Below are 71,343 nucleotides of genomic sequence, written 5' to 3' on the forward strand. Positions count from 1 at the left end.
TATATGATAAATTGTGAAATTATCAATTTAAATTAGTTCAAATCAATGAATTTAAATCATAGACCTTAAAATTATTAAAACCTGGACCGAAAAGATGTACTTGCCAATTCCCACTAATTGCTATTGCTTAAAGGCAAAGCGTCATTTTGGGACGACCGACTACAGAATTGTGCTTTGTGATTCTTCCACTACTTCTTCAGTCAGAAAAGGGACCAACACGTTCTCCCACGGCTTCGTTTCTATTTTATCTGTTTAATCCATGCCACTTTTAAATTTTATATTATTTATTACTAGATATATAAAGTTTACATAATATATATAATATCTAGATATATATTATCATTAATAATAAAAAAATGATTTAATTATTTATTCTGTGTCGGGAATGCAACCACAGTCTCAAATTGAAAGATCAAGAGGAAGATTACGAGGTAATAAAATTAAATGATATCTCCATTGATACAAGATCTTTTGGATAATGTCCAAAATCAAAGTCATGATAGATTAGTCTCAAAGATAACAATATCATACCATCGTGAACATGCTAGCGGCAAATTTTTTGTTATTCGAAAAAATATCTATTATATATATAGTACAACTCAGCCCTTTTGGCTCACATTTTACGATTTTGGAGTTATAAAATAGTATATATCTTCATTATTTTCAATTTATCATATTTTCCATAAATCAAATCAATGTTTAAATATTTGTGTGCCGCACAGATATTTTGTGCTTATACAATGTATGAAACTAGGAGTTCATACCGCGAATGAAAATGAAAAAACTGTTAAAAAGTTACAGTAAAAAGTAAAAATTTCAAACTCATAAAATATATTAAACTACACATTTTATAAAATTTTGTCTACTCAATCGTGTGTTTTCTTCACGAATTGGGAGACATATTTATAAAATTTCTTTGGAAATAATCCAAAAATAAATACATAATTACATATGTCATCACACACTAATTTTTCATATTTACAATTCTTATTTTCAACATTCAATAATTTCAGCTCTTATTTTCAACACTCTCCCTTATGATGATGATCATGATACAATGATTGTTTTCATTACGTGTTTTTATACAGACTCGTTAAAAACCTTACTAGGAAAAACTCATTGTAATAAAAACTATAGTAAGGGAAAAAAAGTGTGGTCACGTGAACTCCCCCTCATGTTAACACGAACGATTTTTCACAAATTTCGTAGATTGCACGTCCCAATATTATATATATGTTTTCTGAATATTGTCGTATGAAATGTCTTTGTGAAGAGATCTGATGAGTTTTCAATTGATTGAATTAGACAAATATCAATATCTTTATTATTCTTAAGCTCTTGGGTGAATGCGAAGAACTTAGGGGGAATATGTTTAGTTCTGTCGCTTGTTATGTATCCTTATTTCATCTGAGTAACACATACAACATTATCTTCATATAGTGTCACCGGCTTCTTGTCGAATGATAATCCGCGTGAGATTTGGATATGTTCGGTCATTGATTTTAGCCACACACATTCACGGCTTGCTTTATGTAGTGCAATAATCTCGGCATGATTTCGATGAAGTTATTACGAGTGTTTGTTTCTGTAGATGCCAAGAAATTGTAGTGCCTCCACGAGTAAATATATATCCGGTTTGGGACGTGTCTTGTGTGGATCATATACGTACCAAGCATAACCATAATCAATTATACTTTGATTGGTATCTTTTGAATACAAAAATCTCAAGTCTGTGGTTCCTTGTAGTTAAACTTCTCGAGTAAAGCTCGAGATTAAGGTTGTTCAACCGTAAACTCACGACCTTGTTCTCGAGCTCGAGCCTGACTAGTTTTTTTGGCTAGTTTGTTGTGCCATGAGTTTTTTGTCTCACGTTGCTCTTTTAATAAAATGTAAGCTATTTAAATCATATAAAATGATAATCATATCCCTTAAATTTTCATATATTAGTTGGTTTTTGGGCTATAAATACTCAACGAGCTCTAAAACGAGTTTCCTTAACGAGCTAATCTTAAGCCAGACTCGTTAAACATGATAAACGAGTTATCAACGAACTGAACTCGAACTATTCGCAAGCTCAATAATTTTCAAACGAGTCGAGCTCGAATCTGATATTATTCGACTCCAATCGACTCGTTTACATGTATAGGCTGTACGCATGCTTAAATAGATCATTAATACTAGAATCGCCCCGTTATTTTCGGTTGAAATTGATTTTTGGAAACTATAATCCGAGCTGGCTGAGATCACTAAGGATCCGAACCGGACCGCTTCCAGGAAATAACTTTAACCTATCTATTTTTTATTTTTTTTTGGAAAAATAGCAATAGACAATAATTGGAATAGTTCCAAAACCACCGAGTTTTGGTCGGTCCCATGCATAGAAATCGGACTTGAACCAGAACTCGTGTCCCGGCCAAGGGACGGATGCAAAAAAAAAACGTATTTTGGAGGGTTCGGGAGAGATTATATTTTTTTATATGATAATAAAATATTAAATATTTTTTGACAAAGTATTAAACATTAAATATAAAAAACTATAATCTGACTGAAAAATATAATATATAGTTAGAATAAATATAAGCGTCAAAGAAAAGAGGTGAACTAAATTCCACTGGCTTACATGAGAAGCGAGTGAGCATTGTCAGGTTTTGGACCCCACTCGCCTTCTTACCTGGCTACAGGCTCTTTACAGCTTTTTTTTTTCCCAAAAGAGTTTCCCACTATTCCACGAGAGTGTTGTCCACCTCCGACCGACGCGCCTGTGATACGAAATCTCTAGGGTTTCTGCGAGTGCCACCCAGTGTACTGTAGATTGTACACTATATAAAACCCACTCTTCGACTCCCCATTCCCCCACATCCGCCACTCTCTCGCTCTCTGCTGGGCCCCTGATAATTACGCCACCATTTTAGTGGTGCTATAAAGTAATCAGTGATTCTTCTGGGGGAAGCAAGATCCCGTAATTCTCTCCCTATTCCGCTTCCCGCCATATATAATTTCCGTCTCTGGTTTTCCCTTTCTTGAAGAAGTAACAGGTTCTTTGCTATGGCGAAACAGTTGGATGATGGGGAGTTCTGGCTGCCGTCGGGGTTCCTGACTGGCGATGAACTGCTCGCTGATTTCAGAGCTGACCGCTTCAGAACGCAACCGGGTGATGATTTTTCACATGGGTTCCGGTGTTCTTCCGGATTTAGCTCGGATCTGAGTTCGCCTGTTGAGTCATTCATGGGTTCATCGGAAACCGAGAGCGACGAAGATGATTTCATTGCCTTTCTTACTCGGAAGATAGCTTATTCTACTCTAAAAGACTCCAATATCTTGTCTGAGTACCTGGAACAGGTAAAGATTGATTCTTTCTACTTTACCTTTCATTATTGAAGAAATCTGGAGTTATTTGGTTTCATTTCTTTTCAGGGATTGAAGTTATCTGGTTCACCGCAGTCAACTCTTTGCGGGTATAAACCAGGTTCCTGTCGAGGAAGTCCCAAGAGCATTTCTCAATTCCCTTCGCCGACGGAAGTTAAAATACCTGCCGTTTGCGATTTGCTGTACGCTGCTGCCGGGGAGGTTGCGAGGATGCGGGCGAGTCAAGAGGCGAAAGCGTTTTATTCAACCAAACACAGCACTTTTTCTGTTCCCCAGACGAACCCTAGCATCAGTGTCTGGAATTTGCTCGAATCATAAAACACATGTCCAAATCTCCCCGCAGCATATGCATGCAGCCAATGTTAGTATAACTCTGTTTTAACTCTACATCCTTGTTTCCCATTTTAGATCTCTAATTTTTTTATAACTGAGATGGCGTTGTTCAGTTTCAGAAGATGAATGGGATTTTGGGACAAGAGAAACTAGGAAACCAGTTTCAGAATGGAAGGAATTTAGGGGAAAGAAGAAACGGGCTATCCGCCGCTGCTTGGCCTACTTTACAACAGTCTCACCAGCAACCGCCGCTTGTACCACGTTCAGGGATGAGGTCTGTTTATCTTGGGGAAAACGAAGCCAAGAAGGGAAGAACCGGAACTGGAGTCTTTTTGCCCCGAAGATATGAAACCACCACTCCCCTTGAAACTCGCAAGAAACCAGGTTACTTGCTGCTTGCACAAAAGTATCCATATGTGTGATTAGTTGGTTTCTAATATCTGTTCGTTTGTGCTGATTAAAGTCTTTCGACTGTTTGTGAATTTACAGTAGAGAGAGTGTTCCATGCTCTGAATTTGAATCTTGAATCTATGGAAATTCCGGCGCAAGCCCAGTTCAGAGGCATTTCAAATATCAAGCCTCAATATGGTAAAATTTGAGCAGTAATTGGCCATTTCATTTAACCTGAGTGGAATGTGAATATCTGAATGAGTTCTTATTTCTCGTAGATGCCACTTTGAAGCCTGTTTCTAACATCAGAATTGCTCAACAGAAAGATTTTGGCGCACGGTCAGTGATGAATCAAGAACTCTGGCTTCCTCAGGAATGGACTTACTAACAAACTCGAATATGGTCGTGCTGAATGGTGGGAAAATGTCGAGGAATTCTTTTGGTTCATTTAGGATTAAGTTTTTTGCTGGCAAGTGATTAGGGGATGGTATGTTAGAATTAACCAGCAATTAAGTATGTTATAATAATAGTAATAATTAAGATTATATTCAGAAAGAATAAATATTCCTTGAAAATCTTCACTTTGAAAGGGAGGGAGGCCCTACTCGCTCTTTTTGGCTGGAGGTTCAAGAAAGTGGTTGATCACAGTTCCTCTTCCCAGTTGGAAATTTTCGAAGGCTTATATATTATTTTATTATATAATAATCTTATATAGGGAAAATAGGGTTATATATATATATATATATATATTATATAGTATTTTAAGCTTGTTTAGATGGTAGGTATCATAGTAGCATTCCCGCCCAGTAGGTGGGCTTAACCAGCGAGTTGGGTTCTGTTTTTGGTTGATGCTCCAACCTGTTCGTTTTTAATTTGTATGCAGTTGTGTGAACTACATTTGGTTTGTAATGAATATCTATCTTATTATCAATAAAGTGAAGGTTCAGTGCTGGTTTCCAGTTTAATGCTCTCTTCAAGTACACATTTATTGGTATTTAATCGACTAGTTTACGGATGATTGTGTTTAAATAGTGGATTACATGGGGAACGGCAAAAGCACTTGCTCTGCACATTCCGTGGTGCTGTCTTTTGACCATGGTGTCTCCTTTATTTTCCTTTATTTGTTCGTTTCGGCAAATCTTTTGGGGGCCTGCTTCGTTCGGTCGCCTTCCGTTATGCTCCAGTTGGGTAAATCTAATATAATATGTATCTGGTCTGAGAAAGGTAATGGATTTCAGTTTTCTGAAAAATGAAGTCGTTTATATCCATTGTCAAATTCTTATAGTAAGTGTTCAATGGATGAATTTGAAATCCATGATCAGGTTACATTTGGACGATTGAATTTGAAATTCATGATTTTGAAATCCATTATCAGGTTACATTTGGATGAATGAATTTGAATTTTGATTATAGTTGTATAGTTAACAATGAAATAATATTAAATCAATATTTTATTTATTTACATGTTAGTTAAACAAAGTAGAATACATTTCAAATGTCACGATTATTAGGAGTGAAATCCATTTTAATTAAAATGAAACATTATGTAAACATGTAACGAAGTGAATTTTAATTTTATGGTATTATTCATCTGAAACTACAAATATACATTAAATTACATTTGAAATACATGAACGTGAAATACAACTTATCCAAATGGAATATAAGGACATTGTGTATCCGTTAATGTAATTAAAGTTATATATTTTAGGAACTTTCAAACCGGCTGACTGGTAGAGTAGAGTGGCTATGTAACATATGCACTTGCTTCGAGGGAAAGGATTTCAGTCGATTGGGTTTCATGACCTGTCAATACGTGGAACAAATAATGGCTTTGCTTATTTTTATTATTCCTATCAAATTTCAAAGACTATTGCCCCCACACATCATTATTTTTTAAAAAAGCTCCTCACTATAGTGAATTTACCTGGCACCTCACGACTTTTGTGCTCCAAGATATTATCTTTAAATGACTCGAGTAAGAAATTTATTGAGTTTTCATGAAATGGTTGCTAGACTTGATATTTTTAGTTGATTTAGTGTATTTAGAGCGTTTTATTATATGTTTGAGAACAAAAATGTATTTAAAGGCGAATATTTAACATTATATGTAAGATGAATATTTAATTTTATTTTAGAGTGCAAATGAATTTATTTAACGAGATTGCCTTAGTCTGCAAGGTTTGATAAGTTGGACTTTGGAGGGTGTAGGGCATGATGAAAGCCCGTGCCATGTTGCTTTGCTTCACCTGAACGTAACATCTCGCCATTATCATTTACACGATTCAATCAAGTCTAACTTGTAAGAAAAAACATGAAAAGTTTAATGTAGTATTCATCTTAATTATGTTTTGATGCCCTAATTCCTATGTACAGGTTGTTATAGCTGTCTCGACGATCAAGATTTTGTTTAGTTTACGTGTGAAACTATTCGTCGATTGCATAAAAATCGTTTGCCTTCCTTCGTGTTTGTGTTTCAAGTAGAATTATGCGACTGTAGATTAGAAACTTCTGGTCAAATTTGGGAGAGTGGAGGCTAAACTCAATGAAGGGGGATTGATCAAGGACGAAATATTAAATTCTTTTTTTTTCCATAAATTTTTTTTTTCCCTAGAGGAGGTGGTTTTACGATTTTGAACCTGGTGAGGATGGAGGAAGAATGGGGATTGTGTGCTGTCCATGTTCCATGATTTGGACAAACCATGTTTACTTTCATCCGTAAAAATAGATATCGTGTGGTGCATTAAATCCTTTTAAATTAAACGTATAAGCCGCCTTATTTTCTCCAGACTGTCCACTACATTAGTAGACAAGAAATTTGACATGGTATGCATATATATGTTTTCTGGCCTATAAATTTCACATCAAAACCAATATAATTAAGTTTCGGCTCAATAATAGGGCCTGGCCATTTCTTTTTTCAGCGAACCGACCCCCGAAAACTACGCATCCAACTTCATGGCCCAAAACTGCAAGAATGAAAACCCCGCCATTATACTGTTATAGGACACCACAATGTGAAATGTGTGTGTGTAAAATGTTATATTTTGTGACTTTTAACATGTTTAAAGTAGATTCGATTGCTCCCTTTAGTTTCTACTGCTATTTTTTTTCTAAATAAAAAATCAAAGAGATTACCTTTTTTTTATATCATATGAAAATTAACTTTTACGTATAATTATCTTGGCAAAAACTTGTGTGAGAAGGTCTCACGGGGTCGTATTTTGTTCACGATGAACCTTATAATACATATGTTTACGTGTGTGTAAGATCCCCAAATCCATTCTAAAACATTTTGATTTTACAAATCTTTAATTACAAATATCTGTTGGTGTATATCATTAATTTATTTTTTATTTAATTATATTCGTATACTGGTTAAAATTGAATTTTGTTGCTATAAACTTTAAAGTGACTTAAGATATTCTTGGAAAAATATTCTTAACGGATTAAGATATATTTAATTACATCAATTTAGAATTTCTCTTTTCTTATAATTTTTTTTCATCGTCTTCAACAAAAATAAGTCTCTTTCTATAAGCAAAAAAATGGCTCTTGGACTCATATAACATTCTGGAGAATAGGACGATCTCATATATCTTTATCCGTAACACAGGTTAACTAGGTTTATATCTAAAACAAAATATAATATTTTTTCATGGGTCGGGTTGAAGTCATATATCACAAAATTAACTCGTGAGACTATGTCATCGAATTTTACTTTTCGTGTACTCCCGAAATGGCCGTATGACTATGGAAGAGGTTAAAAAAATATTTTCGTATTTTATTCGAAAATCCAAACGTAATCCACGACCATTTTGAATTAATAACACCAATATTGGATTTTTTTTACCGGACTTTAATTTTTGTACTATTAAAATTGTGGAAGAGCTAATTCAGTGAGTTGAATTTTTAGGTCTTAAATCTGCCTTTTAATAAAATTATTTGATGAGTTTGAATCTACTGCAAATTTCAAAACTGAGAACAAAAAACTTTTAAGATCTTTTTATTCCACCACTTTGGAAAGATTCTTGGAAGATGGAAACATCTTAATCCACAGAAGATTTGGTAATGCATTTAATAGAGCATTAAATGAAAGTTTGATAATTTCGAACACAGTTATTATATTCGAAAACGATGCAGCTAAACTTTTAGAAGTCAATGAGTCAGATAAATTAATTATTTTGAAATAATTTGTCTGACAATTAAATGAAGACTATAAAAATCGCAGCATTTAATACATTGAAAACCACGTACAAAGGTGAATGAGATGTCATGGTAGAGTTATTATCTCTGCCGCAAAGGATAGCACGAACTCAACTGTTACGAAATCAAATTGTCCGAACAAAACGATCGAGTATCTAGTCAAATCTTTTAACTTTCTTAAACTCGCATGAGTAAAGATTGTTGGATTAAATGTATTGGGCTGTGAGGTTTATGGATTTTTTATGTAAGTGAATTGAAATTTGAAAAGATGGGTTTGTCCCACATTGAAAAAATATAGTGGTATATATAAGTTTATATTGTGTTACGATTTATGTAAGTGTAACAATGGTTTGTCAAGAGGCTCTCTCTCGCTCACGTCGGCGCAGAGAGGTTGCAAATCATGAGCTCGATTTGAATTTGAAAAGATTTTAACTTGTGTGCAATCGTACGAGCGCGACCTAGGTGGGTCGAATGTTCGGAATTTGAAATCAAGACAAAAATCACCTAGCTAGTCTATGCCAACTTTTGTTATTTTTCGGTTGAGACCTTTCACATACTCTCGAGACTTTTCGCATGGCCTGACTTTTGGTGCTTCGTCTGCCCAACCTTTGGTGCTTTATCTGCCATCTAAGGCCAGAAAAATGCACAACGAAATCCACTTTCTCCTACAATCTCAGCATTCTGCTACTACTTGTTTACTGTGTTTCTGCACCTACTTCGTCAACTGATAAAGTTAGTTACTGTTTTGTTCGCTAGCATAATGATTTGTGCGACATTACTGCTAGTCTACACATCGTATCTTGAGAAACAGACGTCCGGTGGAACCTCGAAGCACATACCGGAAGAGGCGAACTTGTTTTAAAGAAACTATACATGTTAGAGCCTCATTTGATTTTGCTTTATTTTGCACTATAATCATATTATAAACAACACACTTGTTTCGATTACTGCTTTATTTTTACGAGTTCATTTCTACGCCAATGTAATTTAGCACTTTTATAACAAAGATCGATGAGTTTGCTTCTTTCGTTACATATTTTATCGAGAATGTAGAGTTATTACAAGTGTAGGGTTTCAGAAATTAATCTTGAAGGATCTATTTGCCTCTCTAGACAGAATTTTTTATTGAACTTGTTCCGAGTAAATTTGATTCCAACATAGCTTGTTATTTCAAAGTAAAATAGTGAAGTGGAGTCATACTAATTGCTTGTAGACGAATACATGAGAAATGTTAAAAAATAAATAAACAAAAGGACAATTATCAGATACCATGGAGGCATGGACCACGAATCTCAATCTCATTTTCAGTCCAAATTACGCGTGATATATACAATGACACTTAAAATTGTATATATATAATCAATAAAAGTGACATAATTAAGCATTCGAAGCCACTTGCTTCGTGCAGTTGAAGTGGTCCAAAGAGTTTCTCCCCACCCATCCAAGTGTTCGAACATGTCTTAAGCGTTGTTTATTTTGATTAATGTAACGGAATATTGCGTACCAAAGTTAGTTAGTGCCATATTAATAACAACACGAGGATTTTATAGCATGTATCTCCTCTTGCTTCAAATATGAACCAAAATATACATTAACATGGTGGTATTGCAAATATTCTCGAAACATAAATGATATTGACGCATGCTTCGACAATGAACGTATATTATCGTAAATTACGTAAAAAGTTAGATTATTTTAGCCGTTAAAATTGAGTCATGAGGGTAACAAGTGGTGATATATCCATAGTCATCCAGTTCCATCTAAATATTCCCCTGCCACCTGGTGTGCCAGACAATATCGTTACAATTGATTAGGATATCAACATGGGATGTCAGAGTGATTGGAGGGGCGTCTCTTATTTTTCCCGAAAGTTTAGGTTTCGTCTCTCCAAATTAATTAAATTCCCCAACACATTCGAATTTGCCACTTCTCCCAAAGTATTGGATCCAGCGTACATGGGTAAATTCGATTGATTCACAGGCACTGCCTGAATCCATTCAAATTCCGACACGTGGCATTTTTATTCCTTTTTTTTAAACAAAAAATAACCAAGAAAGATATATAAATTACAAAAGTCATAACTATGGTTAGGGTTTGACCCAATAATTCAAAAAATCCCTTCCCGCATACATCTTTCTATTTTGGAATTGTAGACTACCCTTTTCTCCTGTTTCTTCTTCCGCCGTTCACACTTCTTCAACGTTGGTCAATTGATTAAAAATTGGGACATCAGCTTCCTTTAAAGGTGAGTTTTTTTACAAGGAGTGTGCGAGATTTAGAATTCTTCACTCGTTCTCTGTTGTATTACTTTACTGGTTATATATCAAACTTCATCATCTTCAAATATCAAAGAATTGAATTGGATCACAGCCGCAGAATATTTATTACCGCAACCCTATAAGGATCCGGTAGCAGAGATAAAGGGCAAATACATTCAAGACATCAGTATTCATTTTTCTATATAGTCAAAGGCCTGTGTAAATTTAAATAACAAGTCTTCGCAAGGTCGAAATCCTATCAAACTTCATCATCTTCAAATATCAAAGAATTGAATTGGATCACAGCCGCCGAATATTTATTACCGCAACCCTATAAGGATCCGGTAGCAGAGATAAAGCGCAAATACATTCAAGACATCAGTATTCATTTTCTATATAGTCAAAGACCGGCAAAAACTGAAACGACTAAAAGAAAATATGTGCTTCACAATCAGAATTACAAATGTTTTCCTTGTACCTGCAGCAAGGTGGAAGCGTTGCGAGGAAGAAGCGTTGCTAACGGCGGAGCACGATGGAAGCGTTGCTAATGGCGGAGCACGGTGGAAGCCATGGAAAACAACTAGCGGCGCAGGCGACGAAGAGGCGACACACGGTGAAGCGTTGCTAGGGGCGCATGGTGGAAGAGGCGGCGTCCGATGGAAGAAGCGAAGAAGAACAAAAGGAGATCAGCTTCATATCTACCAAGGAAAAACGTCGATAAAAGTTAAGGGAACAACGTCAATTAACCATGGTATGGTTTGGGCTTCAGAGTTAATTGTATCGATTTTATCTTTCTTGGTTATTTTTTGTTTAAAAAAAAAAGAATAAAAATGCCACGTGTCGGAATTTGAATGGATTCAGGCAGTGCCTGTTGAGATATAATCGACCGAACCGCGTACATGTTAGAAATGATTCAAGCAAAATTCAGGTCGGACAAGGTGTCAAAATCTGAATACTTCTGTCATGTCAAGTTAGAAGAAATACACTACATCTTCAAATTTAATTTTTGAAAAAAACATAATTATTTCTTTTATAAAATAACTAAAAATTTGACTTTGAATGAAATTATATGCACGTAAAATGAAAATTGTAAATAAATAATTTCGAGGGAGTCGTGGCAACCCCGACCCTTCTAGAAGGAAAGTAGCCAGGTACATCATTAATGGTGAATTGCCAGATGGGTTGCCTTGGGAAAGCAGAATGTCATGTTTCTTTTTACTTTTTCTTTTCTTTTTACAAAAAAATTACATTATTCCAATTAAAATTGATATATATATATATATACTATATATATATATATATATATATATAATTTTTTTTCCTTTCCTTTCTTATATAAAGCAGAATGTCATGTTTCTTTTTTCCTTTCCTTTCTTTTCTTTTCTTTTTAAATATTTTAGAAATAGACGATGTGATATCAGTTACATAAATTAATAAATTAACTAATTTATCGTTATCAGTTTTTACTATAATTTTTAATTAAAAAAGAAAGGGTTTAGATATATAAATAAATGTAATATTAGTGGTTGGATTAAACTTTTATCTGGAGTAGAAAGGTATACAAATTGGTTCTGAGTTCTGACGACTGAGGCCAATAATGAAAGTCTAAGTTAAGAATATGAGAAATTACGTATCAAAATCAAACTTTTCAAATTTATTTCTCAGTTAAACGTATAACGTAAAACCATCGATTTCATAACAAAATTGTGATTTTGTTTGGACAAATATTTATAAAATATATAAAAATTGATTTAAGAATAAACACGCGTTTGAACAACTATTTTATGATAATATTTTTACGGTTAAAATGTTTTAAAAGTTCTAAAACATCAATAAACACATTTAAACTAATATTCAAATATATACGCAGCGAACAATTTTTTAAAAAAGATTTGTTCAAGCACATATTTTAATTTTTTTTTATTTGTAAAAAACGAAAAAACGTTTTTAAAATAGTTGTCCAAATAGAATACACATATTGAAACAAACGATTCTCTAAACATCAGTATATTATAGATTAAATATAAATAAAATGAAGCTAAAGTTTTCTAGAATGAGTCATTATGAAAATTGAATTCGAAATGATGGATAATTTTATTATCTAAATTCCAAAATCATCCACAGCATTGCATTTGAATTGAAATATCAGTACAATCAATCAAAGGATAAATTAAACTTAACATTTGAGAATCTAAAATTCATTAAAAAGTAAATTTATCCAAATAAACTCAGAGTATGTTTCTTGTGATACGGTCTCACTAATCTTTATCTGTGAGACGGGTCAATCCTACCTATATTCACAATAAAAAGTAATATTCTTAGCATAAAAAGTAATACTTTTTCATGGATGACCCAAATAAGAGATCTATCTCACATAATATGATCCGTAAAACAGTTTCAGACAAGTTTTTGTCATAAACTCAATTCTTTTTTAAAATTCTCGACCTTTAATTCTCTAATCCAAATATTTGTCAATTGGTACCATACGATTCCAAATGTCGGTTATGGGTATCATTAATTAGGAAATATTGGGATTAAAGAAGATTAGTTAAACTAGTGGGCACGTGGACGTAGATGGTGGCACATTATAAAAAGTTAGTGTTGTTTGTCTCGTGATTGACTAACCCTTTTAATCTTACCTAATGACAACGTGACAGGGCATATTCACAAACTTGCATGAGGCATACCATTCCATTTCCATTCCATTCATTCCAATTGTCATACCACAAAATAGTCTTGGCATGAAAACTTAACGAACTCGATTTGATTTTTTTTTTATAGAGAAAACGACAAAAAAATTAGGTACATGACATCAAAAAGTATTACTTAGTATTATAAATATGAATATAATTGATTCATCTTACCAATAAATATTTATTTGACTGTTTGACAAAAGAGATGTGATGGTAAATACGACATTTGAGTTATTATGGGTAAAAACCACTTCTCTTGATATAATAATGTATAGTTAATTTATTCGACTTTAACATCTCATTAAAGTGCCATACGTAATAGGCCGGATTTATTGGATCCCCCTGGCATGCTTGCTTACAATCCTCGGCCAAATGGCGTCCCGATCCATGCTTGTTCAAATATTATAATATTTGTTTTGGAATTATTTTAATTTAGAAAGTATTATATTGAACAAGAACTTGTGTGAGACGGTTTCATGGATCGTATTTTGTGAGAAAGATCTTATTTGGATCATCCATGAAAAAATATTACTTTTTATGGTAAGAGCATTGCTTTTTATTGTCAATATTAGTAGGGTTGACCCGTCTCACAGATAAAGATTCGTGAGCGTCTAACAAGAGACCTATTCATTATATTATAACTATATTTTACATGTCGAAGTATTTTAAAATTTGGAAACGTAAATTTGGTGATACCGAAGCAATCGATCGACTGAGAAATGTGTCTTTTATATAATTTTGACAGAAATGTGTCTTTTAAAATTATTTTATATTTAAAACATTTATGTACTACATATATATTGCATGTGACAAGATTATCAGTTTAAATCCCTATTAAATTTTCTTTCCAATTTTTATTTTAGTTTATATATAAATCTTTACCTTTCCACCTCTCTCCCTGGTTATTTTGACTGTCCGTGTTCAACTCGTGTTTATTTTTTTATTCAGACAATGTGAGACGAATCAAAACAAAATTAGTACAAATTTAGTGAGTGTGAGAGAGAAGCAAAAGCACAATAAAATATATATCAGAGCGAAAAACTAGAGGAAAAAAAACGAACAACTCTGTATCCCAGTTTGAAGAGAGAGAGAAAAAGGTTCTTCTGTTGTGATTTTGATTTCAAACATTCGAAATTTCTTTTCGCATATATCGGCCGTTATATTCAAAGATCCTCGATTTGGCAGCTGGGTTTTGTGTGTTTCTTATATCGGAGCGGAATTTTCGGTTTTCTCGGTGGATTCTTGATCGAATATTGAAAGAAATTGAATTTTTGTGAGGGATGAAGCTGATTTCCAGAAGAGTCTTTCTCTGACGTAGTATGGCATTGTTGAAGTCTGATACTCACAGAGAAGATGTCGTTTTATTACATAGGTCGCGAGGCTTCAAAGGTCGGGCCTTTTTTCCTTGCACTTTTAGTTAATATATGCTCTTTCTGTTTCAGTTGAATGATTTCTGATTTTCATTTTTCTCCTTTTTTACTTTAATTTTCATGCTAGTTTTAGCGACTCGTCTTATTGATTTGTGTTTTTGTCTTTCTGATGTGAAGTTATGGAAGAGAATCTGTGCCGAAACCACAACAGAAATCAAGCTTCTTGCAGAAAATTGGAAGTACATTTTAGGGGGCCTCATCTGCCAGGTTTGTGCTTCTTTAAATTTCGACGGATCAGTCTCTGCTTGATTCTGGTGTTGGGTATTAGCTAGTGCGATAGAGTCAGAGCCATATTCCGAGAAAGACACCGATTTTAATGGACAACATGTATTGTAAAAACCTGAGAGCTTGATGTTTAATCCTTTCTGATTTTTTAGCTATTCTCGACTTAATCAACAACTATTGTGTAGATGATATAAATTTTTATTATGATATCTGTGGCTACAACTTTTGGGTGGTCAATGGTCAGTGCATACAAGCTTACTTCTGTAGTTTTTTAGATAGAAGTCAACAAAAGCATGAAATAGCCTTGTTTTGAAGATGGAATCGATGAAACAAACGTGTTTGAAAAATGGATGCCAAAGAAGAACCCATGTTTCAAATTACTTTTTACCTCTAGTGGCTACCTTTTAATTAAACTTTTTTGGGTTATTTAGAGGCAAACTCCAATAAACTGATTAGTAGGAGAAATGAATATCAGATACGTGCTTTGAAATGGCGAATTTGTAAATTTACTGGGAGACTAGGTATAAGACAAACCTGCCACTTGCAGTAAGTTTTTTCTCTGAACTAGTACGAGTTTCTTGTTATTCTTCCAATATTTTGGCCAATGGTTCAAGTTTTTTGGGAAGTTTGTTTTTATAAACGTGATATTTACAAGATATTTGTCATTCTTTGGGCATTAAATTGGTCTTTTCGGGAAGATGGTTGCTTCTCTCTAGCATCTTTAATTGTCATTAGGTTTTCCTTGGATGGAAATATGCTATGTGCTCTCCTGTTTGTAATTTATGATCTTTGTCTTTGTTGACTTTTACCAGTACATCCATGGGCTGGCAGCTCGAGGAGTCCATTACTTTCATCGACCAGGACCAATACTTCAGGATGTTGGCTTCTATCTTCTTCCAGTAAGCTTAAAATATTCTTCTAATGCTGTGCTTAACACAATTGTTGCCATTTTGTCAGTTCTGGAGATTTTCACTCGTGGTTTCATTTACCTGTACTGTAGGAGCTCGGGCAAGACAGAGCTTACATTAGTGAATTTGTATTTACATTTGTTTTTTTCTCTTTTGTGTTGGTGAGTTTTCCTTCTATGCTTCAGTATTTTCAATGTCTCTGGGAAGACTAATGCACTAAATATCCATGATGCTTCCTGCAGTGGACTTTCCATCCTTTCATTACAAAAAGCAAGAAGATCTACACTGTCTTAATATGGTGCAGGGTATTGGCATACTTAATTGTAAGTGAAAGTTTTGACAGATTTTTAATAAAGTCTTTGTGCACTAAGTTTGTAATTACATTGTTTTATAACAACCTATGAATGAACCTTGTCAATTGTCAAATCTCAGAAAATGTGTCTTTGGCTGTGGGACACTACGGTCTAGTTTATAGCACTCCGAAGAATCAATGATAATGATTTTGTAGCTAATTTTCTTTGTCGCAGGCTTCTCAAATTCTTCGAATCATAACTTTCTACTCTACACAACTTCCCGGTCCAAACTATCATTGTCGGGAGGTAAAAATGGCCCGAATTATTTTTTTCACATTGGATATCTAGCTTTCACTTTCTGCTGAAGATGTTTGCCATTGTTTCATGTTTCCTTCACAATGTATAAATGGATATATTATAATTTATTGAAAATTGTTATGAATGATTTAGGGATCAAAATTTGCCACGCTGCCTCGTCCTGATAATATTTTGGAAGTTCTATTAATGGGTAACAATTGCCGTGATTTATTTCTGCTGTTCTGAATAGATTTTTTAAAATCCTTTTCTTCATTGGAATAGTTATGGTTGTGCAGTTCCTAGCGGAGTGCTTTTTGGTTGTGGTGATTTGATATTTTCATCTCACATGATATTCTCCCTAGTCTTTGTTCGGACATATCATAAGTACGGTACTCGAAGGTAAATATCACAGGCTATCTCATGATATACTTTTTAATAGAACAGATACATATATAAAATATTTGATAAGCGGTCATTGTTTGTAACATAAAGAAAAAAGGGTCCATAATGAGAGGGAGGGATTTTATTTATTTTTAAACCCCAGAAATGCCCCTCATTTAACCACGATCTCTAAAGTTTTTGTTTATTGGTGCGGTGTTCCAGGTTTCTGAAGCAGTGTGCTTGGTTAACCGTCGTAATCCAGAGCTTGTTGATTATTGCAGCGCGTAAACATTATACAGTCGATATCGTTGTTGCATGGTAAATATATGCTTACTTAAGTTCCTTCTTTAAATTCAAAATGATGATGTAATAGATTGTCAACGCCTGAATTTGTTCCAGGTACACTGTTAATCTAGTCGTGTTCTTTATCGACAAAAAAATGCCAGGTTGGTGTTTCTTTTTCTTCAAAGCACATATCTGTTTCATAATTTATTTATCTTATCAGAACCCCATTTTTGCTAAATCTTGAGCCTTAACTTGAAAATTGTTTCCACAGAACTTCCGGATCGTTCTGGAGCCGCAGGGCTCTTGCTCCCATTGAGCAAGGATAGCAAGACTAAGGAAGAGATTAATCACAAACTCTTGAATGGAAGTACTGGAGATTCTGTTGACTGGGTACCAAAATTATATTTTACCTTTCTTTTACCTGCTTGATGAATTTGATTTGTAATAACGAGTTGCATTTAAAATTGTTCGTTTTCTCTTCAGAGGTCAAGAACTCAAATTAATGGCAAGATTATTGAAGAAGGAAATATTGTACATGTTGAGGCAATTATCAATGGTTTATGATGAAGAAACTAAACACGTGTGCTGTTGCTGAAACTAATACATTGTTGTTGGTCATTTGACTTCATGATTCTCCGCACAATCAGTATACATCAATTGTATTCAATATCATGGAAGTCGGGTGATTACTTTCAAATTTTTGTATGTCATAAAAAAAATTCCATAGTGTATCTTGGAATTCCATATTTTCTTGTTCCTTGAATCATTATTTATCTTCATCCTTAATCTATTTTGCATTCTTGTAAATATCTGGGAATCTTTAAATGGTACCAAGAAAACAATCTTATCTCTTCTGGTAGATCATATAAGGCGATACAGATGGATTTAGAAATTCAATGTATTTGGTTGTGGTGGGAGGAAACATTTAGATTTCTATTAGATATATTTTAACATGAATTTTTCTTTTTATGTTGGATAAATGCCCATACACCCAGCTCTTTTGGTCAGTCCTGAGTAGAGGTATTACAAGTTCGAACGGCTGGAATTTCTTAAGCTCGTTTACAAGGCTCATGAGCAAACGTTCCTTTTGGTCTGCCCTAAGAACTGTCAGCCACTAAAACGTAATGAGCTTCGTTTATCTACTTCCCAGTTATCATGATCGCGATACCTGTATGTTTGGATAGTTTTTTGGTGGTGAAATGGATATATCTGTGGGGAAACACATGCTTGCCTAAATCTTGACAGAGGAGAAAATTTTCCTTGCTACTCAAGAACCTTTCAATATTGGAAACATGTCCTTATCTTATATCCAATTGAATATTGAATCACATATCTTGCAGAGGCCAACCCCCACTATATCTAGCCTTGAAAGGATACATTTCTTGATTTAGAGATGAAGAAAAATTGCCTAATTCCATGTGCTAGTAGGCTCCCATCTGTTGAATTTTTCCTCTCTGTCGAAAATTTCAAGGACCATGTCCAAACTTGGAATATACTACACTCTGTTGTGTTTGGGTCCCATGAATTTCCATTTTATCTGCAATACAATGGTTACTTGAATTTATGCTGTGTCCTTGTCTCGAACTATATTTAATTACGCGTCACGCGTACATTTCCATAAGCAAATTAAAGTTCGTAAAGTAAATGAAGCAAACGTAAATTAAGGTGTTGTAGCTTTCATGTTATAAAATTACATGTTTTGTGTGTATTAATGTTCTTTCCCACACCAATAAGTTAAGTACGAGGTTTTATGATTTGCGAAGTCTAATAATAGGTTGAGCTGAAGTTGATTTGGTCCAAATTCATATGAGGCTTAGATTGGCCCATTTTGATTGTAAAACGAGACCACGTCAATGCACGACAATCTCTCCTATACTTAATTTAGATATAATCAATCCAAAAAGTGTCAAATTCTCATGTTAATATGTTTTAGACAAAAAAACTGGTGTGGGTCGGTTTCACGGGTCGTATTTGTGAGAAAGATATCTTATTTGAGTCATCCATGAAAAAATATTACTTTTTATGTTAAGAGTATTACTTTTTATTGTAAATATCAGTAGGATTGACATGTTGCACAGATTATGATCGTTAAACGGTTTCATATGAGCCACACTCTATGTTTTATCATGTTATGTGTATAAAAATTTGGGCAATTACCATTTAGCACCTATGTGAAAACGCAAAAAACTCATAATATATTATTATAAGAATTAATGAATTTTACAAACAATGAAATTTCTTGTGGTAAGATCTTTTCTTCTGGAAATGTTAAAATAATTATTTTAAGAATATTAACCCAAGTGGTGTCAATATCGATGATCTACAAGAGAAAAGAGAAATGAGAAATGAAGGAAATTTTCTACGAATAATCCAAAATCATAGTCAAGTCGAAATCCAAATCCAATTTCTTTTCGATTACTGTAAATTATCCGTAAGTTTAAAAATAAAAAAAATGTTGGAGTAGACTCTTGACTCGTTCATGGTACTAGAATCGTCTATTTAAATTTGGAATTGAGACCGAGTCCAAATTCTAACAATTTGAACCGCGTTTTTAGCCTCTTGTAGATTCCAACAAAATAACTGATTTCCCTGTGGATGTGGTATACAAAGTGCTCTGAAAGGTGTTCGTTATACGGACGTAGGGTGATCGTCCACCACCTCGATTTTTAGAAAGTTGATATCATTAGGGTTGTCAAAATAATCAAACACTCAGACTATCTAGTCATCGCCTAAGTGATAGTCTAATTTAATATATAATTTTTTTATTTTTATTTTTATTTTTTTTAAAAAAATAATTGTTTGACATATTTTTCAATCAATTTGTATCAAATAAAGATGAATAACACATGTTGATTGCAATTTCACCAAATTATTCAATCACCCATAATTATCGAGTATTATATTCTTAGACAATATTCTTTATTAGGGCTAACACATCATGATCACCTGTTGTTTGCATTTAGAATACACTTTTCTTCTATGGTAACTTTTTATGTAAAACAATAATATTTTAAAGTAGTTTTCTCTGTTTTTCATTTAGTTGAGTGTAACGTTTTTTTTATTATAGCTTAAAATTTTTGATAACTTTTATTTTATTCTTGTTTTGTATTTCTAATATTTGTTTTTTGTTTTTTTTTATTAAATAAACTTTTTTGGTTTTGAAAAAGACAATTTTTTAAAAATAGTAAATCCTAAACGGATCTCACGATTTTTTTAATCTAGAAAACTTGTAGCTGTTATTTTTTGTGTTTTGGGTAAACTCAGTAACCTGAAAACCACGTTAACTAGATATAATACATTGGACAAACCCTGTGTTGTAATCTCAAAATTGGGATGACAAAGACAGAGAAGATTGAACCTCTAATTTCTTTGGAGATGCTAGTCATACCCTACCATCCAAGCTATCCCTTGAGAACTATATGGACCTCACGCTTGCTCATCATGGGTATAGGAGTTATTATTATTTTTTGTTTTTTTAGTCAATGAAAAGAAATATTGTTATAATTATAATTGAGTCTCGAATTTGAGACATAATCTTCTACATAAATTTTTTGTACTATATGAGATATAAGTCATCGGTGGTATGAGAGTTATTGTTACAAGCATGAGATAACAAATTTAATGCTAAATACAAATACAGATAAAAAAAAAAATACGTTCATACAAAATATACATATTAACGAAAATATCGTTAATATTTTTCTGCGAATCAAATTAAAATTTAACAACTTATTCATGTTTAAAGTTCCAACCTTCTCAAATAATTCATTTTATACTTCAAATAACATTTTACAATAGAAGAATTACCATCCAAAACAAAACTAGTGATCATATACTTATCGTATCAATTTTGATGCTAGTTGCAAAAACTGGCTTGGAATTGGTCTCCTTCGATTAATGAATAAGAACAGCGTAACCAAGTAATCTGCTAATAGAATACCCAGAAAAAGACAGGACATAAATTAAAAATGATTATATGGTTTTTTTAGCAATTAACGAGTCTTATGTATAATCATATAATTAATTATCAAATCGTGTAAAAAATTAAATAATAATTAATTTATGAAAGAAGTGTGCATAACTGAGGATTTGGTCGACGTCACAGGATATTTTGACTTTGACTTCTATAGAAATAATCGTTTATTTCTTTATTCCAACCATTCTTATTCTCTCTTGCCGGCTATCCATGTGCTAAAATTTGATCTTATTTTTTTAGAAAATCAATTATTATTGTTAATGTAGGACGGAGTGCTTACCGCTTTACCAAAAGCTATAGCTAGTGGTAATGGTGCAACTCAAATCTTTTAAACCGCACAGCAGCACAAGCACCATGGTTCGATCGCTCTACCAAGCAAGGACAATTATTGCACCCAACAATCTCCCTCCCAATAATTGCACTCCTTGCAATCAATGGGAATCGAACCCATGACCTTGACTCTGATACCAATTGTAGGACCGAGTGCTTACCGCTTTACCAAAAACTATAGCTAGTGGTAATAGTGCAACTCAAATCTTTTAAACCGCACAGCAGCACAAGCACCATGGTTCGATCGCTCTACCAAACAAAGACAATTATTGCACCCAACAGTTAATATTTTTATTTATATTGTAATTATAAGACATTTTCATTTTTAATGCTCATTGTGGTTGCGTGTACAACTATATATGGCGGTCTTTGAGCGAGTGTCCACTTAAAATAAACAAAATATCAATTTTAATGTGAGAACCAGAAGAAATAATTTTAGCATATAGTAAATTCGGTAGACAAAATTCAAAAGTAGTAACAATTTCAGTTGTTGATAAGTTCTAACGGTCGGTTATTTTTCAGCAACTTACATTTTTTAGCAGCTGACTATTTTCAACAGTCGAAAATTCAGTATCTGAAATTCAACAGATCATGTCAATATCAGCTACTGATTCTGATCCAACGTATCATGTCAGATAATGACTATTAATTGGATGCTAACAGTGAGATTTCTACCTATAAATAGCACACGTATTTTTTAATTGGTGTTATACAAATTCTGAGCAAATCGCCCAAAACTTAAAAGCAATATTCTGAGCTATGATAGGCCATTTTCAAGTCGTAATACAGTAGCATTTTCAAGCAGCAGTACAATAACAAAAAAATAAATCATGTCCAAGTGTCAACCGAAATTATTTTAGCAAATTTTTGTAATTAGGCTTTCTGTATTAACTCTTGATAATCGTGTTAAAACCAACCAGCATATATGAATGTAAGAGTTTTGAAATTTGTATTTATAAAACATTGAAAATTGTGAACTAATGGTAAAAATATGTAATCAGAACATGCATGATTCCTGTTATTCTTGATTTCTGCATCACGCTTTATGTGATTAAAATATAAAACACTGATATTAGTTAACAATGAAATTAATAATATGTCTAATACATAAAACGACACATGTTATTCCGAATATATGTTGTTTTTGTTATGAATATATGCATAGAAGTTTTCTGTTCAAAATGATCTAAAAGGATGAGAATATTTATCCAATTTATGGAGTAACAACTATTTCACTCATCCCCACAAATCTCTCTCAGATAAGAATTCAGAAGAGATCGAATAATATGAGCAGATCAAGTTCCGTGGCTGGTGAAGAAGATTCAATAACTGCTGCTTCTTAGTTTTTGATTTTGTTTATTTGCTGCCTTTGTTAAACATTAAGTTATTTTGATGTATATCTTGTTTTACATTTCCGTCGCTATAAAACAATGTTTGAAGTTATATAAGACAATAAAATGTTCATAATTATGAATACATATACTGGTTTTGAAGTTCTGAAATCTGTATTTCTGAGACTTGCTATTTTGAATATATATTTAAGAAAAAAACCGGTGTCAGCTGAGCCTCGGTTCCTGAGCATGAGATTAATCATATATTTATAAAGTTGTAACATTTTTATTATTATATTTTTGGTTGAATTACTAATAGCCTAGTAATTATGTTTTGACCATCAGTTTTGGTCATTCTTACGAAATCACTTAATTAAATGACTAATATCATTGTTATATTTTAATAATTACGAAGTTAAAAATTTATCATGGCATGCACATATGTTTAACAATGTAATTATAAACATTTAACAATGATATTAACAATTTAATTATATATTTTTTAGAAAAAAGACCAAAAATGATAATCAAAACATAATTACATGACTAAAAATGTTACGCATCAACACAATATTCCATACTAAAATTGACATTTTACTTTACAAAATCAACTTTCCAAACCTATCAGAGTGTTTCAATTTTGACTATTTTATTTTCAAAAATTACATTGTATTTTTTGAATAACTTTAAGTGTAATTGTGCTTCGTTTACGTGTGTGTATAACAAGACATTTGATCTGAATTTTAATCATACAAAATGCCAAACAGTACTAAATAAATTTCATTTGAATTGTAGCGAGATATTAAGATAGACGGCATAAAGTGATAGGCGTACAAAAACAATTCCTCACGTATCCGTTCTATCCATGTTGATTCGAGGCTGGTAACTTTTTGAGCACCCGTATCTAACTAAGGGGAAGTTGGGAGAATGATGCACGAAGATGAGATCGGGATCAATGTTGAAGTAGTTGAAAAATCTAGAAAGGCAGCAGAAAGCACAAACCAGGTAAAAAAAAATTTGTTTTTATTTATTTGTTAAGTTTTTCAAACACAAACATATTGATATACAACTGTTCAGACAGACACAGTAATCCCATTATTTGCATTGCATATATATATATATATATATATATATATATATATATATATATATATATATATATATATAACGCATGGTATTCAAGCATAAAAAAGTTCCAAGCTGATTTGAGCACAGAAATTATTTAATATCTCAACAGAGGTGACCATTGAATGGGTGCACGCTGCTCAAAGTTTCCCTTCTGCTGCTGGTATTCTCGCCGCAAGCTCTCTGTTCTTCAATCCTCCGATCAGAGTTAGTATCACAGTCTTGACCAGTTTTTTGTTCGTGGGTTTGTGTAAAAATTGTCTTTTTGGCTTTATATTATGGGTTTCAGAGAACATGGAGAAAAATTCGGTGCCACGCTTCAGAGAGTTCAGCTGGGAGGAGCTGAAAGCTGCAACAAACGGGTTTTCTCTAGAAAACATTGTTTCGGAGCCTGGAGAGAAGGCTCCTAATGTAGTTTACAAAGGCTTGCTCGAAAATAAACGCTGGATTGCTGTTAAGCGCTTTAACAAGTCTGCTTGGCCTGATTCTAGCCAATTCCTTGTCAGTTCACTGTTTTGTGTCTGAATTAAGTTAATTTTAATGCATGTAATTTGTATGCATAACAACTTTTTTCTAGTTATAAGACCAGCGTAAATGAATCCTCAATCTATTTCCAACATCCAGTCGATTCCATGTTGCTTAAACGGTCTGGAGAAAAGGCGGTGTTTGTACTCTTGCTATGTTCTAATCAAGAATCAAACTAAGATTTTCGAGTTTGAGAAATAGGATAAATAGTGTTGTTTCCTTATTTTTTTGTTGGATTATTGAAGGATGAAGCTAAAGCAGTTGGAAATCTAAGAAGTGGGAGATTGGCAAATCTGATTGGATGTTGCATCGAAGGTGAGGAGAGAATGCTGGTGGCTGAGTTCATGCTCAATGACACTCTTGCTAAGCACTTATTTCACTGTGAGTTTCCTAATCTAATTCTCGTGAGTCTCACAATCGAAGATTTGATTATAGTTTTTTCGAGCCGTAATCTCTGTATTAAAAACGTTCCTACTTCTTGTGGATTAGTATTTTAATGTATGAGAGCGCTGAACTGTCATAGGGAAGAACCAGCCGATGAAATGGGTAATGAGATTGAGGGTGGCCTTTTACTTGGCACAAGCTATAGAGTACTGCAATAGCAGAGGAAGAGCGTTGTATCACGATCTAAATGCTTATAGAGTCTTGTTTGATCAGGTGAACTGTGTTTTGCTAATATCACCTCTTCGGTTTCAAGGATTTAAGTGTTGGATTGTCTTATGTTTGGCTGCGTGGTGGTGAAGGAAGGGAATCCCAGGCTATCTAGCTTTGGCCTAATGAAGAACAGTAAAGATGGCAAAAGTTACAGTACAAACTTAGCTTTCACTCCGCCCGAATACTTGAGAATCGGTAAGCATGCAGACTTCAACTGACTTACTTCAGCTGTCCGTATGGCACAATGGCAGAAACATATAACTTGTGGGTTTAGTTTCGAGTAAAACTGGCTGGCTCTTACTCCTACAATGAGTTATATTTTTGGTAATAAAATCTATGTAGGAAAAGTGACTCCAGAGAGTGCAGTTTTCAGCTTTGGAACCATATTGATTGATCTTCTAAGTGGGAAGCACATACCTCCAACCCATGTACTCTTTTTTTGCTGATTTAGGATAAATAGAATGCAGTATGTCCTAGGTTCAACGAGTCCTGACGTTATTTTTGACTATTGTCCTCTTAAAGGCTCTGGATCTCATCCGGACAAAAAACTTTCTGATGCTCATGGATTCATGTTTGGAGGGTCACATTTCTATTCACGAAAGGACTGAGTTGGTACGGTTGGCCACCCGTTGTTTGCAGTATGAAGCACGAGAAAGGCCGAGTGCTAAGTCTCTCGTCACTTCTCTCTCGTCTCTTCAGAAAGAAACTGAGGTATGATAAAAACATGTTTACCACATTCTCCAGCAGTTGCAGATTTTCCCAAATTCGGACAGTTTTCATCACTCCGTTATATCTAGTGAAGTTTTCAAGATTTTGGTGAATTACCTAATTGTGGTAGCTTAATGATGATACCAGTAAGTTTCACCAAGAGCACCAGTTGCAACGTTTACCATCCATTGTCATTTTGCTAAACAGTACAAGTGGCATATCTATCACCACATGATCTTATAATTGCAGTAAAATTTTAAGATTCGAGTGAAGTCATTGCTATTAGCTCCGACTCTAATAAATTTATGACCATATAATTCTGGGATGGTGGATTGACATTGATGTTGTCTATTATACCGCTGTATAATTTTTATTTTTTTAAACTGTGAAGCTTTGTATAAAGGATATTGTTTATGTTGACTTCCTTTCTGGCTTACACTGTACACCTAATGCAAAAATTTCAAAAGTATTTGAGCTGACAACATAAATTTTCCTGTAAATGATTAAGTGTCACAACTATGTATCAGGTTCCTTCCTACGTCTTACTCGGTGTTCGACAAGGAAAGACCTTATCTACTCAACCATCGCTGTTGACTCCTATGGGTGAAGCATGCCTGAGAATGGATCTCACAGCCATACATGAAATATTGGATAAAGCTGGATACAAAGATGACGAGGGAGTTGCAGACGAGGTCTCCATTTTCGACCTCCCAAATCATATCACAATTTCTATTCATGAAAATCTGATCTGGGTTATTTCTTTCGCAGTTATCTTTCCAAATGTGGACAGTTCAAATGCAGGAGACGTTGGATGCCAAGCAGCAGGGAGATTCTGCTTTTAGAGCCAAGGATTTCACTACTGCAATCGATTGCTACACACAAGTAAGCGTATTATACTATTTGTCATAGGGAATAATGGATTTCATAAGAATTCGATATGATGTCATATATCCACAAGGTGACACCAAATTAAAGTAATTGGTTGGGTGGAAGAATCTCTTAAAATTATAAACCACTATGTAATCTCTTGTGCCGTGGCAATGCGGGACAACAGCTTTACCTATAGTTTGAGAAGTTGACACCAACAACAATCAATTCTGAATGATTTCCACTCAAATATCCTTAATTCAGCTTATGATAAAAACATGAATCACGATATCTATATTGACTAGTTAGTAGCTCTTCCCAATCTTATCAGACTCCACAATTTCTTGTAGGGGTAACGTGTGATCGCCTAATTTTAGGGTGGGTGAAAGTTAACAGGGGTGTTTCATAAGCTGCAACAAAGATTTTTCAGTTACACCTAAAGATAACCCTTAATTTCTACAACTGCTTCATAAAAGGCTTGAAACGATTTATTTGTATTTCTTTGAGCAGTTCATTGATGGTGGGACGATGCTATTTCCGACTGTCTATTCACGACGCTGCTTATCGTATTTGATGTCTGAGATGCCAAATGAAGCTCTAGGAGATGCCATGCAAGCTTTGGTTCTATCTCCAGACTGGCCAACTGCACTTTACCTTCAGGCAGTTTCACTTTTCAAGCTCAAAATGGACAACGATGCCCAGGAATCACTGAACGAAGCAACATATATGGAAGCCAAAAGAAACAGAAATTAAAATCTTGTACAGTTTTCTCCCTTTTCATGGATTTGGTTCACACTTTTCTTGGTTCCCTTTGTCAAACACCATATGAGTATTTGAAATTGTTAAAGATTGTGACTTAGACTTAACTCAACCCCAAAAGCTAGCTCAAGGGGAGAGGATTGTCCTATCCCATATATCACTCAAAGGTTGTGAGACAATTAACACACCTCTCTCACCCCCTCTCACGTCCAGAAATGAACCTCTGGAGCGTGGAGTTTACAAATGACTCAATTATGGACAGAACGGGTGGTCTAATTATAGGCAGTCCAACACATAACGGTGAAACCCGGGTTCTGATACCATGTTAAGATTGTAACTTGGATCTAACTCAACCCCAAAAGCTAGCTCAAGGGGGGAGGATTGTCCAATTCCATATATATCACTCAAATGTTATTTATCCAAACAGAAATTGATAGCTAATTTACATTTTCTGGGTTTCTGGACAACCCACCAACAAAAGGACAATCTTTATCCAAAGCAACGCAATGCATGGATGAGATGCTACCAATTCAAAATTCGGCATTTTGACGAATACGAATGTAAGAGAGAAATAGAGAGCGCGTACCCGATAGCAGTTGGGTTGTTTTTTTTTCCAAAACAGAGACGTTATTTTGAAGCTAACAATTAAAAAAAATTTCTTCGATTCTTGAAAATTCAATTAACACCAAAGGTAACTAACTGATCGATTCTTAAACCCTAAGCAAAAAATATCGACCCACAAATTTAATCGAGAGAAAGCGTTAATATATTTCTAAACAAACTCTAAATATTTAAAAATTACACGTAAAATATGAAAAATGTTCATTTCAGGTGGCTGGCTGATCTTCATCACTCGGGCTCGCCTCTGTCGACAACAATGGGAACGAGCAACTCGCATTCTCCAAGTTTGGTAAAATCCTCATCAAGATTTAATACTATACAAGACTTATGATGGGATATTGAAGTGGAAAAGCCAAGATATGACAAAAGCAAATACCATACAAGCAAGAAGAAGATTCAAAAACCGGTGACTGTTCAGGCAGCTTCTAGTTTCTGAGGTAGTAGCTGTCGCTGCGGCGCTATTGTCATCGCCTGTTTGTTGTTGCAAAGCCTCGAGATCATTAGGCCCGACTATGTTCCGCGCTATCGAATTACAAATCTCGCAAGTCCTGACAATGAGAGTCGCTGTAAGACATCAGATAGAAGATAAAACGATAATAGTTCAAACATTTCGAAATGCAACTGGGAAACTAAAACTATCTCCATCTTATGCTAGTTTGTTGGATTCAGACTCATTGAGTAGATGAAGAAAGGCTTCAACTTCTCTGAGGCTTTCATTGCATTTGTAGCAGAAAATTTTCAAAAATCGAATGAGTTCAAGAATTCCCATATACGGAGAGCTCATTATCATTTGATCACTAAATCGACGAAACCAATGGAATCCGAAGATGGGTAACAAAATAATCAAATAATCATGGAAAAAATTAGGCATATCAAACAGGGATCAAACCTCCAATTCAGAAAAGAAAAGAACCTGTGCAAAAAAATTTAACTACTCCAATTTTTTCTCTTTTGCTTTACTTTTTGCCCTCATTATGTCGTTGATAATCACATTCTTCTTTATTGTTTTCACAATACTAAAGCAGCGTAGTCAGTCTGTGTCAGCTAAGCGTACAAAACGTAATATACCAAATTCTCACAAGATTTACTCGGAGATTGAGCAAAACAAGGCCAAATTTCATGTGTTATCTAAAACCCTCTCTCGCAGTAAATCATAAATTGTCCTAGGCACCAAAAAAAAAAACAAAGAAGACGACAAAATTTGTCGGCGGCAAATTATAACTCACAGTAAAAACGAGTAATTTGTCGATTAACGAATGCATTTAAGAAAATTTATTTCTACAAAAACCACATTCCAATGGCGATTAAAATGTAACTTGATTTTGGGTTAGAAAAAATTCAGAATTTTTCATCCCTTCCACATTGTAGAGAATCAGCAAAATTCACAAAAGTCGAGAAAGATGAGCAACAATAAACTAACAAAAACACAGAAAAAGGATAAGATAAAACGGTTTAAGTCACCAACTTGTTTCCTTTGATCTTGAACCAAGTTTCGGCACAATGCTTATGAGCAGCAGCCAGATCATCCTTACAAGAACACCCCAACTCGATAGCCACACCAAGACCAGGGCTTCTGCTCACCAAACTCAGATGACAAATCCTGCAATCCCTCTCAATTCTACTTATATTTACCTTCTTTTCACCGCTTTCTACATCAATGTCAACTGAACAATCAGAAGAATCCGCCATTGATGAAGCTTTCCTAGATTCCAAAGCCCCCGCTTCCAAAATCTCATCATAAGAGGTCTCGCCATCACCCGTGGAGTAGGCGTCGGAGAAGCAAACGCTGCCCTCTTCATCCTCCTCCTCCTCCTCACTGGCGACGCCTCCCCCACATTCTAAGTCTACGTGGGACATTTTTACGGTAACCGTGTCGAAGGACTAGAAGTTAAGAACCTTTAAATGCATAAAATATTACACAGTAACCCTCAAGATTGGATTTTTAAAGAACCCATTAATGGAATTCAGCATGCTAACGCCTCTGTCTCTACGCAGAACTGCTCATTAAGACATTCAAAGGCAAATCTTTAAAGACCCCATGTGTTGAATTCATATTATTACAACATTTTGGGACTAAAAAAAAGTGAGGATCGAGAGAGAGGATATTGGATTAGGTGACCCTTCCAAGTTTCCATTACTGTACTTTTAACTGCAGTTGATTATTACTTATACCCCCACATAAATTTCAACAAAGCGCAAGAAATTAAAATGTTTAGCATATACGTAACGTGATTCGGAAATGGCCAGATATGAGGTGGATTAGGAACCAAAGAAACAAAGATTTGACGAGGTAAAGACACAGATATATGTACAAATGGGAAGGGTGATTTGAGAAAGTTTAAGAGCATTAACGAATAGAATAACTTTCTAAAATTATACTGAGATTAATATTTTTTGTCTTGTTAGAGTTGCTCTGTTATTCTATTTTCTAATTGCTATTTATTAGATTTTTAATAATTAACAGAATTAATCATACACGAAAATAAATATTTTTATTTGTTTTATATTGTTACAATACCTGATCGGTATACATTTAACGAACCAAATGGATAATAATTAGATTGAACACCCATATGTGAAAAAACTTGGGGAAGAGAGTTTTAAGAAAGTTGTAAGTTATAGTACTTCGCCTGATACCTTAGAAAGTAATTTTAAAAGGTGAGCAAATATATATAAATATATATATATATATATATATATACTACGTGAGGTGACGTGATATGACATATATATATTAAAATTTGTAGAGTTACCGCGATATATTAATCAAATAAATAATATTATTTACAATAATAAATAATATTTTTGATATAAAAATAATATTTTTTAAAAAAATAACTTATATCAATCTTACAAAATTAAATTAATACATTATCTCACAGAAAAGTTTTTGTGTGACGTGAGAATGAATGTACCCTTCATCTCCGAAGGATATATGTACTCCGTTGCCTGAAACAAGGGTGGACGAATAAGTCCGATAAATCGGGTCCTGACTCGATCCATATCTAATTGGGTAATTCAGTCGGTAGAATATCAACATGTGGTTTTCTGCCCAATTGAATAACCGATTTAATTATTTTAAATTACCAGATTAATCGGGTTCGAGTTTTTTTAAAAAAAACACACACAAAACAAAAAAACCCGACCCGAAAAACCTAACATGTACCCACCACTACCCTAAAATACTTGACGTTTTGTTTTTCAGCCACACACACTTTATATTATAAAATAAATGATTTTTGAAAATCGACCGTTGTCCTAATATGTGTTATGCATTGCACTTGATGGCGTCATTCACCGTCGGAACCAGTAAAACCGGTGGCCGTGACATAATCGACCGTGGTCATACTCCATAAATGGTTGGACCACTTAAAATTTGATGACAAAATCATTAAGTTTTATTAGAAAAAAATATTAAAAAATGAAGTTAAAAAATTTGTATAAAAATATTTTTACAAGCAATGACACACACTGCAATTCCACCTTCTTTTGTACGAAATATCATTTGATTCATGTTGTACGTGACAATGATTTAATTTTATGTCTCCATGTGAACTTGAAATCTTAAACTTCAAATTATTGAATAAAATAAAATAAATAATGTTAAATAGTATTTTATCGGATAGGATTCCTTTCAAAAAAGGTTACAAAATTAATTTCTTTTTATCAATTAATAATATATTAAAAACATAATAAAGTTAACATGCGATTATACTAAAGTAGCAAACATGAAACATGGGATTAGGGAACATTTTCCGACCTCTTTTACACGTCAAAAGTTCTAACGAGGACTAAAAAAGAATAGATAATTATGCTTTTTCACACTTTAAGTTAAAGTTATATAACTACAATAATAATAATAAAAAAAACTCAAAATCTCATACCATCTTTTATTAAAATGTATTACAAATCTAGAGATATTAATAATTCTATAAAAATAAGATAATTTTATATAGTATTGTTTAATTTGATTATATGAAGTCAAATAACTTTCCAAGAAAATTACACCATTTATAGATGTAATGTGGACTTTATTCAATAAATATTCAAGGCAAAAATTTGTGTGAGACGGTCTCACAGTTATATTTTGTGAGACGGATCTCTTATTTGGTTCGTTCATGAAAAATTATAATTTTTTATGCTAAGAGTATTACAATTTATTGTGAATATAAGTAGGATTGACCCGTCTCACAGATAAATATTCGTGAAACTGTCTCACAAAATACCTACTCACTATTTAATATATGACGACAAATAGTAGAGATCTAATTTAATTGGCTAAGTCTAGTCGGGCAGTTGGCCAAACAAATCCACCACAACAATCAAGCCCCGTTCCCAAAAATGTGGGTTTGGTATATAGTATTTGACTAAAATCGCAACAACTTGGCTTCAATGATCTACTACTTCTGAAAGCCTAGTAACCTAAACTTCATCTATGTATGAATCTTTCTCCAGCCTTGGGTGCGCAATCAAATCGAGATCTACCTATATATATATATATATATATATATATATATATATATATATATATATATATATATATATAAATATATATATATATATTTTAAAAAAAGAAATCGACCAATCCGGCCTGCAGGTTGGCCTGCCTAGGCCTATGATACGCACGGGCTTGCCTGTTTACGTCTGAAACTAAATGGGTTGAGATTTCCCCAACCCAACCCACTTAATTTGGTTGGTGAGGGTATTGACGGCTATATGAATTAATATGGAGTTCTTCTCGGTCTAAGTCCATGAAATAAGAAATATTTCACAGCTAGAGATGACAATGGGTGAGTTCAGGACGAGTTCGGCCAAACGCGAGACCCAACCTGCCTACCATTGGATCTATCCCCTGAACTAAGGGCCAATTTGGATTGGACCCTTGAACCTGTCAAATTTATTTATTATATATTTTTTTCAAATATAAAATAAAAAGTTTAAATACTAACCAATCATTAACGTTTTTCTTTAAATTTATATTAATAATATATAATTAAACAAATATTATCACAAGTTAAAATCTATCAATTTTAATTAATATAGTTAATTATCAATTTATTCAATTAATAATTAATTAAAATTGTGTAACTATCTGTTTCCATATATTAGATATTTTTATTCCAATTTTAAAATATTATAAAATAAAATAACAAATATAAAAATTATTCTTATATATTACGGGTCGGGGCTTGAGACCCGGTTAGGCGGGTCTAAACCCACCCCACCGAGGCGGGCTTATTTTGGGAGCGGGTTTTGACTTGAAAATTTATGGGGCCCATTGCCATAACTGGTAACTAGTATTCACAGCATGCCGATCTGGGTTAATGGCATGCTTTCTTGCATTCTCGAAATAGTTGGGATCCCACAAGACTGAGTGGGCACTCGAATGTCTGATAAAAAATGATAACAAAAACAAATTAAAGGCAGTTCAATTTGTTTGTAATGGACTACAAGTTAAGGGAAAAGAGACGACCTTCGCAGTAGAAAGGTGACCGCATATTGCAGCTGAACCCATACTCAAAGCCATGTCTCGGTTTCATCAAATGATATCCAACGGTGTTAACCGCACAAGCAACTGCCCATTTGTTTCTGATCTTACTTGTTGGGGGTGTCGCAATTCAACTATTTTCCCTTGAATTTTTTTCATTCGAATCAAAAACAAATCTTGGTATTAAAATAAGCTATGTTCTTATTCTTTTCCACTATTATTTCATGTCTCTGTTGCTAAATTTTAGTTGTAAATTGTTATGGATTTTTACCCTTTTTCTTTCTTGTTTCATGTTTCTGTTCTAACTTTCAATATGTAAATTGTTATGGTTTTTTTTTTTTTGTTTCGTTTCCGTTTTTGTTGCTTCACAATTTTGTTTGTGTTTCACTGCGCTAGCTATTCTCATTGTTTTAAATCGTAGATTAATAATAAATACTTAAGTTAGTAAAATTATGTGAGGTATCAATCGTAAAATGTATTTATAAGTATCATGTAAGATTTGATATAAATGGTAGACACAAAATTTGCATGGTCAACGTATATATATCAAGCTTTGTTAAAAATACATCACTATACCATTTGAAACACACCACATGTTGGATTAAAGGTGAGCTTTTAGGCTTATGAGCTTTTCATATGAGTGAATGAAAATTTGGAAAGGTGAGTTTGTCACACATTGAAAAAATGAAGTGATATAGATAAGTTTATATTGTGTTATACTTTACGGAGATGTAACAATGATTGCTTAAGAGGCTCTCTCGCGCACACAGGCACGTGGGGGTGCAAATCATGGGCCCGATTTGCAGTGGAAAAAAGGATTGATTTGTGTGCTCGCGTACGAGCGCGACTGGGTACGTCGAATGTCGGACCGATCAAGACAAAAATTGCCTAGCAGTCTATGTCATCTTTTGTAATTTTTTTTTCAGTTGAGACTTTTCACATGTCCTTGAGACCTTTCGCATGACATAACTGTTGGTATTTCATCTCCCCAACTGTTGGTGCTTCATCTACCATTTTTAAGGCAACCTGTGGCCTTTCATATGGATAGTATTGACATGTATAAATAGGGGATGTTCCTAGCCTAGAAAAAGAGACCGAAAAATCCACTTTCTCCTGCTACTACGTACAGTTCTTCTGCTTATTCTGCTACAGTAGTACGTACTTCTGTTCTGCTACAGTGCTTCTTCTGCAGTACTTCTGTTCTGTTACAGTACTGCTGCTCGTTCTACTACAGTACTGCTTCTGCTTGTTCTGCTTCTGCTCTGTTCACTGATAAAGTAGATAAATGAGATTTTTATATCAATTTATATTTGGTTTTCCACACCTTTAATACAAAAAGTTGACAAAAAGATGTGACGAAGAAGATAACCACTGGCAGTTTCATCGAAGGGGCATAAGCCATTCGTTGCTTGGTGTTTGCGTGAGTTTTGCTCTTTTTCCCCTTGTTTTAATTTGTTCTCGTGGATTGGGATACTTCAGTTTATGTAAAATGATTATGAGGAGAGGCTCACCAATTTAAGTTTTTATTATTGGCCAATTCGTTTGTTTGATTATCAGAAATTTAAGTTTTTTCAAGTTTGTTGATGCGATCCGAGTGAATTGGAGAATTGGGTAAGCGGAATCGGGGCAATCCACCGAATCTGATAAGAGTTGTGTTTAAGGAAAATGAGCAAGAGTTATGGCTTCAAATATATCCTGTAAACAAGGAAATAAACTCATGAATAAGCGTCGGAGGGTGTCCGACGTGACCATTACGATACTTAAGTCTACAAGTAAAGAGTGATGAAGATAACCAGTGTAGTTCCATAGAGAAATAAATGCTACTTATGTAAATATATGTGGTTGAATAATAACTTGTCACATCGCCCTGCTTTTCCATCTGGTCACATCATCTGTATTCTTTAATTTAGGGCAGTGTCGGCCAATAGGCAATAGCTATTACCAACTGCAGCCCGCGATCTTCTTCTTAGATATCTGCACGTCATTCGGCCGGATCCATCTATCGGATAAACTGGACTCAGTCATAGTCCGTTTATATGGGCCAAGTCATTCGGCCCACTGAGATTCGCATTTTCATCTTTAAAACCAATGCATGCACAGAAAATGTATTCTGAAGATAAGAAGTCCTTGCCAACCTTACAATCCAATCATCTTCCTAAATCCCAAATAAATGAAGGAAAATTTCTTAAAATGTAATCAAATCTTTTCATATTCAACAAGAAAATATAAAATAAGGAGCAGCCATGGCCGTCACAGCGTCATCCCATCTTCTCTTCTCCAGTACCTCACAGTCAATCACTCGTCTCTCCTCTTTCCGAACGCTCTCGACATGCTCAAACAACGGCGGCAGCTTTTTTTGGCGGACGCTTCCGAGCGTCGGCGGTGGAGTGAAGTGTATGGCGGTGACGGCGGAGAAGGAGACGAAGAAGAAAAGTGGTTACGAGCTTTACACGCTGACTAACTGGTTGTTGAAGCAAGAGCAGGTGGGGGCTATCTGGCTATTGATGCTGAGCTTACCATAGTTCTTTCGAGCATTTCAATGGCTTGCATGCAAATAGCTTCACTGGTTCAGAGGGCCAGCATTTCTAATCTGACTGGTGTTCAAGGCGCCGTTAATGTTCAGGGGCAGGATCAGAAGAAGCTTGACGTTGTCTCCAATGAGGTTCACCTTTTTTTTTTGCCCTTCTAAAAGGAAAATTAATTAAGCGTACATTCATCATTTTAAAAGATTTTAGTTGAAAACGAGAGACCCTTTTACGATAAGAAAATGTTCGCTAGCATCATAAATATTAATTGAATTTTGCGTGCATTCGTATAAATTTTCCATTGGAAGCGCCATTTACAGCTTTTGTAGGAATCTGTGCGTTCTTGTTTAAGGGACGTTCTGATATGACAGCTCCAACTCTTTGTTGTTAAAAAGAAGAGTGTACGGCGTACAGTTAGGTTTTAAAGATTATGTTGATCAAAATATATGGAAAACCAGAACATATATGCAATAAACCAAACAAGCGTGCTGTTCACAGTAGAGTATGACTAATGTATAAAACCAGCAAATCAGTATCTTGAAGAAAACAATAGTATAATGCTTAATTAAATCAAACCGAGGCATGTAGCTTGTACAGTTTCCTTAAAACAGATTCGCCCCCTCCGGTATGTGCTCCGAGGATTCAGCGGACGTCTGTTTCCCAGGATACAACGGGCAAACCAGCAGAGTTGCAGCACAAAGCACTATGCTAGCGAACAAAATTGTACCTGAACTTTATCAGTGAACGGAGCAGAAGCAGAACCAGCAGAAGCAGTACTGTAGCAGAACAGAAGCAGAAGCAGTACTGTAGCAGAACGGTACTGTAGCATAACAGAACTACTGTACTCCTTCTGTAGCAAAAAGAGTATTGTAGAAGAACAGAAGTGCAGCAGAACGCAGAAGTGTAGTGAGAGAAAGTGGATTTTCGGTAGTTTCTCTAGGTTAGGCTCATCCCTTATTTATACATATCAATACCATCCATATGAAAGGCCACAGATTGCCTTAAATATGCCTTAAAGATGGTAGATGAAGCACCAACAGTTGGGGAAATAAAGCACCAACAGTTATGCCATGCGAAAAAAAAAAAATCAAAAAATGGCATAGACCGCTAGGCGATTTTTGCCTTGATCGGTCCGAGATTCGACGCGCCCAGGTCGCGCTCGCACATAAGTCAAGCCTTTTTTCCACTGCAAATCGGGCCCATGATTTGCACCCCCTGCGCCTGTGTGCGCGAGAGAGAGCCTCTTGACCAATCATTGTTACACCTCCATAAAGTGTAAAACAATATAAACTTATCTATACCACTTAATTTTTCCAATATGGGACCAAACCACATTTCCAAATTTCCATTCACTGAAAGCCCATAAGCCTAAAAGCCCACCTTTAATCCAACAGATTCTGATTTGTGTTGAAACAGGTGTTTTCTAATTGTTTGAGGTCAAGTGGGAGAACCGGGATAATTGCATCGGAGGAAGAGGACGTTCCGGTGGCTGTGGAGGAGAGTTATTCCGGCAACTACATTGTCGTGTTCGACCCTCTTGATGGATCTTCCAACATTGATGCAGCTGTGTCCACGGGATCCATCTTGGGGATCTACAGCCCTAATGATGAGTGCCTTGCAGATATCGAAGATGATGCCACGGTAAATTGCAATGAACTTCTTTCAGGCCTATATTTCGTTTGATTTAATCCATTTCCACTGGTCGAGTATAGGATTTAAAGACGGAAAGCGAATGAAAAGTGAAGGAAAAATAGATACTAACTTCGGTTTTGAACTCTAGCATAAAGGCTTTGGTTCGAATTGCAAGTTACAAGTAATCTCATGGTAAAATGGTACCAAAACATTCCACACGATGCAGATGCTAAAAGAATATGTAGGGTAGAGCATTTTGGGGTGGAAAATGTGAAACTTGTTCTTATTTTCTGAAAATGTCGTATACAAATTCGATGTCTGTTCCTTATTAGATATAAACTCCCACTCTTCTATAAGAGCCATGTGTCGTATCAAATATGGATGGGGGTCATAAGCCAGACCCATATAGTCCAACATAGATTAATGACTGATTCACTTCTTAAGAATTGTTGTCTTTTTATTCAGATGCTGCAAACTTAGATCATCAAACCAACCGATTAGATGTCACTTATGAGCATTCTCATAACGTTGCGCTGAATTTAAGCTTGTCAAAAATCACTTATTGCTTGGGAAATGTATTTTTCGCAGCTTGACAACGTGGAACAAAGATGCGTCGTGAACGTTTGCCAACCTGGAAACAACCTTCTTGCAGCCGGATACTGCATGTACTCAAGCTCGATAATATTTGTGATCACCTTAGGCAATGGAGTGTTTGCCTTCACCTTGGATCCCATGTTTGGCGAATTCGTTCTCACCCAAGAAAACATCCAAATTCCAAAAAATGGGAAGATTTACGCCTTCAACGAAGGGAACTACCTATTGTGGGACGATAAGTTGAAGAAATACATAGATGATCTGAAGGATCCTGGCCCGAGTGGTAAGCCTTATTCGGCTGGATATATCGGTAGTTTGGTTGGTGATTTCTATAGAACTCTTCTGTATGGTGGGATTTATGGTTATCCTAGAGATAAGAAGAGCAAAAATGGGAAGCTGAGGCTTTTGTATGAGTGTGCACCAATGAGCTTTATAGTGGAACAAGCTGGTGGGAAAGGTTCTGATGGACAGCAGAGAGTTCTTGATATACAGCCAACAGAGGTGAGCAATGATATGATCTAACTAATAAAGTATAATGAATTTGTATGTTTAAAATGTTTCTTCCCCTAAAAACTCACCAAAACCTGTTATGCATCGAATTTGAGCTCGAATAGGGATCAAGCTTAGTTTAAATTGAAATATGTGTGTAGAATTTCATAAATATACTAAACTTTGCGTGTCATCAAACAAATATATAAAGCTTAGAACTTGAAATACTCGTTGGGTTGATCTGACTCGGCTGTATGGCTAGCATGAAGCATGCTCCCTACATCATGATTTAAGGTTTTGGATAGGATTCTAATCTGTTGCTGTTATTCTTGTGCAGATACATCAGAGAATTCCATTGTACATTGGAAGTGTGGAAGAGGTCGACAAATTAGAGAAATATTTAGCTTAAAAAGAAAGTTATTGTGGAAGAAGTTTACCTTTTACATGATAATATACAATTGTTGTGCTTTGCTAAAGAAGAAAATTTTATTCGAATATGTGTAAAAAGAATTTGAGATCTGAGGAAACCACAGTGTTTAAAAGCTCTTTTGTGAAGTTAACATTATATATATATATATATATATATATATATATATACATTTATATATATATATATATATATATATATATATATTGTTGTGAAAAAGTAAAAATTTACGGTAAAAAGTAAAAATCTCAAACTCTCAAAATTATCAAACTACACACTTTATAATATTTTTCTCTCAACTCAATTGTTATTTCATTCACAAATGAGTGCTCTATTTATAGAGTTTCATATACAAATATTCCAAAATAAATTACCTCATTACATACATCATCACACACTAATTTTCAATATTCAACACCTAATTTTACCTAATTTTCAACATTCAACATTCAACATACATATTTTAATATTATATTTTCAACACTCCCCCTTGTGATGATGATCACAATGATTGTTTTCATTACGTGTTTTTATACTGCCTCGTTAAAAACCTTACTTGGAAAAACCCATTGGGATAAAAACCATAGTAAGGGAAAAAGAGTGCAGTCACGTAAACTCCCCCTGATGTTGACATGAACAGTTCTTCACAAATTTCGTAGATTGCGCATCCCAATATTATATATGTGCTTTCTGAATATTGACGTAGGAAGTGCCTTTGTGAAGAGATCTGATGAGTTTTCACTTGATCGAATGTGACGAACATCAATACATTTATTCTTCTCAAGCTCCTTGGTAAATGCGAAGAACTTAGGAGGAATATGTTTAGTTCTGTCGCTTTTTATGTATCCTTCTTTCATTTGAGCAACATATGCAGCATTATCTTCATATAGTATCACAGGTTTCTCGTCGAATGATAATCCGCATGAGATTTGGATATGTTGGGTCATTGATTTTAACCACACACATTCACGGCTTGCTTCATGTAGTGCAATAATCTCGGCATGATTTGATGAAGTTGTTACTAGTGTTTGTTTCTGTGAACGCCAAGAAATTGCAGTGCCTCCACGAGTAAATACATATCCAGTTTGGGAACGTGCCTTGTGTGGATCAGATAAGTATCCAGCATCAGCATAACCAATTATACTTGGATTAGCATCTTTTGAATACAAAAGTCCCAAGTCTGTCGTTCCTCGTAGATAACGGAATATATGTTTAATTCCGTTCCAGTGTCTCTTTGTTGGATATGTGCTAAATCTTGCCAACAGATTCACGGCAAAAGATATATCAGGCCTTGTACAATTTGTAAGGTACATAAGGGCACCGATGGCACTTAGATATGGTAATTCTGGACCAAGAATATCTTCATCATCTTCACATGGACGGAATGGATCCTTTTCTATGTTTAATGATCTAACAACCATTGGAGTACTTAAAGGATTTGATTTATCCATATTAAAACGTTTAAGGATCTTTTCTGTATAATTTGTCTGGTGAACAAACATTCCACATTCTTTTTGTTCAATTTGCAAACCCAGACAATACTTGGTTTTTCCAAGATCCTTCATTTCAAATTCTTCCTTCAAGTATGACACAACTTCTTGAATTTCCTTACTCGTTCCAATGATGTTTAAATCGTCAACATATACAGCAATAATTACGCATCCGGATGTTGTTTTCTTAATGAAAACACAAGGGCATATTGAATTATTTACATATCCCTTCTTCATCAAGTGATCACTTAGCCGATTATACCACATTCGGCCGGATTGCTTTAACCCATATAATGATCTTTGTAATTTCACAGAATAACATTCTCTGGGTTTTGAACTTTGTGCTTCAGGCATCTTAAATCCTTCAGGGATTTTCATATATATATTACTATCAAGTGATCCATATAAGTAAGCTGTAACAACATCCATAAGACGCATTTCTAAATTTTCAGATATCGCCAAGCTAATCAAATACCGAAACGTAATTGCATCCATCACAGGAGAATACGTTTCTTCATAATCAATTCCAGGCCTTTGAGAAAAACCTTGTGCAACAAGTCGAGCTTTATATCTTACTATTTCATTTTTCTCATTTCGCTTTCGAATAAAAACCCATTTGTATCCAACAGGTTTTACACCTTCAGGTGTAAGGACTATAGGTCCAAAAACATTACGTTTATTTAGCGAATCCAATTCAACCTGGATGGCATCTTTCCATTTTATCCAATCCTGCCGATTTTTACATTCACCAAAAGATTTTGGTTCATGATCTTCGTTATCATTTATGATGTCGATTGCCACATTATAAGAAAATATATCATCAATTTCTTCTATATCTTTTCGGTTCCATATTTTTCCAGTATTAATGTAATTGATAGAGATTTCATGATTCTCGTCAGTTTGTGATTCTGACAGAACATTTTCATCATCATGTGTTTCTTCAGGAACATTATTCTCTATTTTGTGATCATCATGTGTTTCTTCAGAAACATCATTCTTTATTTTGTGATCATCGTGTTTCTCTATGAATTTTCTTTTACGAGGATTTTTATCCCTGGAACCGACTGGCCTTCCACGCTTCAGGCGTTTAATGACATCATGAGTATCTTCCATTTGTTTCTTTGGAATTTCAATTCGAGCAGGGGCATTTGCAGCATGTATATGATTTAGTTACCCCTTTTGTGTCTGCAAATGCATCTGGTATTTGATTTGCTATTCTTTGCAAGTGCACAATCTGCTGTACATCCTTTTCACATTGTTTTGTTCTTGGATCCATATGTAACAATGATGATACATACCTCGTAATTTCCTTTTCGGTATGTTTCTGTTCTCCCCCTAACATTGGGAAGATTTCCTCATTAAAATGACAATCAACAAAACGTGCTGTGAACACGTCTCCTGTCTGAGGTTCAAGATATCGAATGATTGATGGACTATCATAACCGATATAAATTCCAACCTTTCTTTGAGGTCCCATTTTCTTTCGTTGCGGTGGTGCAATAGGCACATACACCATACATCCAAAAATTCTCAGATGAGAAATGTCTGGTTCTTTACCAAATGCAAGCTGTATTGGGGAGTATTTATGATATGCACTTGGTCTGATGCGAATTAATGCAGCGGCATGTAAAATTGCATGTCCCCATATAGAAATATGGAGTTTTGTTTTCATAATCATTGGTCTAGCAATCATTTGCAGACATTTAATCAATGATTCAGCCAATCCATTCTGTGTATGTACATGAGCAACAGGATGCTCAACAATGATTCCCATAGACATACAATAATCATTGAAAGTCTGGGAAGTAAATTCACCAGCATTATCAAGTCTAATTTTCTTGATTGTATAATCGGGAAATTGATTTCTCAATTTTATTATTTGAGCAAGTAATCTTGCAAATGCAACATTTCGAGTTGATAATAAACATACATGTGACCATCTGCTGGAGGCATCAATCAATACCATAAAGTATCTGAATGGTCCACATGGTGGATGGATTGGTCCACAAATATCACCCTGAATACGTTCAAGAAACATTGGTGATTCAGTTTGGATTTTGCCTGGTGATGGTCTTATAATAAGTTTTCCGAGAGAACAAGCTTTACATTGAAACTTATTATTCTGAAAGATCTTCTGGTCTTTCAACGGATGACCATGTGTATTTTCTATAATTCTTCGCATCATTGTTGAACCAGGATGTCCCAATCGATCATGCCAATTGGTTAATATCGAAGAATTATCAACTACCATGTTTGATTCAATGGGACTTATATGTGTATAATGCAATCCAGTAGGGAGCATTGGTAATTTTTCAATCACATATTTCTTTCCTGATTTATATGTGATAAGACACATATATTTCTCATTCCCTTCATTCATTATTTGAGTATCATACCCATGGGAATATATATCATTAAAACTCAACAAATTTCTTTTCGATTGTGGTGAATATAAAGCATCATTGATCAAAAATTTTGTACCATTAGGTAACAAAAATTGTGCTTTACCACATCCTTTAATCAAGTCTACAGGACCTGATATTGTATTCACCGTTGTTTTTGTTGGTTTTAGTTCCAAGAAATATCTTTTATCTCGGAGGATAGTGTGCGTTGTACCACTATCGGGTATGCAAACTTCAGCTTTGCTCATAGCATTTTCCATATTTGAACTTCAAAAAAATATGCAATGAAATAAATTACTGGCAATATATAATATAACACATATCATAATTATACAATAAAACATTATTTTATGAATACATGAAAAACAAATTATTGTACATTTATATTCTACCACTATATTGTTCATTTTCAGAAAAATCATTGAGAAAATCTGCAGCATCAAAATTGTTCATTTCTATCCCACCAACATGTTGATCATTTCCAGAGAAATCATTCATAAAATCACCAGCATCAAGATGAGTTGAATCACTCAAACGGTCACTGCGTTCAGTGAAGTTGGTCTCCTTTTCTTTCCCCTTTAATGATTCTTTATAAAGTTTACAAAGGTGCTCAGGGGCTCGACAAACTTTGGACCAATGTCCTGGAGTACCACATCTGTAACAAGAACTTTCATATCTTTTTGAGTGATTCTCATTAACACTTGTATTCTCATGATGCCTTTTCTGTGGATGGTTTGGGACGCTCTTTTGAGATGAGTTATAAAAATAACTATCTCTATTATTTTCAAAACCACGGCCTCGACCACGACCACGGCCAAATCCACGTCCACGTCCACGTCCACGACCTCGACCTCGACCAAAATCTTGTCTTTGAATTTGATTTTGGTTCCGAGGTTTAAATTCATTTTTATTTACAGCATTTACTTCGGGAAATGCTGTTGATCCAGTGGGTCGGGACTGATGATTTCTCACTAGAAGCTCGTTGTTCTTTTCCGCCACAAGAAGACAGGCGATGAGTTCAGAATATCTGGCAAATCCACGTACTCTATATTGTTGCTGTAGAGTAATATTTGATGCATGAAATGTGGAAAATGTTTTTTCAAGCATCTCAGATTCAGTAATCTCATGGCCACAAAATTTCAATTGCGAGATTATTCTATACATCGCCGAATTGTAATCACTGACTTTTTTAAAGTCTTGGAATCTTAATGTATTCCATTCATCCCGGGCGGTCGGAAGTATAACTTCTCTTATATGTTCAAATCTTTCTTTTAATCCCTTCCACAAAGCCATGGGATTTTTTTCAGTCAGATATTCACATTTCAATCCATCGTCGAGATGTCGACGTAAAAATATTATGGCTCTTGCCTTTTCTTGTGACGTGCATATGCCATTTTCTTTAATGGTCTCGCTTAGACCCAATGACTCAAGATGCATTTCTACATCTAGAGTCCATGGCATATAATTTTTCTCAGTAATGTCAAGAGCGATGAATTCGAGCTTTGTCAAGTTTGCCATGGTGGTACTAAAAATCACGATGCATTTTATTAGTTAATGAATATTACAATACAAAGTAATGGATAAACAACAAGTACAAGTATTCGTAAAAATAAAGAAAACACACGAGGAGGATATTCTCCGATAAATACAAGACTCGTGAGTATGATAACTAAAATAATTAAAAATAACCTTGCGAAAGCCATCTTCTTTTTTCTCCGAAAATTTGATGAAGAATAATTTTTAGAGAAGAAGAGAAAGTTGGGGTGATTGAATGAGTTTGAGAGATCATATTTATAGGGCAAAAACTAGCCGTTTTGTTACCGTTTATGACCGTTGGTGAATAAAAGAATAAATGTATGTATTTGTATAATTTTATGGTAATAATATGGTATATATAATATTAGACATGTTTAAATAATTATATATATCATATCATAATATTATAACGACTGTCATAATTTATTTTGTTTAAAAACCTTATAGGCTTTTATACTTGTCGTATCCCTTGCCGGGAGTGTGGGATGTCGTCTTAACATCCTCCCAGGATTTATAACAAGTTTATGAAAAATTTATTTTATTATTTCTAATAATAACATTATATTGTATATTAAATAAATACACAATAAATAAATAACAGTAAAATAAATATAATTACTTTTGTTACCTTTTTCTTCTGTTTGGAGCTTGGAAAAGTATGTAGGACTTTTAGAGTTTCGTGCTGATAACGTGTTGTGAAAAAGTAAAAATTTACGGTAAAAAGTAAAAAATCTCAAACTCTCAAAATTATCAAACTACACACTTTATAATATTTTTCTCTCAACTCAATTGTTATTTCATTCACAAATGAGTGCTCTATTTATAGAGTTTCATATACAAATATTCTAAAATAAATTACCTCATTACATACATCATCACACACTAATTTTCAATATTCAACACCTAATTTTACCTAATTTTCAACATTCAACATTCAACATTCAACATACATATTTTAATATTATATTTTCAACATACATATATATATATATATATATATATATATATATATATATAATGTACTTTGTTTTTCTAGAAAAGAACAAGTTGATAAATCATTACTTCTGAGTCTTATCCAACAAACTAAACAGCGTGTTAACAAATATTACAAGCCCTTGTCCAAGGTAGGCTGGATCCAAGAGACTGGGCTAAATCATAGCGTTGATCTTGAGCCTAGAATATTCTTTTAGCCTGCTAACACTAAGATCCTCGTTCTCATCTTTAATGGGTGCATGCATACAAAAAACAAATCGAGTATTTTTTCGTTATCAACTCAACACGTAACACATGTCACGATCGAACAAATCATCAACAACATTAGATGAACGAAACTATAGCGAGTCTTTTATGTGGTCTGAAGATAAGAAATCCTCGTCAACCTCATAATCCAATCATCTTCCCAAATCCCAAATTAATGAAGGGATGTAATCAAATCTTTCTATATTTATCAACACACAAAAATAAGAGCAAAGCAGAGCAGACATGGCCGCGACTGTATCCCATGATCCCATCTTCTCTTCTCCAGCACCTCACAGTCAATTACTCGTCTCTGCTCTTTCCGAAAGCTCTCGACATGCTCAAACAACGGCGGCAGATTCTTCCGGCATACGCCTCCGCCGTCTCCGAGCGTCGTCGGAGGTGTTAAGTGTATGGCGGTGACGGCGGAGAAAGAGACGAAGAAGAAGAAGAAGAGTGTTCACGAGATTTACACGCTAATTACTAACTGGTTGTTGAAGCATGAACAGTAGGGGCCATTGATGCTGAGCTCACTGTAGTTCTTTCGAGCATTTCAATGGCTTGCAAGCAAATAGCTTCACTTGCTTAGGGAGAGGATCAGAAGAAGATTGACGCTGTCGCCATTGAGGTTCAACTTTTCTTTTGCCCTTCTAAAGGGATAACTATTTAGTATACTTTTGCCATTGGAAGCGCGATTTACAACTTTTCTAGGAATCGGTGCTTTCTTCTTTGAGGGACGTCCCTAATATGACAGCTCCAACCATGGTTCGCCGTCGCGCGGCAGTGGAGAACGTCTCGAAGTCTACTGTTACAATTCCTTTGAAATTTTGCGGAACAGCGGCAGTTATCGTGGTCAGTATTTTTATTACAAAAATAATTATATAATTTGAAAAAGGTTAAGAAAACATAAAAATTACACAAATTGTTCCATAACAGTCGCAAAATCGTACATACGTTCAATGATAACTAGGGATGACAATTTTCAAACCCGTGGGAAAACCTGAAGCAGGGATGGGGATATCCGATTTTTCGAGTTTGAGTTCGGAGATTTTTTTAAATCATTGAAATAATTGAGCGGATCTCCGATTTTTTCGAGTTTGGGTTCGGAGATAATTGAGCGGATATGAGGATATTATATTCATCCTTGAACTCGTCCAGAAAATAATATTAATAATAAAAATAATAAAATTATTAGTTTTAATAATATAATAATAATAATAATATAATTTTGGTATTGATATTAATATTATCATTAATAATATAATAATATTAATATTGATATTGATATTAATATTATTAATAGATAAAAATAATATTTGGTTCGGAGAATCTTCATACCCGCCTCCGTCTTACTCTATTAATATTTTTGAAATGAAGATGGAGACGAAGATGAGGATTTGATCCCTGCGATTTTGGATTCGAGGAAAACGGGGATCGGAGTGGGTAGATGGATATAAATGAAATTCAAGGACAGAGATGGGATGACAAACCCACCTCTGTCTGTCTCATCCCATTGTTATCCTTAATGATAACCGCAAAATCACCAAAATTCCAAAAAAAAAAAAATGGTTTTATAGTTATACCACCATTTTAGCCTGAAACTTTGTCGTGATAGCTACCATTCTCGTTTCACGACTGTGACGACGAATCATGGCTCCGATGCTAAGTTCCACTGATCTTTTTTTGTACTACACTAAGGGTATGTGTTGGTGTGGATGATAAGTAAATGATAGATTAATAAACCCATGTTTGTCTCATTTTTTATGGGTTCAACTAATCAAGAAGTTCATGATTAAAAAAAACCTACTTGCTTGAAAAGATATCTCATTGTTTTGGAGAGATTGACAATCCAATTATATATCATTACCTTGAGCTTTGACATCAATCCAATTAATTATCCTATCCTACACACCAAACATAGCCTAAGACTATTATTTTGATGTATTTTATACAAGAAATTATTTTTAAATTGTGGAAAATGTCTATAAATTAGATAAATATTTAGCTTAAAATGAAATGTAATTTTGGAAAAAGTTTACTATTTGTACATGAAAAATGTACAATTCTTGTGTTTCACTATTCATCCAAGAAGTGAATTTTATTAGAATTTATGTGTAGAAAGAATTTGAGATATTGAGGAAAAACCAGTGTCTAAATGCTCTTCTTCTTCTTGTGTTTTTTTTTTAAACTTAAGAAAGTCATTTTGAAGTGCTTTCACTGTATTAAGTGTCAAAAGTTAATTGCAACTCAAAATTTTCAAATCTTACAACAATATAAAAACATTTTCAACATGGAAATCTTGATTGGACTCTATGAATGAATTAAAAACAATATACTATAGAGATATTATTCTCGTTCGCTCTTTATTTTATATTAAAATATTTGACAGAATACTGCGATTGTTAAATCTTTGCAACCAAAGAAATAACCTTCACACAAGTGTCCGTGCTTGATTGCGGATATAAGCAAGTCCCAATTCACGAGCATACACACATCGAGGAAGATGCCTGAAGCTGTCACCAGGCTCCTAACATGGAACAGCCTAGGCTCACCTTCTTCTTCCATCTCTTGCCTCTGTTCTCTCCATCTCCGCCAACTACCACACAGAAGCAGCAACCAGTCATTCTCCACCTACAGTTTCAGCCGCGGAATAACCTGCAAAGCCGTCCAGCTAGAATCAGAAGCCTCCCCTGCCACGGCTACAGCCGCGGCACCAATGAGGAGTAGCAGATATGACATCGAGAACTTAACGACATGGCTTTTGAAGCAAGAACAAGCCGGCCACATAGATACAGAACTCGCAATTGTTCTTTCCAGCATTTCTTTAGCATGCAAGAAAATCGCGTCATTACTTCAAAGATCAAATATCATCAACCTCACCGGAGCTCAGGGAACCATGAACATCCAGGGTGAAGATCAGAAGAAACTCGATGTTGTTGCTAACGAGGTTCATTGGTTTCGATTTCCATTTGTCTGAATTTCAACCCACAGATAAAATCCATGAATTAAATTGAATTAAGCTACTACGGATGTTTCAGTTGTTCTGCAGCAGTCTGAGATCCAGTGGGCGGACAGGAGTTATAGTATCGGAGGAAGAAGACGCGCCAGTTGCAGTTGAAGAGACGTATTCTGGAAATTACATTGTGGTTTTCGACCCCATTGACGGCTCTGCTAATATTGACACTAGCTTGACGACGGGCTCCGTTTTCGGGATATACGCTCCTGATACGCAACGCTTAGTCGACATAGATGATGATTGTAAGGTAAATTCTTGAGAAATCTGATTTCAGAAGCATTCTTCATTTGTAGTTTATCTAACTCCACACTGTTGATTTTTCGGTTCGATTCTTGTTTCTTCGTGGTTCAAGATTTTCCAAGAGAATCCAGTTTTTAGTGATAGATTACGTGTACAGGAAAAAAAACGTGCGTGCTTATAGAAATTTTGATGTTGGGGATCTTTAACACTTCTTTACCGTACGAGGATTTTTGCCAATTTCAACTTTATTGGGATACTATTACCCCATAATCTTCTAACACACTACATCGTTTGCATTGTGCGTGCAAAGGTCCCCGAGTTCTTGGTGGGCCTCGGAATTTATATTTGTAAGACAAGTCATGCATAAAATTGAAAATTTGATGTGTCTAACAACTTCATTGGATCCAAAAAAGCTTGCTCGAGAACAAGAGAAGTGCGCGATGAGTGTTTGTCAGCCGGGAAGCAACTTGCTAGCTGCAGGTTACTGCCTGTACTCGAGCTCAGTGGTCTTCACCCTCTCAATAGGCAGAGGCGTGCTTGCCTTCACGCTCGATCCAGCCTATGGCGAATTCGTTTTAACTCATGAAAACATCAGGATCCCGAGTACCGGAAAAATTTACTCCTTCAATGAAGGAAACTATGACCTGTTCGATGAAAAGTTGCAGAAATACCTAGATGACTTAAGAAAGCCGGGCTCCAATGGCAGGCCATATTCAGGTAGGTACATGGGTTGCCTTGTTGGTGAGATTCATAGGATGTTACTGGTTGGTGGAATCTATGGGAACCCGAAAAACAAGAAGAGCAAAAACGGCAATCTGCGGCTCTTGTACGAGTGTGCACCAATGAGCTATTTGGTTGAACAGGCGGGGGGGAAAGCAACAGATGGATGCCAGAGAATACTTGACATTAGGCCAGATCAGGTACAAATATCAACTTACATGGATTCTCCCAACTAATAAACTTGGGTTTTGCTTCTCATACGGTAACGGGGATTATTCCATCCTAAATTTGCAGGCACTACCTGCAGAGTTACATCTAAGGACCAGAATTTTTTCTGGGCCAATTTTTTTTTTTAAAATTTTTTTTTCTCATGAAGTGGAATCTCAACCATTGATATGGGATGTGGGCCAGGATCGAACCTTCCCGCTAATGGATACTTGTAGTTGTGCTTCAAATAACTAAGTGGAGCCAATATTCATTGATTTTTGTCTCATCTTATTTCATTTTTCCTTTTCAGGTTCATCAACGTACACCGATATTTATTGGCAGTCCAGACGAAGTTGAGAAACTGGAGAAGTATTTACGTTGAAGAAAATTCTGAAATTCCGCACATAGGAGTTGGTATGTTTAACATTTAGATTGAGAACACAAGTAATTCTGGGAAATTTACTCTTGCATTTACACACTGCAGCAAGATTCAATAAATTCTTGAAATCTAAATCAGTTATTACTACTAAATTGTGTTCATTTATTAATTTTCTCTGTTTCCCATGTCTTTCCAATAAGTTTATCAGCATAGGATTTCAGTATTAGTTCATGTCTCAGTTTTAAGATAGCGATTAGTGTTGCCGGGAGTTTTCATTTCCATTGAATAGTTTTTATATGTTAATATTAATCTCAGAGTTTGAATGTTTGGCTAGAAATTGAAGTTTTTTTTGTTTAATTTCGGATAAGTTTTAAGTTTGAATTTGAGTTGATTCACTCGACTTGATCTAAATTTATTAATATCTATTGATTAAGCAAGTACCGTGAATGAGTGTTCGAGCTTCTTTTGCAGTTTGTTATAGATGTGAACATAAAAATATTCATAGGAGCACAAGTGGAAAAATTGATTTACTTAAAATTGACCTCTTATATCTCTCTCTTTAATTTATTGTATTTACTCCTATTAACTTCAATAAAAATTTATTTTTGAATAATCAAATATTTTAATTAATACATAAAAGTTATACATTTTCAATATGTCTCTTACTCTCTTTCGAGCGCTATATATATATATATATATATATATATATATATATATATATATATATATATATATGAAATTAGATCACATATCAATAATTAAGAAAGATCTAAAAAAAATTTCGAATCCATTTTTATAGTAATTAGTTGTAATACATGTATACTGGAAATTATAGTAAAAATTATATTTTGTATATGATGTAGATAAAGAAAATGACCAAATTTATTTTTTAAATAGGAAAGAATAACAATTGTTTGTGTATTACAATGTAGAAGAATAATTAACGTCTAACATATAAAAATAATTATATGATTGTGCGGATAAAAAAAACAATATTCGAAACATTGAGAACAATGTTTAGGCTTTTAATTAGGAAATTGATTGAGTATTATTTGAAAGTTAGAAAGATTAAAATAAAAACAATTTTTTTTAGGTTTTCAAACTTAAAATTTGTGACAATCTCCCACAAAGCCTAAAACTTAGAAGAGTATATTTCTTATGAGATGGTCTCCCGAATCTTTATCTATGAGACATGTTAACCCTACCGATATTCACATTAAAAAATAATACTCTTAGCATAAAATTTAATATTTTGTCATGGGTGACCCAAATAAAAAATCTGTCTCACAAAATACGACTCGTGAGACCGTCTCACAGAATTTTTACCTAACTTCTCGAAATAATAGAGTCAAGTCATTATATAAGTCTACAAAATAACTCCATCCAATTCAACTTATAATCAATTAATTTAATACTAATATAAAAAAACATTTATATTAATTTAGGACAAAAATATTATCAAAACATGGTAAAAATATTTATCCATTGAATTTTTCTGTTTCTCCAACTTATTTATTGATTTAATATTGAGTTTCTTATATATACAATTATAAATTACAAAATATTTCTTTTTATCTTTTTAATTAATTAAAATAATAAAAAATAATAATGTATAAATGTGTTTATTTGAGAAGAAATAAATTTAAGGCGTATCCACCGAACCAAAACCCAATCTTTCATCACTCCACACTGCTTAACCCAGAAAGCAATCAGGTAATCAACGAATAGCCGCCATTCACAGAATTCCACAGAAAAGATGAAGCAGGGGCTTCTTCCATGGAGTCCTTGCACATTCCCAGGCCCTACTTCTCTCTTTCTGCATCCCGCCAACACTTTCAAGCCCAAATTCCCCAGAACCAATATCAGAGCTGTCGCTGTCACTATGAATTCAGTGGACGAAAGCCCGTCGACGGCTCGACAGAGAAGACAGGTGAGGAAAGAGAAGAGGGAGAGCAAGCCTGCTTATAATTGGAGAGAAGAGGTGGAGGATAGGCTTCTCAAGAAACCCAAGAAACGATACGCTTCTTGGATGGAAGAGCTGAATTTGGATAGCCTCGCATTGCTCGGGCCCCAGTGGTGGATCGTCAGAGTTTCCAGAGTTTCGGGCCAAGACACTGCTGAAAGGATGGCTCGCTCAATGACCCGGAACTTTCCTAGTTCGGATTTTAAGGTAATTCGAGCTCGAACTAACTTTCTTATCTGGCATGAAATTGGGTTTGGATTTGGTTTTGCTCTTGAAAGTTGAATGAGAACCTAACAGTACCTTAGCTCATCAGCTCAAGATGTTTCCCTTATTTTAATATTGTCATAATCTACCTGCGAATTTTGAGTTACTTGGGTTGTAGCATGTTAACAATTACCTATGATGTGCATCCTGCAATAAATATATCAGCTTTCAAGTTGATTTGAGGTGAAGGTATCTGTTGGTATTTTGTTGCATACCCGTTGACTGATTTTACTAGTTAGCTCCAAATCAGGCGAGATGAATTATAGGATCCTGGATGAGAAAGCTGACTTACCGACTTACCTGAGATTGTTTTATGTGAGTTAAATGTCTCATTGAATTCATTTTTGTCCTCTTGATTGTTCGGACTGGAAGTAATTTTGCCTTGTTCAATTGGTTATCTTCCGGGAACAGATTATTCTAACTTGTTTGTTAAAGTAGCAAGATTGCCAGATTCTTACCAAAATTTGTCGCATTCTTTGGTAAGTATCTTCCAGCGTCTCAAAATAAAGCTCATACAAGTCTGAGAATGTGCGAATGAACTCGAGCAATAAATAGTGTTGATGTATTTGGAATTGGTGGCTATTACTCAATGATGATGTGCAGGTCTACGTTCCTTCAGTCCAAATCAAAACAAAATTGAAGAATGGATCAATCTCTACTAAACCAAAATCACTCTTCCCTGGATGCGTGTTTTTGAGATGTATAATGAACAAGGAGTTGCATGACTTCATAAGAGAATGTAATGGAGTTGGAGGGTTTGTTGGATCCAAGGTCGGAAATACGTAAGAAACCTCAGTTTCTCCTATAATTTTTTGTCTTAGGGTTATTTGCTTCTTGATCAATTTTGTATGTCTATGGTATCTCTAGTTGTACTCTAGGCATAGGATGTACCAAGGCACATGTGTCCTGGAGAATAGGCTTCAGGTGCAAGTTGTAACTCACACCTCATTGAACTTCGGGACACAGAGTAACATTATTTTAAAATTTAGATGGATGACGAAAACTGTCATATAGCATATAATATGTAATTTACAAACCATTTGAGGAAGAAAGAAAATATTATTTGTAGTACAAGCAGAATAAGAATGACTTTGGCATCGGATTGTTACTATATGCATAATACCTCCAGTTGGGGACGAGTGCTTTGGTTTATCTCTAGGTGTTCTTGTTGTGCTTTGAGATCATGTCCACGTCTTGTGGGTGTCTAATAATCACGGTTTCGCATACTATATGATATCTTATATCTTCTTAACTAGAGATAAATGTTAATAACAAGGAAATTACCTATCAAAAATTTATACCACCTTAAAGTGTAACCCGAGCTAATGCATATTCAAGTTGATAAATCTTGAGAAATTTTGAACAAACTTTTCCAGTTTTCAGGCTTGTTAGTTAATCAGAACCTGAATCTCTAGGACTTATTTTTTATTTTGATTTCTATCATATTTCATATTCTAAAAAGTTCTTTATCACGCAGAAAGCGCCAGATCAATAAACCTAGGCCAGTAGAAGCAGCTGATATGGAAACAATATTTAAACAGGCAAAGGCAGAACAAGAGAAAGCTGATCAAGCTTTCGAAGAACAGCAGCAAAGTGTGGGAACTCAGGATTCCAAGAGAATCGATGTAGTGTTTCCTTCGGTCTCTACAGATGATGCTGAATCAAATACCATGATGACTGCAAGAGGCAGAGGTAAAAAAGCGGCAAAACAGCCAATCGTCGGGAAAGCAACTCCCTTGACACCTGGTTCAACTGTCCAAGTTGCATCAGGGTGTTTTGCTGGATTTTCAGGCACACTTAAAAAGATAAATGAAACTGGGCTGGTATATCCTCTTGCTGTTTTTAGGACGATGTAGAATATTTACTTCCATCCTGCTTGAGAATGATTATTTGAAAACATGAAACTAATTGTTTTGTGGATGAAAACAAAACAGAGGGAAGGACGGCATATCCCACAATAATCCCTTCACTATTTACCTGTCTGGTAGAAGTGAGGTCTTAGTTCCACAAAAGCTTGACTTTCCCTTATCCCTCATTCAAGACAGAGCTTTTAAGATCAAGCGTATGTCTTTGTATTAAACTTTATAGCTAATAGCTAACATAGCAACTCAAAGTCTTTTGAACCATATGGTAATTCTATAGCCATGTTTTGATCGACATTCTACATAAATAGTCACAAAATACACAATATAGAAAGGGCAATTATTGATCCAAAGCAGCACTTCACTCTTTCGGCCTTCCCCTCAACTTTTAAGAAATTAGTCTTCGTTTCTGAAATCCAGATATGTTTTACGAACTGTGATACCAGCATATCTTCACGGCTTCACCTTGCATAACGCTTGCACTAGGATAAAATCTCATCGCCTGCTTGAGTAAATTTTAGTTTATGAAACATGTGAAGTATTACTCCTCAGTTCATAATTAAGCAAGCATTTGTACCTAGATGACTGGATGTGAATCATTCTTAACGGAAAACAAGGAATTGTCAGGGTTGAGAGTTGACTTGGTTGAATCCTTGTGTTTTTTTTCCTGCAGGCAACCATTTGCTTTACGCTATTCGGGAAGGAAACTTTAGCAGATATCGATGTAAGCGAAATTGTCACGGAGACAACTTGACAAACAGCAAATGCAGACTTGTTGGATTTTATTGCCACAGCACTGCAACAAAATATACGTCTCGAAAGAGTGGTTTGGCCCTACAAACTAGGTGAAAGAATTTGATGAATGCAACAAGTGCATATAGATACACGTTTGCTGGGTGATATAGTTCATATGGAGTGAGTATTCGAATAAACACTGGCATTAACATCACAGATTTGACGATAGGCTAGTTCCAATTTGTTGTTTGTTGCATGCTTTCTACTAACTCCTGGAATTTTCCCTGTTGTGATGTATTATGGTGTGGTCAAGGTAAAATATGAATTCGATTAAAGTTTGTATTTTACTTATTTCGAGTTGATCTTAAAACGAATTGCTCTCGAGGTATCTCAAAAACTTTGTTTGAAGCAATAGTGAAGTGGGTAAAGGGGGAGGGGGACCAAGTTTCCACTTCTATTAAAGTATCATATGCACCCTATTAAATGCTTCTGGCGATGGAATCATCATATCATCTAATTAACAATAATTATACGTATGATTAAATACTTAAATATTGAGTAGATTAGTTTTGCTATGTTACACTTAAGGTTATCTCCAATCACAAAATCTATTTTGGTGCAAATTTTACACTAAAATAGTGCGATTTCTGTACCAAATACAATATCCATATCCAACTTCTTTACTTCGAATTTTACACCAAAAAAAATATTCTCGAAATATTCTTTTTATTTTGCATGTATTAATTATTATATTTTATTTAATATATTTTTAATTATGATTAATGTTTTATTATTAATAAATTTAAATAATATTATTTAAGTACATAATTTAATTATTATATTTTACCTAATATATGATTAATTGACATGTTTTGAAAATATTTGGGTGATTTTGGATGATTCGGATCAAATTTACCAGATTATTGATTATTTAGTTTGTTTATTTCTAAATGTATTTTCCTTAAATATTGTCTTTGTATTTGCATTTGTATTTGAATTATGTATTTCAAGTTATATTTGTATTTCAATTATTTTTTCTATTTAGTTATGAATTGTATTGTTATATTAATTTTTTGTATTTATATTAAATTATATTAATTAAAAATCATAAAAACAAATTATTTTTAAAATATTAATAAATTAAAGTAAATAAATATTTTAAAAAGCAACAATTATTATTTTATAATTTTTATGATTAAATATTTAATTATTAAAATAATAAAAGAAATATTATACTATTATTTAAATAATATTTATAAATATATATAATAAATATAAATAACAAAATTAAAAAAAAAATAGAAAACCCTTGCGCCAAATCGGCGCAGGGATGCTCTATTTTGGCAATCCATTGGAGAAATTAAAGCTTTGTAGATGACTTAAAAGGTGTGTAACATAGCAAAATTGTTGGGTAGATAATTGAACATGTAACTCTCACAAATTATGTATTAAAATTGGCAAAAACTTGTGTGAGACGGTCTCACGGGTCATATTTGTGAGACGGATCTCTTATTTGGGTTATCCAAGAAAAAGTATTATTTTTTATGCTAAGAGTATTACTTTTTATTGTGAATATGGATAGGTTGACCTGTCTCACAGATTAAGATCCGTGAGACGGGCTCACATGAGACGCACTCATTAAAATAACAGTCAAATAAAAGCTAATTTGGTAAAATTTACTTGTCGGAGGTCATCCCTATTTTCTAATCAAATAATTGCTAGAATTGCAGACAAACAAAATTCAATTGTTCAAGCAATGCTTTCACTGACTGATTGACCAGTTTATGACGCTATAACCCAATTTTACACTCCAAAATATTCTATATTATAAAGAATCACGCCAAATCTTAATATTAGTATTTTGATTTTGACCCCTACGGTGGGTCTTCCCGCACATGATCAAGAAAAACAAAGGGTTTATTTTTTTATAAAAATATCCCCGAGTCGCCCTCTTCCACACACAGGTCCACACATCACGCTGTCATCTCTATATCCAGACCCTCTGCTTTTCTGTCTGTATGTTTTGTAACCATATGGTCATATACAGACAAATCAAGTGTATGTATAAATCGGACACTGGACCGTTGTATATGTATGAGTCAACAAGACCAAATGGACACGCGGGCATTAATTATCTTTCTCCTTTTCCTCTTTCAACTCGCTACACGGTAGTAAGTTGAGAATAAATCGAATTTGTTTTCAGCAAAATAGGTTCTGGATTGATCTCAAATATTAGTGCACAATGTAAAGTTGTTGAACAGAGGAATCTTGTTTTCCATTGCATGTGGGAGACAACTTTATTCATATTGACTCAAATTATAAAGCTGACAAGTACATATTACACAGAAGAAGATAATAAATGATGCTAATATTATTATTCGACGGGGCCAAGCTACGGACGGATACTGTGAACAAAAGGAGATCATCCTAGTTATATTGTGTTGCTTTGTTCTTCTGTAAAGTGTAGAGGAGAGAGAGAGGACATAAACAAAACAAACTTATTTAATTTCACATCCTCCGAGTTCAATTTATACTTTACCCAGTTCCCCGAGATTTTCTGCAGCTAACATCTCTCTCTGCGCTCAAAACTGGAAAAAAGTTGAAGAAAAATTGATCTTATCATATTTCACGGGTTCTTCCTTCTCAAGAAACCCTTGTGATTCCAGGATATAGGACGGGAGAAGCTCGAGCTATAGGCTGTAGCTGAGGAACATAGTCAGATCCAGAATGGCTTCGTTCTCGTCGTCAAGGGACTTGATGGCTTTCTTGTTGCTGTGCTTTTTCTTGAGAGCCTTGTCTGCAGATTCGAATGGATCGTTTTATTTCAAGAATTTCGGTAAAGATTCGAACTTCACTTCACAGCTTGTTCTGTATGATGATGCTAAGGTGGATAATGGTAGTTCGTCAGTTCAGATTTCTGGTTCAGGGGTTATTGGTGCGGGGAGGATTGTACTAAAGAATCCCATTAATCTTGTAGATGTGGGTTTGAGGAAGAAGGTATCTTTTTCAATGCATTTTGTGTTTTCTATGTCTAGGGAAAATGGGGATGGATTGGCTTTTTATATGGTTCCTAGTGGATTTCTTTTGAATCCTTTTGATGAGAGAAAACTTCAGTTTCTTGCTATAGAATTTGATACGTTTAAGGATGAGAAGTATGGCGATGTGAATGGTAATCATGTCGGGGTTGATGTTGATAGCCTGGTGTCGGTTAAGGTAAGTAACGTTTCATCGATTCATTTGGAGCTGACTAGTGGAGAAAAGTTACAAGCTTGGATTGATTATGAAGCCAGTTCAGAAACATTCGAAATTAGGTTGAGTAAATTGGGTTCCGAGAGGCCTGTCGAACCATTGCTCTTTTACTCCATAGACTTGTCAAATATGTGGGAAGGGATGGATGTCTCGGTAGGATTAAGCTCTTTAAAGGGGAATTCATCTCAGACATGTAGCATTTATTCTTTACGTTTTGAGTCGAGAACTGTGCCGCATTGGATGCATTCGGAACCAGTGGATCCAAACAAATTCATTCACAAGGGGAACGAGGTGAGAGCTTCCAGAAGAAACGATTGTGCTTAAGGATACTTACTGCCCTAATTCTTGGCACTGGATTTGGAGCGCTCGGTGCTTTCTTTGTTTTGTCTGTGTGGACCATTCTTGGGAAAAGGCGGCCTGTGGTGCCGGAGGAGTACGACGTCCAACCCGAGGAATCCGAGTACAAAAAGTTAAGTGTTTCTGCAAACAAAACCATAGAGGATGGTATAAAGTAAGTGCTTAACTTGCAGATTGGTTGGTTGCTTTTTGTTTGTATATTTTCCTTGTTTTTTGTGCTTGGAATGTGTTGGTTTAGTTTTGTGTTGTAATTTAATGATCAATCATTATGTGGTAAGTTTTAACTATGTTGTGATCATTAGAATACAGCTTCAACTTGGTAAATGAATGGATCGTTTTTAACGTATTCTCAAGTACAAGCTTGTCAGATTTCTCCAGTGACATTATGAAATTGCTTATTCTTCCTTTATTATTGTCCCTTTTATGTTGATTTTCTTTGCTAAGAAAATCTCACAACAGTAATCTATAAAATCGTGCGGAAGAAGTATAAGAAAGAATAATTCATTTACGTTCTGTAAATCTGAACCAAGAAATAAAAAAATCTGTACATTGCAGCAAGAATATAGTGTTCCTCTGCTCTGCGGTGTGTTTTCCAAAGTCTAACCACTTTTCAAGCTCTTAAAACCTTGATATTTTATCAATTGTACGACACTAGGACCAATTTTCACCTGTACCTTTGTGATCCCATTTCTGCTAATTTTCTCAAGGCTGGTGGACATCCAGTTTCTTGCCACACCTGTATGTATCTCTTCGTGTACTTTACAGTTTTAGGTGTAAAAAAAATGCTAGCAAATGGAGAAAAGCCTAACGTTGAGAAGCAACTCTTAGGCCAGGTCTTCGATCAAATTGCTGATGTTTAATCTGCTCCTGAGTTTTGTTACAAACGCAACCAGGAAAAGGGTTCGCATAAAAGTTCTCTTCTAGTCTAGTTAATTCTCCTGGTTTTCTTTCGTATGGCGCTCCAACTCTGTCGGCGTGCAAGTTCTTGACCTCAGATGCAAAATCCTCCCAAGAAATTGATCCCCTATCCAATAAATCTATCAATCTAACAAAATTTAACCTGCAAAGCAAAAGACGCAAGAGCTCAGGTTCGATTCAGCACAAAAATACAAAGAGGACAGTCTAAGATCGAACGGCTTTCGTTATGTCAAAAGTTATCGCTATTAGTGACGTTAAGACTCAATATTTGAATCATACAAGATCCAAACATCCTGTTTAGATAATTGAATCATATGGCCTGTAAGTTTAACTACTCACATCAATGAGCGCATTTGTTGCTTTTACGCATCCCATTCCAATAATTTATAGAAATCAAAGATGCGCTTTTAGTTCTAGTACTAATTATAAGGCTGAGTATTTCTTGTCCCGAAACTTACAGCTATGGTACAGCTAAAATAAATTAGGCTGTACAACAATCTAAACGTTATTGTTTATGCAGTCCTTTAGGTGAATAATAGAAATTGCTGTAAACCGATGAAGAGAAATGGAACTCGCAGTTGATTAATTAATTACCTGTCGGGATTTATCGTCCTCCTAAACCCTTCGAATCTCCTGTGCCCCTGCACAGCCTTTGCCATATTCCATCATATGTGTAAACAAAAACATCACTTTCTAATGCTATAATGTAGTCTAGGGCAGCAAGGCGATTCTGATAGTTGATAAAGGGTCCCCAACTCTTCTTCTGTTGCAAGAGTAGAGTGGAAGAAAACATTTGGGTATTCTACCCGAAGTGCATCCATGCTGTTGTTACCATAAATTTCTCCAGCCACGATGTATATTCTGGTTGAAGAAGGATACCCCATTGCCTTGAGAAACAGCGCAGCTTCCCTTGGAGACATAGGGCATCCCCCTTGAAGTCTCTTTTCTTTGGAGTCGATTTCTTTCTCTTTCCAATGTTTCACATTGTACCTCATTATACGAAGCTCCTCAGCCTCAGATGCAGTCAAATTGTTGCTGCAACCTGTGAATGCTAACATATCTTTCTCATATCTGAGAAAAATAGAGATACACATAAGTTCAGTTGAATTCAAGAAAATTATTCAATTTCTGCTAGAGAAATTGGTGAAATTGTCACCTCAGGTGAAGAGCAATAAAGGGTTCACCCTCCTCTCCAAGTCTATCCACGAGTTTCTTTCCAAGAGCCTCGATCTCAGGTGTGTAGCGAAGGGCCTCGTAGTTTGCTCGACACCTTAGCCTCTGGATAGACGAGGCAAGGCCATTATTTGCAAGCCGTGAGTCCGTGTGTGTAAATTTGATCACCTTGTGTTTCTTTAGCAGAGGAAGAATGTCTTTTCTGTAGTAACTAGCCTGTATATATGTCAACCCTCCACGTTAGATTGAACTCAACGAAAGTTTATAATCAGTCTGTATTTGTTTTCTCTGTTCTTTAAGTCATATGTACCTTAGACCAAGAAATAGGTGCTTTGTTAACAGGATTCACTCTAGCAAATCGTTCTGGCAACTTTTCAACTATCTCAATATCGTCACTTAGGACATCGATGAACCGTCTCCAATCAAAAATATCCTTAAAACCACTGTGGAGATAACATAAGCTTAGAACAAATGAAATAAACAAAAAATCTTCGGCTCTAAAGAATCATACCTAGGATCTGTCCAAAAGCTTTCATGATCAAGGGAAGGTAAGACAAGTGTGGCATTCATTATCTTTGCCACTGCAACCATATCACATATCTGTGGTGAAAAATTTGCGAATTCATAGTGTAAAAATTCGATTTAAGAAGGCCTGTGGGCTAAAAGGTATGTAAGATTAAAGTTAGGACTTACTCCTGTCCTCATTTGATTCAATCCCCCATTGGCATGAACCAAAATGTAGCCGTTTGTGGCAGCTCCCGTCTCTGCAAGGATTTATAGCATAATGATCATCAGAAGAGAAAATGGTTTGCTGCATGAGTCGACTTATTTTTTAGTAGGGAAGATTCGACATACTCATACGATTTCGTGGTCGCGAAACGCATTGATAAAAGTTGTCACTGTTCGGTTTCGTCCATATTTCTGGGACCTGTCATAAATGAAAATGTAAGCATAAGTGGAGGAAAACAAGTTCTTTTTTTCATTTCTTATATATATATATATAAGAATATATATATATATATGTATCTAACGTAATCAAAATCCAACCCATATTTATAAAATCGCCTTTCCGGAGAAAAAAATACAAAATGACCGCAACACATTCCAATTTAGTGTCTTTTGGAAATTCATTTTTCAAAAAGACGTGGCACACTAACATGGTACTAGAAAAGATGGCTCAACTCCGCAAGAAAAAAAAATGTATTAGGAAAAACAAGGGGTAGAAATGCCCAGCGGTCATTAATGCACCATTTTTATAAGATATTAGTAAAAAATTTACACGTATATGTGTTATTATTATTTTAATTTGATCAAATAATATTAAATGAAATTATTTTCAATTTAAAAGAGTTCTTTGAATTAAAAGAGAAATTTTATTTATAATTTTTGTATGCAAATCCTCAATATAGTTACTCTGATATCTCACATGTGACAGTATTGATAAACAGAATATAATAATGGTCGAAGAAAAAATGAGGAGAAGTGAAAAAACGAGGAGAATTCCAACGCGGTTGCCACCCATTATTCATTAACTTCTCGTGGGTCAAAAAACAACTGATAATATTCCAAACATTCGTTGAATTTAAGGTAATCTGTGGAATTAGCTCATTCTAAATTTAATGCTAAATATTATTCACAAATAACAGCCATGTAACTCACCGGAAACTCCTTCATCTTCCGTTTCTGCCCGACAGAACTCGATGACTCCGACCCAAAGATCTCCCTCTGAGCGTTATATGAATATTCATTCCTGAAATTCGGCCGCATGAAATTTCTGGCGATGTCCGACGCCGTGCCGCCGCCGCCGACCATCAGGAAAGAAAACTTCAGGAACGCTGACACCACCGCCATCATCAAAAGCAACACAAAAACAACACGCCCCAAATGCTTCCTCTTCGTCAAAGAATTCAAAGCTCCCCCCACAGAAACAACACATTCTTCCACGCGCAAAACCCATTTCTCCGGCAGGCTCTTACGTGCCAAGAAGTACCTAACAGCCGGGTGGTGATGATGCAAACTGTTGTACGGGTACATAACACCGCCATTGTTACAATTGAACAATTCTGTATCTAAGTCGCTCTTCGAATGCTCTAAGGATATCTGCACCGCGTCGGAGGGCTTGTGCTTCTCCTGATCATTCATCGAATCAGGAACGCGGCGTCGGTGGTGGGTAACGGTGGCTCCGCCGTGAATTGGGCTGCTGGCGGTGGACGAATTAATGGTTGCTCCGCCGCTTGGCATTTCGCGGAGAGAAAACGACGGAAATGGAACGAACCTCAATAGGAATGAAGATCATGGAAGTAAGGAAAACTCGGGGTGGAAGAACAATGAATCCTCCGTTTGTTTAGTTGTTGTAATTATGTATGATGGGGAGAGATTTAAGGAGACAACTCAGAGGGATTCATGTGAATGGGGGCTTTGATTTGTCGTCGTTTAAACTTCGTAGAGTCTGCGTATCTGTGTATATATATGACTTGGTCAACTAATGTTTCAAAATCACTCCCAAGACTTTTTTTTTCATGTACTCGTCGCTTTTATATATATATATATATATATATATAAATATATATATATATATATATATATATAAAATTTTGGATTTGAGAATAGGGATGGCAATGGGCCGGGGTGGGGGCAGGTTTGCCATTACCATCCCCATCCCCGAATTCCATCCCCACCTCCATCCCCGCCTCGATTCTCGCTTTTTCGGGTTCGGAGAATCCCCAAACCCGAAACTTCGGGGATCAACTTCTCATCCCCGTCCCCATCCCCGTTTCAAAAATATTAATATGGTAAGACGATGACGAATTCGGGGATTTTCTCAAACCAAAAGTTATTATCATCTATTATTATTAGAGATAATATCAATAATAATAATAATAAGATTATTAATATTTTAAAAAATAATAATATTATTATATTATTAATGTTAATAATACTATTATTTTATTATTGATATTATTTTCGGGGCGGGTTCGGGGATTTCGGGGATGGTGATAGTAATCTCATACCCGTCCCGAAATACATCGGGGATTTTAAAAAATCCACATCCCCGAACCCAAACTCAAAAAAATCGGGGATCCCCATCCCCGTTTCAGGTTTTCCCCGCGGGGCCCCAAATCCGTGGGGAAAGTTGCCATCCCTATTTGAGAAGTTATATCTGGGAAAAAAATTGAACAAATTTTACATAAAATTCGAGCGTAACTGCATTTCTATACACGTACAACATTTACATCGTTCTTCATGCAATTATTGCTTCTAATATGTAGTTAATGAGAATGAAACACACAATACATTAGTGTTTATCGTCACACTAAAAATTATAGTTGGTAGTAGTCTTTAGAAATAAGTTTGAAACGTATGTAGGTATTAGGTATATTTGAAATTCATCACAATTACTACTCAAATTGTTTAACTCGATAGACAAAAATTTATGTTAGATAGTCTCACGGATCGTATTTTATGAGACATATATCTATTTGGGTCGTTGATGAAAAAGTATTGCATTTTATACTCTTTCTATTGTGAATATGGTAGGAGACCTACTCAACTCGATATACTGTGAATTTGATATTCACTTAGGTTGTATATTTATATTGATGGATTTGCTATTATACTCAAAATAGCAATTTATGCAGTTATGCAATTTTGATGGTATTTATGGTGAATTTCAAATATACGCATAAAATGTATATCGTTTGATTAAATCTATAACTCCAAAGCAAATAAATCGACTCAAGCTTTGAATTTTGTCAATCCACACAACTCAAGAAATTTAAAACACATAATTTCAAATGCATCAATATAACACAAAACTCATTTAAGACAGTCTCACAGATCAATTTTGTGATATATATATATATATATTTATTTATTTATCTATCTTATTTTGATTATTAATGAAAAATATTACTATTTATACCAAATATATTATTTTTCATTGTAAATATAAAGGTAATTGACTCATCTCATGGATAAACAGTGTGAGATAAATATTCACGAGATCATCTCAAAATAGATCAACTCTCTATCTTGACAGAATCTGAATCTTAAAATAACTACATTGTGCATTTAAGTGAACAAACAAAGATACCTAGTTTTTTCATTTGATAAAAATATCATAAAATATGTTAGTTAATTTGGTTGCCTAATTAAAGTTATAATTGCCCTATTTCATATTCTATATTTCCAAATTCTAAAATTACTACAATGTTATTGATCATTTTATATACTTTTAAATTATAAGATAAAATATATAATTTATTTATTTTGAATAACTTGAAGAATCATACAGGACAATTAATTAGATTGAAAAAATCTATACATATATTTTATAAAATAAATATATTTTCTTCTTATTTTTTTCCTTGTTCTTTCTAAAATATCGCGTTTAAAATATATTTATTATACTTTGGTCAGATTGTTTTTCGATATTCTAAATTCCTTCTTTCCTCTAATAATTCTAAACCACAATAATTTATAGCATTTGACGAATATGTCCAAACTGGAATATTAATGAGAGAATAAAGGTTCGTTGTACCTTACATATTTTTGTAAATAATTTTAAATTACTTAATAGTAATTAGAAAATTAATTTTTATTATAATAATATCTTAATATATTGATGTAATTTTTACTATTTTAAAACGATACCCGTTTTAATAGAAATATATAGAAAATATTGATAAAATATCAGTATTTTTACATCCAGATTTATTCAAGATACGCGAAACCCATGTGCAATACTACTAATTTATTTTAGGTCCATGAAGTTCACATCGCCTCTTTTTAATTATTGAGCAGGTCTTTTGTTAGACGGTCTCACGAATCTTTATCTGTGAGACAGTCAATCCTACCGAGATTCACAATAAAAAGTAATATTTTTTCATGGATAACCCAAATAAGAGATTCGTCTCACAAAATACAACATGTGAAACCGTCTTACACAAGTTTTTGTCTTAATTATTTTAGCATATATATCTAATTTATTATTGAAAGAGTAAGGGCATACAATTATTATTTTTCTGTATAAATAAGGTCATTTTTGTTATGTTTAGCAGTTGACTTGATATAATGTTAATTATTTTTATGGATTATTTAGCAATGGTTGATTATACAGAAGAAGTTAAAATGAAAAATCAATGCTAATGAACAAATATTTAATTAGTAAAAGAAAAAACAAAAGTAGCAAACATATGATTTATTTATTCACTTGATTAAGAAGGCAAGAGCCGAAACCATTAGTTCGACCTTACAATTAGATATTAATAATAATAATCCAAAGTTCGATTAAGCGACTATAAGGTCATATTTGGATTGATATATTTCAAATTCATTGATCTCAAATGTATTTTTGTTATTTTAGAAAAATAAGACTATTAACTTCAAATCCATATATGACATGATTATATAATATTTCAGGTTAATTAAAATGAATATCTAATTCATTTAAGGCAAAAACTTGTGTGAGACGGTCTCACGGGTCATATGTGTGAGACGGATCTCTTATTTGGATCATCCATGAAAAATTATTACTTTTTATTGTGAATTGTTGGTCCCACGTGCGGAATTTGAGATAATAAAAGCCGAAAATAAAGAATAAACTGGACACCGAGATTTACGTGGAAAACCCCTAAAAATTATTAGGGTAAAAACCACGGGCAAGATGAAAAGAATTTCCACTATAATATTTTGTGGTGTACAACTCACTCAATGTGTTTCCAAAGAGAACACACACTCTCTTAATACAGGAGAACAAAACAACTCACAAATATTATAGAACTAAGCACTCAAATGCTTATAAGATGAGAGAAAACTCGAAGAAGGGATAATTTCAGAATGAAGGGGGAGCTCTATTTATAGAGCCCCTGGACCGTGTGAACAAGGAAATTGCCTAGCAATTTCATCACGCAATTCCACTTCAAATTGCCTACAACCAACCCACGTTTTTAATGCAGGTATTGACTGGTCCCCCCCTTGCATTGCCGACATTTCTCCCACTTGGAGATTTGATTGAGAATCAAACACATCTCCACACATCCTTTCAATCTTGCCATTACCTGCTGCTTACGTTTCCGCTAGACCACTTGAGAATCTACACCACTCAAACTTTTCAATGTTCACTGGCTTGGTCAGAAAATAAGCAATGTTATCCTTCGTATGGATCTTCTGCATATCCACGCTTCCTTCTTCTACTACTTCCCGCACAAAGTGAAATTGTACTCCAATGTGTTTCGTCCTGGAATGAAAGGCTGGATTCCTTGCGATGTGCAAGGCACTCTGCATATCACAAAACAAAAGAACATTATCTTGTTTGTGCCCGATCTCCTCCAATAACCTTTTAATCCATATTGCCTCCTTGCAAGCTTGAGTAGCTGCCATATATTCTGCCTCTGTTGTAGATAACGCCACAACTGTCTGCAATTTTGAAACCCAGCTTACTGATCCTCCTGCAAGCGTAAACACATAACCAGTAGTAGATTTTCTCTTATCAGGATCACCTGCATAATCTGAATCGACATAGCCCCTGAGTGTAAAATCCGATCCTCCATAACATAATGCAGCATTCGAGGTACCCTTAATGTATCTAAGGATCCTCTTAACAGTGCTCCAATGCTCTCTTCCAGGATTCGCCATATACCGACTAACTGCTCCCACTGCTTGAGCAATGTCCAGTCTTGTACATATCATGGAGAACATCAAACTTCCCACTGCTGATGCATACGGTACTCGAGACATCTCCATCCTCTCTGCTTCACTGCTAGGACACATCTCGGAGGATAACTTGAAGTTAACAGGAAGAGGGGTCGAAATTGGCTTACTATCTTGCATGTTGAAGCGTTGCAAGACTTTCTTCAAATAATTTTTCTGGGAAAGCCAAATCTTTCTGAACTTGCATCCCTAGAATCTTGTTTGCTGGTCCCAAGTCCTTCATATCAAATTCCCTAGCCAACTGTGCCTTCAATCCTTGGACCTGATCTTTGTTGGGGCCTGCTACCAACATGTCGTCCACATACAACAGCAAAATAATATAATCATCACCAGACCTCTTGAAATACGTACAAGGGTCTGCACTCAGTCTGTTGTATCCAAGGCTCATGATATAGGAATCAAATCTCTTGTACCAACACCTCGGCGCCTGTTTGAGACCGTACAGAGATTTCTTCAACCTGCAAACCAAGTTCTCTTTGCCTTTTTCCGCAAAACCTTCTGGCTGGAGCATATAGATTTCTTCTTCAATATCTCCATGAAGAAACGCCGTTTTTACATCTAGCTGTTCTAGATGTAGGTCAAACACCGCACACAATACCAACACTACTCTGACTGTTGTAAGCCGAACCACAGGAGAAAATATCTCATTGAAGTCAATGCCTTCTTTCTGAGCATACCCTTTTACTACCAATCTAGCACGATACCGCTCCACTTGGTTATTGCCATCTCGCTTGATCTTATAGACCCATCTGTTGCCGATAGCTTTCCTCCCTCGTGGTAGTGTAACAAGATCCCAAGTTTTATTCCTGTCTAATGCCTCCAACTCTTCTTGCATTGCTATCATCCACAAAGATACATCCGAGCTTTGAGTAGCCTCGTGGAAACTCGATGGCTCACCATCCTCTGATAATAGACAATATGCAATGTTGCTTTCAGTGACATAATCTGAAAGCCAACCTGGTGGTCTTCTGTCTCGAGTTGACTGCCTCACATTGGAAACTTCAGACTCAACATGTTCTTGTTCTTCGTGTTCTGGTACTGCTTCACAAGAAACTTGACCTTCGTCTGTCTTATTTTCTACCTGAAAAATAGTAGTTTCTGAATTCTGTGTGCCTTTGTCTCCCTTTACTTTATCTTCCTCGAAGATAACATCCCTGCTGATGACAAGCTTGTGAACAGTAGGATCCCACAAGCGAAACCCCTTTACTCCATCAGCATAACCCAAGAAGATACATTTTCTGGATTTAGAATCCAACTTTGATCTTTCTTGCTCATTGTACAGAACGTACACCGGACTTCCAAATGTATGCAAATGAGAATAATCTGTCGGCTTCCCAGTCCACATCTCCATCGGAGTCTTCAGATCAATCGCCACTGAAGGAGAACGATTGATAATATAACAAGCGGTTTTAACTGCTTCCGCCCAAAATGACTTTTCTAGACCCGCAGTCCTCAACATAGCTCTTGTTCTGTCCAACAAGGTTCTATTCATCCGCTCCGCCACTCCATTCTGTTGAGGTGTGTAAGCCGTCGTGAACTGTCTCTTGATGCCCTCATGTTGACAAAATGCATCAAACTCGTCACTGGTATATTCTCCTCCATTGTCAGTCCTCAGACACTTGATTTTCTTTTCTGAATCAAGTTCAACCCGCGCTTTGAAATCTTTGAAGATCTGGAAAACATCTGATTTCTTCTTGATTGGATACACCCAACATCTCCTAGAGAAATCATCAATGAACGAGACAAAGTATCTCGCTCCTCCTAGGGATACAACCGGTGCTTGCCAAACATCCGAATGAATCAGCTCTAATATGCTTTTGCTCCTGGCAGTAGAAGTGCCAAACTTTAATCTGTGTTGTTTACTGGTAACACAGTGCTTACAAAAGGGTAGTGACACTTTTGTAAGTCCCGGCAGCAGCTTCCGTTCTGAGAGAATTTTCAACCCCCGTTCTGACATATGCCCGAGCTTTCTATGCCATAACACTGTTAATTCTTCTCTTGAACCAATTGATGCAACAGCTAGTTCTGCCTCTTTGTGTGTTTCTCCCAAAAGTACATACAGATTTGCAGCAACCTTTTCCGCCTTCATAACCACAAGCGCTCCTTTCACAATTTTCATGATCCCGTTCTCGATCCGAGTTTTGCACCCGATGTCATCCAATTGCCCCAAGGACAAAAGATTTTTCGTCAGTCCTTTCACATGTCGTACCTCCTGTATGGTGCGAATGGTGCCATCAAACATTTTAATTTTGATAGTACCGACCCCAGCGATTTCTAAGGCATGATCATTTCCCATGAATACAGATCCTCCTGAGACTGGTTCATAATGATCAAACCATTCTCTCCGAGACGTCATATGCCACGTCGCTCCTGAATCCATTATCCATGTGTCACAAAATTTGTACCTGCCTTCCGCAACTGTTGCTGCTTCGCTGAATAATATTTCACCACTGCCTGAAGTACTGGCCACATTTCCTTGAGAACTTTTATCGATACTCGTACACTCTCTCTTGAAGTGCCCTTTACCGCCACATTTGAAGCAGTAAATATTTTTCTTCTTACTTCTGGACTTTGATCTACCTCGTCTTTGGCTCCCACTGGAGTCACGGTCCATAAATCTTCCTCTTATCATCGGTAACGCCTCTGCCTGCTTCGAGGATACCAAACTATCTTCCTTATTCTTGCGCCGGCTTTCTTCTCCGAGAACCGCAGTTAAGACATCGTCGAATCTTAGAAAGCCCATCAGAATATTGTTGGTAATGTTGATGATGAGTTGATCGTATGAATCTGGTAGACTTTGAAGTAGAAGCTCTGCACGTTCATTTTCCCCTATTTTATGCCCCATGGAAGTGAGTTGGGCAAATAGAGTATTTAGTGTGTTGATATGGTCGGTCATCGATGAAGATTCCGCCATCCGAAGAGTATAAAGCCTTCTCTTTAGGAAAATCATGTTGTGTAGCGACTTGACCTCGTACATCTTTGTCAGAGTATCCCAGATAACTTTGGCTGTTTTTATCTCAGAGATACTTGACAAAACTTCGTCAGCTATAGCCAAGTGTAAATTGGCAACAGCATTATCATTCATCTCGTTCCACTTTCCATCATCTGTAATCTCCACCGGTCTATCTCCAATAGCCGCCAAGCAATTCTCCTTTCTTAAAACTGCTTGTATCTTTATTTTCCACAGCATAAAATTGCTTTCGTTGAACTTTGCTATCTCGTACCTTCCCGCCATTATGTCTACGACAATTTTAGTAGACCGGACAAAATAATCCCGCCTTAAATAAAAAATCTCGAAAAATCTTTTCTGATGTGGAAGATCAGTCTAGGCTGCAACCACAGAGCATACTCAGAATTTTAAGAAATTTTAAACCAAGGCTCTGATACCACTTGTTGGTCCCACGTGCGGAATTTGAGATAATAAAAGCCGAAAATAAAGAATAAACTGGACACCGAGATTTACGTGGAAAACCCCTAAAAATTATTAGGGTAAAAACCACGGGCAAGATGAAAAGAATTTCCACTATAATATTTTGTGGTGTACAACTCACTCAATGTGTTTCCAAAGAGAACACACACTCTCTTAATACAGGAGAACAAAACACCTCACAAATATTATAGAACTAAGCACTCAAATGCTTATAAGATGAGAGAAAACTCGAAGAAGGGATAATTTCAGAATGAAGGGGGGAGCTCTATTTATAGAGCCTCTGGACCGTGTGAACAAGGAAACTGCCTGGCAATTTCATCACGCAATTCCACTTCAAAT

General features: G+C 35.0%; 8 protein-coding genes and 1 pseudogene across 12 annotated transcripts; 7 read left to right on the top strand and 2 right to left on the bottom strand.

Moving 5' to 3' along the window:
• Positions 1–2,841: 2,841 nt before the first annotated feature.
• On the top strand, positions 2,842–5,052 carry LOC140839888 (uncharacterized). Of its 4 annotated transcripts, none has more exons than XM_073206873.1 (5): positions 2,842–3,339; positions 3,415–3,727; positions 3,813–4,083; positions 4,192–4,287; positions 4,368–5,052. In XM_073206873.1, the coding sequence occupies exons 2-5, from the start codon at positions 3,713–3,715 to the stop codon at positions 4,475–4,477; spliced, it is 492 nt and encodes a 163-aa protein (XP_073062974.1). In that variant the 5' UTR covers positions 2,842–3,339; positions 3,415–3,712; the 3' UTR covers positions 4,478–5,052. The 4 variants fall into 4 exon arrangements, 2 of the variants coding, with proteins under 2 accessions (XP_073062974.1, XP_073062973.1); XR_012119805.1 differs by having other exon boundaries at positions 2,844–3,339; positions 4,189–4,287; XR_012119806.1 differs by having other exon boundaries at positions 2,844–3,339.
• A 9,141-nt stretch (positions 5,053–14,193) lies between these two features.
• Positions 14,194–17,844, top strand: LOC140839889 (phosphatidylinositol:ceramide inositolphosphotransferase 2-like). Its single transcript, XM_073206874.1, has 12 exons — positions 14,194–14,635; positions 14,794–14,883; positions 15,714–15,800; positions 15,902–15,970; positions 16,052–16,132; positions 16,337–16,408; positions 16,553–16,610; positions 16,696–16,798; positions 17,003–17,098; positions 17,180–17,226; positions 17,337–17,455; positions 17,549–17,844. The coding sequence occupies exons 1-12, from the start codon at positions 14,600–14,602 to the stop codon at positions 17,627–17,629; spliced, it is 939 nt and encodes a 312-aa protein (XP_073062975.1). The 5' UTR covers positions 14,194–14,599; the 3' UTR covers positions 17,630–17,844.
• A 5,660-nt stretch (positions 17,845–23,504) lies between these two features.
• LOC140839890 (serine/threonine-protein kinase BSK5-like) lies at positions 23,505–27,334 on the top strand. Its single transcript, XM_073206875.1, has 11 exons — positions 23,505–23,707; positions 23,940–24,034; positions 24,117–24,328; positions 24,598–24,733; positions 24,876–25,009; positions 25,096–25,201; positions 25,349–25,434; positions 25,529–25,717; positions 26,242–26,406; positions 26,483–26,596; positions 27,092–27,334. Exons 2-11 carry the CDS (start codon positions 23,953–23,955, stop codon positions 27,332–27,334), a joined length of 1,467 nt encoding a protein of 488 aa, XP_073062976.1. The 5' UTR covers positions 23,505–23,707; positions 23,940–23,952.
• Positions 27,299–30,248, bottom strand: LOC140839891 (uncharacterized). The gene is made up of 3 exons (XM_073206877.1): positions 29,427–30,248; positions 27,787–28,509; positions 27,299–27,436 (listed from the first exon to the last, which is right to left on the bottom strand). The coding sequence occupies exons 1-2, from the start codon at positions 29,816–29,818 to the stop codon at positions 28,287–28,289; spliced, it is 615 nt and encodes a 204-aa protein (XP_073062978.1). The 5' UTR covers positions 29,819–30,248; the 3' UTR covers positions 27,299–27,436; positions 27,787–28,286.
• A 5,302-nt stretch (positions 30,249–35,550) lies between these two features.
• On the top strand, positions 35,551–39,258 carry LOC140839892 (fructose-1,6-bisphosphatase, chloroplastic-like). The gene is given in 5 exon segments (XM_073206878.1): positions 35,551–35,938; positions 35,941–36,111; positions 37,391–37,615; positions 38,195–38,701; positions 39,027–39,258. Coding segments are annotated over 5 exon segments (1,221 nt in total). The 5' UTR covers positions 35,551–35,692; the 3' UTR covers positions 39,099–39,258.
• Positions 39,259–46,289: 7,031 nt separating this feature from the next.
• On the top strand, positions 46,290–50,633 carry LOC140839893 (fructose-1,6-bisphosphatase, chloroplastic-like). 2 transcript variants are annotated; one of them, XM_073206879.1, is made up of 5 exons: positions 46,290–46,632; positions 48,170–48,727; positions 48,819–49,043; positions 49,450–49,956; positions 50,274–50,633. In XM_073206879.1, the coding sequence occupies exons 2-5, from the start codon at positions 48,284–48,286 to the stop codon at positions 50,343–50,345; spliced, it is 1,248 nt and encodes a 415-aa protein (XP_073062980.1). In that variant the 5' UTR covers positions 46,290–46,632; positions 48,170–48,283; the 3' UTR covers positions 50,346–50,633. The 2 variants fall into 2 exon arrangements, with proteins under 2 accessions (XP_073062980.1, XP_073062981.1); XM_073206880.1 differs by having other exon boundaries at positions 46,290–46,623.
• Positions 50,634–51,982: 1,349 nt separating this feature from the next.
• Positions 51,983–55,513, top strand: LOC140839894 (uncharacterized). The gene is made up of 4 exons (XM_073206881.1): positions 51,983–52,512; positions 53,173–53,351; positions 54,047–54,392; positions 55,105–55,513. Exons 1-4 carry the CDS (start codon positions 52,099–52,101, stop codon positions 55,183–55,185), a joined length of 1,020 nt encoding a protein of 339 aa, XP_073062982.1. The 5' UTR covers positions 51,983–52,098; the 3' UTR covers positions 55,186–55,513.
• A 1,780-nt stretch (positions 55,514–57,293) lies between these two features.
• Positions 57,294–59,125, top strand: LOC140839896 (probable L-type lectin-domain containing receptor kinase S.7). Its single transcript, XM_073206882.1, has one exon. The coding sequence runs from the start codon at positions 57,894–57,896 to the stop codon at positions 58,737–58,739; it is 846 nt and encodes a 281-aa protein (XP_073062983.1). The 5' UTR covers positions 57,294–57,893; the 3' UTR covers positions 58,740–59,125.
• A 132-nt stretch (positions 59,126–59,257) lies between these two features.
• Positions 59,258–63,314, bottom strand: LOC140839895 (O-fucosyltransferase 19-like; annotated as a pseudogene).
• Positions 63,315–71,343: the final 8,029 nt, after the last annotated feature.

Source organism: Primulina eburnea, chromosome 8 (genome assembly GCF_022965805.1).
Source record: "Primulina eburnea isolate SZY01 chromosome 8, ASM2296580v1, whole genome shotgun sequence".
Taxonomy (NCBI): Eukaryota; Viridiplantae; Streptophyta; class Magnoliopsida; order Lamiales; family Gesneriaceae; genus Primulina; species Primulina eburnea.

Coding starts and splice junctions, on each gene's coding strand:
- LOC140839894 (XM_073206881.1), top strand. CDS start 52,099: ATGAAGCAGGGGCTTCTTCCATGGAGTCCTTGCACATTCCCAGGCCCT. Junction 52,513..53,172: donor TTCCTAGTTCGGATTTTAAG/GTAATTCGAGCT, acceptor GATGATGTGCAG/GTCTACGTTCCTTCAGTCCA. Junction 54,393..55,104: donor AGATAAATGAAACTGGGCTG/GTATATCCTCTT, acceptor TTTTTCCTGCAG/GCAACCATTTGCTTTACGCT.
- LOC140839893 (XM_073206879.1), top strand. CDS start 48,284: ATGCCTGAAGCTGTCACCAGGCTCCTAACATGGAACAGCCTAGGCTCA. Junction 48,728..48,818: donor TCGATGTTGTTGCTAACGAG/GTTCATTGGTTT, acceptor CGGATGTTTCAG/TTGTTCTGCAGCAGTCTGAG. Junction 49,957..50,273: donor TTGACATTAGGCCAGATCAG/GTACAAATATCA, acceptor TTTCCTTTTCAG/GTTCATCAACGTACACCGAT.
- LOC140839889 (XM_073206874.1), top strand. CDS start 14,600: ATGTCGTTTTATTACATAGGTCGCGAGGCTTCAAAG. Junction 14,636..14,793: donor TAGGTCGCGAGGCTTCAAAG/GTCGGGCCTTTT, acceptor TCTGATGTGAAG/TTATGGAAGAGAATCTGTGC. Junction 16,133..16,336: donor GGGTATTGGCATACTTAATT/GTAAGTGAAAGT, acceptor TCTTTGTCGCAG/GCTTCTCAAATTCTTCGAAT.
- LOC140839890 (XM_073206875.1), top strand. CDS start 23,953: ATGGGTGCACGCTGCTCAAAGTTTCCCTTCTGCTGCTGGTATTCTCGC. Junction 24,329..24,597: donor CTGATTCTAGCCAATTCCTT/GTCAGTTCACTG, acceptor GGATTATTGAAG/GATGAAGCTAAAGCAGTTGG. Junction 25,435..25,528: donor AGCACATACCTCCAACCCAT/GTACTCTTTTTT, acceptor GTCCTCTTAAAG/GCTCTGGATCTCATCCGGAC.
- LOC140839891 (XM_073206877.1), bottom strand. CDS start 29,818: ATGTCCCACGTAGACTTAGAATGTGGGGGAGGCGTCGCCAGTGAGGAG. Junction 28,510..29,426: donor TTCAAGATCAAAGGAAACAA/GTTGGTGACTTA, acceptor TCTCATTGTCAG/GACTTGCGAGATTTGTAATT.
- LOC140839896 (XM_073206882.1), top strand. CDS start 57,894: ATGGCTTCGTTCTCGTCGTCAAGGGACTTGATGGCTTTCTTGTTGCTG.
- LOC140839888 (XM_073206872.1), top strand. Junction 4,084..4,188: donor TGAAACTCGCAAGAAACCAG/GTTACTTGCTGC, acceptor GTGAATTTACAG/TAGAGAGAGTGTTCCATGCT. Junction 4,288..4,367: donor AAATATCAAGCCTCAATATG/GTAAAATTTGAG, acceptor TATTTCTCGTAG/ATGCCACTTTGAAGCCTGTT.